The sequence below is a fragment of the Prionailurus viverrinus genome, chromosome F2 (assembly GCF_022837055.1).
Source record: "Prionailurus viverrinus isolate Anna chromosome F2, UM_Priviv_1.0, whole genome shotgun sequence".
Taxonomy (NCBI): Eukaryota; Metazoa; Chordata; class Mammalia; order Carnivora; family Felidae; genus Prionailurus; species Prionailurus viverrinus.
In genome coordinates, this window is record NC_062578.1 from 33592305 (window position 1) to 33664393 (window position 72089).

Genomic DNA, 72089 nt, shown 5'->3' on the forward strand with positions numbered 1-72089 from the left:
ACCCTTGCAGGGAAGAAAATGAGTATCCATTGTGAAATCATGCTCTCAAACTTCTGTACTGTTGGCCTATCACCTTTTTCTTTTTTCTCCAAAGTACTAACCACTTTTTAAAATGCTATACAATTCAACTAATTTTGTGTATTATCTATCTTCCCTTGCTAAAATGAAGGAGGCAGGTATATCTGTCTGTGTAAAGAATAACATATTAGTTATTATGCCTGACCCATCAAATGCAATTGTAATAAGCCATGTTTATGATTTTTACCTTGCAAAGACTTCAAGAATTTTTTAGAGTATGTGCTAAAATTTTAAGGGAATAAAAGGGAAGTGATCAGCTCCTATTTTTGAGCAAGGGGGTGATCTTCACAATGTAAAGGTTAGAAGAAATAAAAGGATTGTGAAAGAATACAATGAACAATAGTATGCCAACCAATTAAATAATCTAGATGAAATGGACAAATTCTTAGAAAGATATAAACAACTAAAAGTAACTGAAAAGAAAATAGAAAATCTGAATAATAACAAGTGAAGAGAGTATATCAGCAATTGGTAAACTTCCAACATAGAAAAGTTTGGGACCAGTCAGTTTCACTGGTGAATTGTACCATTTGAAGAATAATTAACACTAATCTTTTTCAAAGTTTTCAAAAAGTGAAATCCTTTTCAGACTCTTCCCCAAACTTCCAAGCTCATTCTATGAGACTGGTATTACCATGATACCAAAGCCAGAAAAACAAATCACAAGAAAACTTCAGGCCAATATCCCTCATGAATAAAGATGCAAATCAAAACCAAAATGAGATACTGCTTCACACTCACTAGGATGGCTATAATAATTTTAAGAGAGGCAGTGTGGTTGTTCCTCAAAAAGTTAAACAAAGGATTACTATATGACCCAGCATCCTACTCCTAGTTGTATACCCAAGAGAACTGAAAAGAGACTCAAACAGATAGTTGTATACCACTGTTGTTTATTTACTTATTTAAATTTTTATATCAATTTTTTAAAGCATTATTCATAATAGTAAAAAATGGAAACAACCCAAATGTCCACCAATTTATGGACACTAATGACTAAACAAAATGTCATATATTCATACAGTGAAATATTCCGTTATAAAAAGGAATGGGCTACTGACACATACTATAACATGAGTGAACCTGAAAACATCATGCTAAGTGAAAGAAGTTGGACACAAAAGCCCACATACAATTGTACAATTCCATTTATATGAAATGTTCAGAATAAGCAAATCCAGAGAAAGCAGATTAGTGATTACCCGTGTTGGTAGGGAGTGGGGACAGGAAGTGACTTCTAAATAGGTATGAGGTTTCTTTTTGGGATGATGAGAATGTTCTGGAATTAAATAGTAGCGATTGTTTCACATGCTGTCAGTGTACCAAAAGCCACTAGATTGTATACTTTAAAATGGTTACAATGTTAAATTTTATGTTAGGTGAACTTTACCTCAATAAAAAACCCCACAAGGCTGATAGGGAAATAGAGTTGAGATACAACACTCATAAACTTTTCAGTGACACATAAAAACAGGTAGGAATGTAATTTAAAACAGAGACAATAATCTAGTAAAATTGGTATCACAGCTTTACACATGTTAAATGATTAAGGAATGAATAAATACTACGGTACACATGGTAATTTACCTTGAAAAATACCTGAGGTTTGCATGTAGGAGTGGGTGCTTACATTCCCACTAGGCTTGCCTGCTTTGGCTCTACACCCACTACCATACATGTGCCAGAGGAAGAAAACAAAAGAATAAGAGACAAAAAAGAAAAATACAAAACAAGCTGAGAGGAAATGGGAATATTAGAGTTTAAGGCAGGAGCCATAAGTCCATCAGAAGGCTTAGAGCTGGAGAGTTTTGGGGTAGTGGTGACAGAAGAATCATTTGAAATCAAAAGGAAGCTTATAACACCAGATGTGGATGGGAGGATGTGGTAGGCCATGTGTGTGTGGATGCATTTTACATATTCCTACACAGCTCCATTCATTTGGGTGCAGTTTTCTGCATTCATCTAATGGTTCCAGTTGGAACAAATTTAGATTTTTAAAACATGCATTAAAGTAGAACTGACTACATTATAACAGTCTTTCATATAGTTATGAGTTTTTTATATTACCATAAAAATCAACAAATTCTTAAAGATTAGCTTTGGTGGAGAATCTTAAGCCATATTAATAAGGTTTTCACATTCTGTTACATTAAAATTCATGGCCTATCTTGTACTTTGAATAGATTGTTTACCCATGCATGATATTATAATATCATCTTTTGGCCACTTGGAAAGTATTGGTTCACTGAGTTACTAGCAAAATGAATCCAACTATATTTTTTTAAAAAGGATTGTATTTCATAAGTAGAATTTTCCTAGGTGGAAGTTTCCTTCAACATATAAAAATAAATCAACATAATACACCATATTAATAGAATAAAGGACAAAAAATGCATGATCATTTTAGTAGACAAAGAAAAGCATTTGACAAAATCCAACACCCTCTTATACTAAAATAACATTCAACAAATAAGAAATAGAAAGAAATTTTCCCAACTTGATAGAGGACATCTACAAAAACCCACAGGTAACATTATCCTTAATGGTAAAAAACTGAAAACTTCCCCCCCAAATCAGGAACAGAGTAAATATGTCTCTCTTACCATTTCAGCATTCAACATGCAATTCAACATTGTACTAGAGATTTAGCCATCATAATTAAGTAAGAAAGGGAAATAAAGGGTATCCAAATTGGAAAGAAGAAGTAAAACTATCTGTATTTGTAGAAGACATGATCTTACATATGGAAAATCCTAGGAAAATATGAAAGAAAAAAATTATCAGAGCTAATAAACAAGTTCAACAAGGTTTCAGCATACAATACAATTATGCAATTATGCAATTAGTTATATTTCTATATACTAGCAATAAACAATCTGAAATAAATTTTTAAAAATTCCATTTAGGATAGCATCAAAAAGAATGAAATTGTTACAAATAAACAAAAGGAGTTCAAGATTTGTACTCTGATAACTACAAAATGTCATTGAAAGAAATTAAAGACTTAATAAATGGAAAGGCATCCTATGTTCAAGGACTGAAAGACTTGACATTGTTAACATGGCAACATCCCCCAAATTTGGGGCAAAACTACATAGTCAATGCAGTTCCAGCTTTCTTTCCTTTCCTTTCCTTTCCTTTCCTTTCCTTTCCTTTCCTTTCTTTTCCTTTCCTTTCCTTTCCTTTTTTTTTCTTTCTTTCTTTCTTTCTTTCTTTCTTTCTTTCTTTCTTTGCAGAAACGGACAAGCTGATCCAAGAATTCAGGGAAAAATGGAAGAGACCCAGATAGCCTAAACAACCTTAAAAAAGAACAAAGATGAAGGATTCATCTTATCAATTTCAAAACTTACTACAAAGCTATAATATTCAAAACAGTATAGTAGGGCACTAGAAGAGAATTGAAAGTGCAGGAATAAATTTCACATTTATAGTCCATTGATTTTCTTTTTTTCTAAGTTCATTTATTTATTTTGAGAAAGAGAAAAAGGGCACAAGCAGGGGAGGAGCAGAGAGAGAAGGAGAGAGACATAATCCCTAGCAGGCTCCTCACAGTAAGTGCAGAACCTGATGCAGGGCTTGAACTTAAAAACTGAGAGATCATGACCTGAGTTGAAATCAAGAGTCTGACATTTAACCCCCCTATAATCAACTGATTTTCAACAATTTTCCAAGAATATTCAATGCAGAAAGAATAGCCTTTTTAACAAATGGTGCTGGTACCATTAGCTATCCATGGGCAAAAGAAAAAAGTTGGACCCCTACCTCACACAATACACAAAAATTAACTCCAAATGGATAAAAGATCTAAATTTAAGGGCAAAATATAAAACTCTTAGGAGAAAATATAGACATAAGCCTTTGTAACCTTGGGTTAGGCAATGATTTCTTACATATGACACACCAAAAGCACAAGAACAACATAAAGAAATAAATAAATAGAAATTCATCAGGCGTAAACATTTTTGTGCTTCAAAAAGCTATTAAAAAAGTTAAAAGGCAATCCATAGAATGGGAGAATATATTTGCAAATCATACATGTGATAAGGAACTAGCATCCAGAATATAAAAGACCTCTTGCAACTCAACAATAAAAACGTAAATATTGCAATTGAAAAACGGGCAAATACTTTGAATAGTCATTCTTCAAAGATGGTATACAAATGGTCAAATAAGCACATTAAGAGATGCTCAACAGCAGTAGTCATTATGGAAATACAAATCAAAACCACAATGAGATACCACTACGCACCATCACACTATAATAATAAGTGGCTATAATCAAAACGTTGAAAAATAACAAGTATTGGCTAAAATGCGGAGAAACTGGAGCCTTCTTCCATGCTGGTGAGAATGTAAAATGGTACAACTGCCTTCAAAAACAACTCCTCAAAAGATTAAACAGAGTAACCCTGTGATCGATCAATTCCACTCATATATGTGTACATCCAAGAGAAATAAAAACATATGTCCATACAAAAACTTGTATGCAAATGCTCATAGCAGCATTATTTATAGTAGCCCCAAAGTGGAAACAACTCAAATGTCTGTCAACTGATGAATGGATAATGTATGGTACATCTATATAATATTATTTGGCAGTAAAAACAAATGAAGTAATGATACATGCTACAACCTGGATAAGCATTGAAAAGATTATGCTAAGTAAAAAAATATATTCATAGAAAGCAAATTATTAAGTGAATCTATATATACAAAGTGTGCATTATAGGCAAATCTGTAGAAATAGAAAATAGATTAATGGTTGTCTAGGGTTGAAGGTTGAAGAGGAAATGGGGAGGGACTGTTAATGGGTACAGAATTTTTTATCTGGGTGATTAAAATGTTCTGAAATTAGGAGTGCCTGGGTGGCTCGGTCGGTCGGGCATCTGACTTCGGCTCAGGTCATGATCTCACGGTCTGTGAGTTCGAGCCCTGCGTCGGGCTCTGTGCTGACAGTTCAAAACCTGGAGCCCGTTTAGGATTCTGTGTCTCCCTCTCTCTCTGCCCCTCCCCTGTTCATGCTCTGTCTCTCTCTGTCTCAAAAATAAATAAACGTTAAAAAATAATTTAAAAAAATGTTCTGAAATTAGATTCTGGGGCTTACACAATTCTGTAAATATACTAAAAGCCATTAGATTGCACACTATAAAAGAGTTAATTTTATAATATGTAAATCATATCTCAATAAACAATAAAGACTATAGTGATCTTAGGAGTTAGCAATGGATCATTTATAAATACATAATACTTTACATATCTTATTATCAACTTTTCATAAGTGGACTACACAAAAAGATCGGAGAAATAACATAGACATAGACAACGCATCTTGATTTCAATAAGTAATTTGACTTAATCATTGCTCTTTTATTTATTCACTAATTCATTTTATGCTGCAATTTCCATGTGCCTGAAGTATGTTGGCTTTTTGAGACCCATTGATCAATATGACACAATTCATCATGAACTAGCCTATTAATTAAAAACTATTTTGTAAATTAGGAAAAGGAAGCTCAGAGGGGTTAAATAACTGGCCCAACATCACACAAATAGTAAGTAACAAAGCAAGGATTTGAACTGAGTTATAGTGTTCCATGACATCACACTACTAACAGCAGCATGCTTATAGGTAAGAATAGTTAACCCTGTAATTAGGGAGAGTCACAAAGGGTTGGATAACTGTATGCAAACAATATTAATTCATGGGCTGATTTCAACCTGGGATAATACCCCCAGAGTGGTCAAAGGGTTCTTTCCATGGCAAAATTCTATTTGATAGCCTTATCAACAACATAAATGAAGACACAAAAGGCAAGCTGACCACATTTGCTGTTGACACAAAGCTGGAAGTGATAGTTGATATGCTCAAAGAAAGAATTGGGATTCAAAAAGATTTCATCAGACTGGAACTACAGGCTGATATTAATACAGGATGCAGGGAGAACTGGCTTAACAGAAATTCACATGAAAAAGACTTGGATATTTAATTGAGAGCAAGCTCAATATGATCCAAAGGTGTGAGCCAAAAAAGCTAAGGCATTCTTATCCTGCATTAAAAGAAATGTAGTGTCCAGGAAAAGGAATACAATTGTACTTCTGGTCATTGCTCTTGCCAGACATATTCTGACAAATATACTCAACATTTTTTCCAGCTGTTATTAAGAAGAGTATTGACAAAGTGGGTTGTGTTCAGAGGAGAGTGAAACTGTGTCACGTGAAGAACTGGAGATGTTCAGCTTAACATGAAGACTTGGACAGTGTGCAGTGGAGGTGAGAGAAGAAAAGTGAAATAGCTATTTTCAAAGATTTGAAGGGATATCTTAGGGCTGATGGTTAAATCTAATTCTGTTTACTCCAACAGACAGAACTAGGACCAAATGAGACAATAAAATTGCATAAATTACTTGCAAACAATTGAAATTGAGGAACATAGAATAATCTACATTCATTCAAGAAGCGTCTGGATGACCACTCATAAATTGGAGATTCTTGGAACTTCACTGAAGTTTGGACTCAAGAACCTGTAAGATCCATTTGAACTAAAAAAGCCAGTAACAATAATAATAATAATAATGATTATTATTATATCACCTAATATGTATTAGGAAAGCTACTATAGTAAATATTCTATATGCACTATTATATTTAGCCCTAAGAAGATCTTAATGAAATATTTTATTATCCCCATTTTATCACCAAGGAAACTGGGGCCTTAGACAGGCAGAGTAACTTTCCCAAGGATAAACGCCTTGTAAGTGCCAGAGCTTGCATTCAAACTCAGGGTGCAATGATTTCAGAGCCTCACATCTTAAATGCTCTTCTAAAAACATTTAATCTCTATGTTATTTAGTGAGCTATAATTGATTGTGATCGTGACATAATTTGGTCCAAATTCTGTTTGTTCAGAATGAACATATATTGGAGGGTACTGTATTGTTAGACATCTGAATAATTCAAGGTCAACAGGAACTCTTACCTTTGTGGAGAGTAAATGCTTGTCCAGTGGAATTTCAGGATTGACACGCTCAATGTTTAAAAAAGCAAACAGCTTAGCTCATATTTTCATTCTTGGATTATTTTAAATGATGCAGTGCCAGAGTACACAAAAGCAGATAGCTTGGTTTCAGATTTTCATTCCTGAATTGGGATTTCAATATGCATGCCATGCTGGCAGATGCCTATGAAAGAATGGAAGGAGTAAGGGATGGAAATTACCGTATTTACTCTTGTGTTAGGCAGGTGACTTTCCTGCAACTTGCATGGTGATTTTAATTTCCTATAAATAGTGAAACAGTGACTAAAAGATGCTCTCTAACATGTTGTTTGGAAAAACGTGTGCTTAACTTCAACTTGTAGGTACCATCACAAAGTTTATGTCTTTGAAAGAGAGAAAGGTCAACAGTGTTTGGCTTCAACAAATTATTGTCTAGTTCAGATAACTGAGGTACAGTTAAATCAGAAAGAAATTCATGCATTCATCATTCACTTTAGGAAACAGATAAATGAAATTACTATAGGTTTTGATAAGTAGAGGAAATAATATACACCTGGTACTCTCATAAAAATTAAGAATCTACTTAGATGGGGTGGCCAAGAAAGGACACTCTGAACGGGTGACTTTTCAGCTGAAGCCTGAATGATGGGAAAGAGCCTAAGGGAAGAGCACTTTAGTTAGAAGACAGAAGCTGAAAGCCTCTGCAGCTAGAAGGAGGTTAGTATATTCTGGGTACACACAGTACATGTGCTGCTGAAGTGAGCACATATTCTGGGCACACACAGGAGAGAGCAATAGTTCAGATGAGAGATGTCTAGGGCTTAGACTGGGATGATAGCAGTGGAAATTGAGACAAGTGAGTAATCTAGAGGCATATTTTGGAAATTGAAATCAAACCCTAGAATGCACTCTATACATAAATGCAATATCTTCAGTGCATCACACACACACACACACACACACACACACACACACACACAAAGTTTTAGATTTCCATTTCTAGTTCTGTACAATCTCAAGAAATCTTTAACACGTTTCAGTCTTTTATCAGATACTTTTGACTATAAACAATTTCTTTTGCTTAATGGGAGTGAAAGAAATTCTCCTTCAAACAATTCACTTCCTATTAGTTAGAAATTCCCTCTCTCTCTTTCCTCTCTCCCTTCTACCCTCCCTGAATTTCTTCCTTCTTGCTTGCCTGCCTGCCTTTCTTCAACTGTATTTGTTTTATGGCTAGTGAGCTAGGTATTGGGCCTATGGTTATAAGCCCAATATATATGTAAAACAGTCCTGGTTTCTGCCTTCATGAAGTTTCATTTAATTGGGAGCTAATTCACTCAGGACAAAATTTTTATCTATTTTACATTTCTATGTTTTTTAAGCTAGTTAGTGAATGCTTATTAATACCAGGTAGTATTCCTAAGTACTCTGCATGTGTAATCTTAATGAATCTATAAGAGAAACACATTTCCATTCTCCTAGTTCTACTAACGAGGGAGCCCATGCACTGGGACGTTACTGGCCCCAAGTACGTGGCAGAGCTGGAGGCAGCACCCAGGTCTCTGGAAGTCTGAGTTCCAATTGTTAATTTCAACGCTTTGTGGTCTAATTCTATTTTACAACCAATGTACCAAATACATAAATAAAAGCACATGAGTGAACAAAAACTTGCTCTGGCTTAACTACAGAGACCCCCTCTTGCTACAGGTATGCTGGCTCCTGGTCTTCCTCTAGTTGGGAGGAGCCTGGAGAAGTTTATAGCTCCCTCTCTCAGGCTCCTCTGGGCTACTCACATTTCAGATATTGTTTTAAGAGAAGTCATAAAATGGAGGTCACGGGGGGGGGGGGGTAGTAGTCAATACCAATGACCTACTAGGTAACCCAAATCTCTAACTGATAACCACTCCTTACTCCCGAGCCTGGAGGAAAATAGTTACTTTTCTGCATTTTCATTGTCTTAGTTTAATGGTGATCATGTTGAAATGCAGAATTGAGTTTTGTTTCCTGTTTCTTTCTCATGTGGAGCCATGCAAATTTCACTAATGGTATTATGAACTCCATCTGAGATTTGTAGATTCATCTCATGAAGAAAATGTTTTACTAGAATCATAATAATGCAAATTTATATTTCTCCTTGCTTACCACCTCCAGCTCTACTTCACATCATAGTCAGTGATCTGCAAAGGCAAATCAGGTCATATCCCTCATCAGCATGACACTCTCCAATAACTTGCCATCGCACCAACGTCAAAGATCTACTCTTCACTGTGACCTACATGACCTGGCCGGTACCATCCTTTCTCACTCCACTTTGCAACACCCTCTCCTCAGATTACTACCCTCCAGCTACAGGGTTCTTGGAGTTTCTTCCACTTGAAGTGCTTTTTCTTGAATTCTTCCAATGGCTTTCCATGCTTTAGTTCTTTTTTTTTCCCCTCCTCAGGAAACTCTTCTACAATTATCACACCTACAGAAGATGCCTCTTTTCCAGTCTCTCCAGTGGATTATTCCTGATAAGCCACATGGTTATTGTCTACTTGCTTTTCATCAGTACCACCCACTCAGTGGGAGCAGTCAGTCTCTCTCTCTTCATCCTTAGTATATCTCCAGTGCCTAGAACAGAGCATGACATGTAGAAAGCATTAAAGATCTGTGTTGAACACATTCTTTAGATATATTTAAAAACCTATTGGATTTTGATAAATATTATTCCATTTGGAATTTATTTGATTTGGTAGGTCAAATATACTAATAAGAACTTCAGAAGTAGTAGTTACTATGATTAGTCACCGATGTCATAGGCTAAAGAACAGTGTTGGACCAGTCACTGAACAAAATAAATACACTTATGCGATGTAATGACTTAAAATTATGGAGTGGAATGTAGTGACTTCAGAAGTTTCTGTCTGGTGGTTGGCATAGAAACCATTTCTGAGAGATAGGATTCATGCTAAGATTTGTGGCATGTCATTTATCTACATGTGTAGTAAAACCTAAATTAAAGATATATGTTCAAATCAAGGTATATTAAATTTGTGAAATATATTATTATAATTTATATTTTCCATGCACTTCCATATTTATATTTATGCAATTCTTATTACTCTATCCTTGTTAAAAGAATAATAAAATTCTTTACAGGACAAGTAATAATGAACAACTCTTTCTAGGTTACCACTACCAAAGAGAGATCCTTTTTTATTTCACTAAATAATGTACCTTAACAAAATCAGCATAGATTTTAGTAACACAACAGTTCAACAATGTGAAAGTGTGAAGAAATGGTTGTTCCTGAATCAGAATTGACGAACTCAGTTTTTTTTAAGTTCACTTTGGAGCTCATGCCATTTTTTAATTATGGCAAGGGGAGAGTTTGTACAATATCAGACATGCTAAGCTGCCATGTGTTTCTCTCATCACCCTGTCCCCGACTAGGCAGTGCTGCTGGTTGCAATCTGAGTACCGAGCCCCAGGCAACAATGCCCATTACTCACCCTCTCAATCAAACATCAATGTGGGAAGTTTGTGACTTAGGCCAAAGATGAAAAAATCTGACCAGCTGTTCCTCTCAGGCTCAGTTCTGATCCCTGTGTGAAAAAAGAATACCTTAGAAAAGTAATTGTGAGTCTGAATACAATGGTTGCCAAACAAAGAATCTAGTTCTGTTTATTTTGGAAGAGCCATGTGCATCAATCTGGCTGTGAGCAAGGTATTCATATGTGTGCTTCTGTCCAAGAGGGACAGCGAGGTTCATCCATCTCATTTGAATGGAGCTTTCTCGGCATGAATTATTTGTCTTCTCTAACCCTTCCTTGGTATTTTCTGAAAAGAAGAATGTCTTTATGGTCAATAATAAGTGATTACTAACTGTGAAACTGAAAACCAAAAATCTGGTCAGAATGGCCACCCTTGAGGATTCAAACTCTGATAGTACAGAGGGATAAACTGTCCTAAGAGTTAATGTCAGTAGAACATGGGAGTTTAATGAGGGATTATCTGCAGAGGTGGCAAGACAGATCTTCTCCAAGCAGGAGCAGGACACTCCTGGTCCCCGATCATGTTATTCCCCAACCACCCCATTGTTTTCCCACTGGTTTTTGTCTGCGCTTATGTATCAAGCCTCGATTGAAACTTTCTTGGCCCTAAGTGTGGATATATGTTCCAATTTTTCCATGTTGTTGGCATTCATAAATATTAACCAGCAATAATTAGGTTCTCTTTTCTAAAGAGTGAGACATGAAAAGCCTTCATTGCCCTGAGAAAGCAGCTTTGGCTCTTCTATACATTGCAATTCATTTTTACATGGCATACAAGTACTTTTCATTCAGTTATATTCCATTTTCAATAGGATATTGTGAACAATTAAAATTATAAAAACTAGTTCTGGTTTCTATTAGTAATATTTTGTTTCAAGGTTAAAATATATTGGATCTTACAAGGGAGTTTATTTTAGCGATGTAAATAAAGAATATAAATTCCTTAAAGCCTTTTGAATTCACATGATTCTTCTGATGCATGAAGAAAAGTGCATTTTACTACAGCTAATTCTGATAGGAAACTATAATTCCAGAAGTTTCAATTCTAGTTACACACTGAATTGGTCTAGAGTAAATAAAAATATTTGTTCTAGTATGGAAAAAAATCACATTTGTTTTAGACATCAATATTTATATGGATCCTTTTCATCACTTTTTGGTTTATAGAATTTCACATGATTAGCTATTCATCTTGCATTCTGGTTTTCAAGGTCACAGAGAGACCACTTGGTGAGATGTTGAGCTAGCATTTCAGAGAGGATATGTTAAAGATTTTGTCATAAACATACCTCTACTAAAACAAGGTAGATAGCTTATGTACCAGAGCACACAAAAACAATAGCTCAGTGCAGCAGTTTGCTCTCCATTTGGAATTTCCTCCTTCCTAATTTCTGTTTTACACAAATGTATTATAATCACCTTGAGGAGTGTGTGGCTGACCATTATGTTCCACAGGTGTGCTCTTCTCTACAGCAATAATAGTTAACTAAGAATGTTTCTGTTTTGAGAAAATTTATGTCAAAATTTCATATTAGTTTTAAGTTATTTAAATACCAAAGGCCAAACTATATGCAGGGATTTCAGGTGATTGCAATTTATGAAATACATTAATATTATATCATAGCAAACAATCATTTCCCCCCCAAACATCACAAATCAAGAGGATGCATTAGAATGTAAAACCAAGTAAAAAACAACATTATAAAGCTGTATCTAAACAGAAATTACATCTCTTTTACAATGACAAGATAGTCCTTATCATTTAGAGGCAAAATCAGAAGCATCCAAAGAACTTTTTCTAGACAACAGATAACAATTAATCGCACCTTAGTCTTAGGGTATGAGGTGTGTCGAAACACTAGTGACAGGACTTTTTGAAAAGCTGTGTGTGATGGCTTACTTGACAGCACTTTTTTTCTTAGTGGAACATAAAATAACAGTTCATCCTAGGGTCAATAGTATCTACATTGGAGGAAATGAAGATATTAAGTAGCCCTTTCCTATAGAAGGAAGTTTACTTTTAAAATACAAAAAAAAAAATAATAATAAGTGGAAATATAGAGAGATCGGTAGAAGGATACAAACTTTAAGCTGTAAGATGACTAAAGTCCGAGGATCTAATGTGTAACATGGTACAACAGGAGATAAAACTATATTGTATAATTGAATTCGCTAGGAAAGTAGACTTAAATGTTCTCTCACACACACAAAAGATAAATAGGCGAGGTGATAGATGTGTTAATCAACTAGATGGGAGGAATCCTGTGTCACAATGTATACGTACATCAAGTCATTATGATGGACACTTTAAACAGCATACAATTTTATTTGCCAATTATCCAGCAATTAGAGCTGAAAACTACTGAAAATTGTGCACTTATGTCAACACAAAATATTTTAAGAGTAGGTTATTTAAATTTCATTATTTATTTGGAAGAAATAGAATAAAATAGCTGTGTGGTATATGTTATTAATGCAAAAATTCCTATTAGTCTTGATTATTTATTTTTGGAAAAATAAATAACTAATGATATTAAATATTCAAACAATTGATGCAGATATTTTTTGGCTCTGTTATTCAGAAATTTCATGAAAAGCAGTCCCTAATGTCTTTAAGATGCCATGATTTTAGTTTTATCAAGTTTGTGCCTTATATTTTTTAAAATAATACTTTGCATTTCTTCCTGCATGAAAACCCCACAGCTCTTAAGCATTCATTCCATTAAATTTGTGAAGTGAGAATAATGATAAATGCAAAATGTTAGTTTCAAGTGTGTGTATGTCTATTACTTTGTTTGTTGCTAATAACCAAGTAAAGTGTCCAAGGCAGTTATTATTTTGAAAAGTTATCTGACCAGCCTAGGAGAGCAATGCTTTAAAGCCAGAAGTGGCTAACTAAACAGTATTAAACAGTACCCCGAAATCCACCCCCCTAAAATAAATAAAAATAATACCAAAAAAATCAATACAAATCTAACAGCAGCATGGCCTTGAATTGCAGGGTGGATGAATTTGGAAGGAAAGGCTAGGCTAGAGCTAAAAAGTAGAGAGGGTAGACTTTTGAAGTCCCCTGAATATCATTTAAAGGAGTTTGAATTTTATTTTTAAAAACTTGTTTATCAAATAGTATACCAGAGAATTGTTAAGCCTTGTAGGAATTATATTTAGTTCTTATTACAGTATTTAGAATTTCAGTTAAATTTGTTATATTAGATTAATACTTTTTGCAAATAATTGGTCACAGGTGGTTAAAAAGGTTTACTTCGACTCCCACCCTGGGAAGGGTGGCCATTAGACTGAGAGGCTCAGAGTAGTTCAAGGAGAAGGTGAATGCTGTGGGTATCAACTGTATCTTCCACCAGTTCATCCTAGTGATGTCTGCGGGTTAGCACCTGTGCTCTGCAATATGCACTGAAAGCACTGTTCATGACCAACAAGGAACAAGGGTTATTTAGAGCAGGTGTCTGCTCAAAGAGAAATTGGATAAAAAGAACAAGGCCAGAGAAGGGTACTAATTTTTCTGAGTCCTAAATACGTTGGCCTACACTGTAATAAGTACTTTACTGTATCATCTCATTTAAGCCTCATCAGACTCCTGTAAGGCAGGCATTATTCTCTGTTTCACAGATAAGGTATCTGAGACCAAAAAAATTTGGGCAAACAGCCACCTAAGTGCTATGAAATGGCAAAGCAAAACACAATTCCACTTAAGTTTGCAAGCAAATACTAGATTAAGTTATTGAAAACTAAATTTGACCATCAAAACTTGATCCTAAGAAAGATATCATAAAGTGTAATGAATTTTCTTCTATTTAAGATACTATTACTGCATTTTATTATTTTTTTTACTTAAAAAAAATTTTTTTTATTGTTTATTTATTTTTGAGAGAGAGACAGAGAGACAGAACATGAGCAGGGCAGAGAGAGAGACACACACACAGAATCCGAAGCAGGCTCCAGGTTCTGAGCTATCAGCAATAGCCCCATGCCCGGCTTGAACTCACTAGCTGCGAGATCATGACCTGAGCCAAAGTCGGATGCTTAACCAACTCAGCTGCTCAGGAGCCCCGCTATTACTGCATTTTAAAAGAAAAAATTGTATTTAAAAGAAAATAAGTTTATAAACCCTGATCAAACCTCATTACATAGGTTTTGGGAGTCCTCGCCTTTGGATTCATGCTCCTCCCTTGCAGATAAAGTAACTATCTCAGATAGATACATTGTTAGTAAGGGACATCAGATGCGACAAGTCTTCCTACAAAGTTGCCATTAACAGCAACCAAAATTTAAGATCCAATCCAAGAGAGTTATTACTGGTGACAAACTCAGGAACTAAGTCTATCATGGTCCTATATAATGTGATGAGCCAAGTTTTCCAATTCTGTTTTTGGGGGAAAAACAAAACAAAAACAAAAACAAAACATTGTCAGGGAGGAAGGTAAAAGTTATATGTGAAAATTAAATACATTAATTTAAAATTTTGATTTTTATTAGTCATTTTGGCTTAGTTGAAACTTCCACAATTCAGACACTCCACCCACCAAAAACTTTTGTTTACCCAAATGATCTTTCTTGGCGGCTCTATTGTCTATCTGCCTGTCACTCTGTTTCTCTTTCACTTTCTATCTCTGACCTTGCTCTTCCTTTCCTTGTATAAGCACATTTTTTGGGGGGGAAAAATCCTACAAGTTGCCCAATACATCAATAATAATGCTGGGAGAAATGCTGTCACTATGCTAGGAAAGAATTTGTAGTTAATCATTGCTGGCTTTTTTTCTGGCATTATTTATCTCTGTGTATTCCTAACAGTTTTCTTTTTAAAGCCATCTCCAGAAATCTCAAAGTCTTTGACACAATTTAAAATGGTTGCACTTGGGGTGTCTGGGTGGCTCAGTTGGTTAGGTGTCCAACTTTGGCTCAGGTCATGATCTTGCGGTTGGTGAGTTCGGTTGGTGAGCTTCAGTCCCGCGTCCCGCCTCAGGCTGCGTGCTGACAGCTTGGAGCCTGGAGCCTGCTTGGGATTGTGTCTCCCTCCCTCTCTGCCCTCCCCTCACTTGTGATGATCTCTTTTCTCCGAAAAATAAACATTAAAAAAAGTTAACAGAAATTTTTAAAAAAATGATCTCTTGGCACTGTTGACAGGGAATTTTGAAATTTACAAGCAAACGTGCTGGAGCAAATCATTTAAGATGAGAATGATTAGTTTGTGGTTTCTAGAAAAATACATTATTTTGACATGATTTGGTGTTAATTGCTTTAAAATTCCAATTTTTATTAACTTTCTTATAGGAAAATACAATGAAAACGCCAACCATCATTTTTTGAGACAATGACACCTAAACTATTAAATACTTCATTTTGCAAATTCTGCCTAGTGTTTATTTGAATTTATATGGCATTGTGTACAGTCTTTAATTTGTTATTTATTCATTGTGGAGAGTCTTTTATTTTTTTTGATTAATGACAACCCATTTTTTTATTTTTAAAAATCTTTATTTTTCTTTCTTTTTTTATTTTAATTTTTTAATTTACACCCTAATTAGTTAGCATTAATGCAACGATGATTTCAGGAGTAGATTCCTTAGTGCCCCTTACCCATTTAGCCCATCCCCCCTCCCACAACCCCTCCAGTAACCCTCAGTTTGTTCTCCATATTTATGAGTCTCTTATGTTTTGTCCCCCTCCCCGTTTTTATATTATTTTTGCTTCCCTTCCCTTACGTTCATCTGTTCTGTGTCTTAAAGTCCTCATACGAGTGAAGTCATATGATATTTGACTGACAACCCATTTTTAAAATTCTGTCTATACATAAACAATAACAATATGATGAATTCCTGGATTATTGGCCTTGCTTGGTATAAAGATTTTATTAAACATTTTATCTGGACCTGAGTAGATATTTATCCAACGAAGATGTTCAAATGGCCAACACACGCATGAAAAGATGCTCAACATCACTATTCCTCAGGGAAATGTAAATCAAAAATGAGCTATTGCTTCACACCAGTCAGAATGGTTAGTATCAAAAAGACAAGAAATAACAAGTGTTGGCGAGGATGTGGAGGAAAGGGAGCTCTTGTGCACTGTTGGTGGAAATGTGAATAGTGCTGACAATATGGAAAACAGTATGAAGGTTCCTCCAAAAATTTATGATCCAGCAATTCCACTCCTGGGTATTTACCAGAAGAAAAAGAAAACACTAGTTTGAAAAGATATATACCTCTATGTTTACTGAAGCATTATTTACAATGGCCAAGACATGGAAACAATCTAAGAGTCCATTGACAGATGAATGGATAAAGAAAATGTGGGGTATATACACAATGGAATATTACACAGCCATGAAAGAGAATGAAATCTTGCCATTTGTGACAGCATGATAGACGTAGAGGGTATTATACTAAGTGAAATAAGTCAGACAAAGAAAGACAAATACATACGATTTTACTTATGGTGGAATTTAAAAAACAAAACAAATGAACAGACAAAACCAAACAGAAATAGAAAATAAAGCAAATGAACAGACAAAACCAAACAGAAACAGACTCATAAATAGAGAGAACACACCAGTAATTGCTGGTGTGGAGGAAGAGGGGAATGGATGGCTGAAATAGGCTAAGGGGATTAAGAGGTATGCACTTCCAGTTATAAAATAAATAAATCACAGAATGTAAAGTATAGCATAGGGAATATAGTCACTAATATTGTAATAACTTTATATGGGGACAGTTGGTAACTAGACTCAGCAGGGTGATCATTTCATAGTGTATATAAATATCCAATCACTATGTTGTACACCTGAAACTAATATTATATCGTATGTCAACTATACTTCCATAAAAAAATCCACTTTATCTGTATTACCACTGTATCAAATAACATGAAATGTAGTTACCAACCTTTAACTACACATACCAGAAAAAGAGAGATTATGATTTAATGAATTGAAGCAAGATCATAGTTTACTGATACAAATAGTTATGTACTCAATAAGAAATATAAAACACCTCCATTAACTACAAACTATAGCACCACACTGTCACAGTAAAGCAGAAGGTTGACCCCAGACAACCCAAATCTGCAGGTTTTCTAATCTAACACTGACATATTTGAGTTCAGAGTCTAAGGGCATTTGCTTTGCTGTTCGCTTAGATTTTCCGAACTATCTCAGTTCTTGATTCCACACTGCTATTGTGTGGATCAAATGATCCCTGGTCACAAAAATACGCCGGGGAGTGACTCCCCTGGCGTCCAGGTTATGAGTGTGGTCAGTCATTCCACATGCCTTGGGGATGAGCTATCTTTACCATGATGAGAGATTTCCTTTTCAAGGTTAGTAATCCCCAAATACAAAATGCTAGCATCAATAAAAGTCAAAGCAATTAAGGAAATGTATATTGCAACCTTGTTCGAGATAGCACTGAAATTAGTCTTACGTCTCTTTGCTGTCTTTTTTGTAAGTAGTATTATTACTGACCTAGAACAAAGAAGAAATTTGACCATATACTCTCAGACTTACAAATATGTAGTACATTGACTTCTTCAATGTAAACCATAACCAGACATTTAAAAATATATCTCTGTGCACATTGGACCTACCAGTTCCATCCTCCTTTCGCCTGGGTCATCATATTCTAAAACAACTTGGGAGGGACAGAGAAAAACACAAAGCAATTCTGGAAGCCTCTCCTCTTCCTTTTCTTCTAATCTTTCTTTCTTGGAGAAGGAGGCTCTACATTTTAAACAATATGACTCACTTTATGTTTGTGGCCTTCCAACACTCCAGAATATTCTCGACTTTTCGTGAGCAGAGGTACGGCTCACGGAGTAGGGGTAAATCAGTCCCAGGCTCCTGCTCTGCGTGAACCTAGGATGCAGACCTCTCCCGGATTCCCGGAGCTCTCCGAGATCCAGCCCTCACCGTCCTGCAGACCAAAGGGACTCGCTAGGTTGGGAAATGCTGCCTGGGGCGGTTCCAAAGACAGGGCATTGTAAATATCTTTAAGGATAGCGGAGTTATAGAACCTTCCCTCTGGCCTCTTTCTTCCCATCCTCTGCTCCTAACATTTTACAAGTTGTCTGCAAGGGAGTCAAACACGGGTCAGGCAAACAAACGTGTTCTTTCCAGCCACCGTAACCGGATCGCTGGAACGAAACAAACTCCCAGAAGCGTCCACAGACCGCAGCCAGACAACCAGCCTGGGCTAAAAGCAACTTCGAAGTGAGGCTGCAAGCGCTGCTGGGGTGCACATTTTATTTGGTGGCTAAGCACAGTTAGGATACCCCACCTCCCGAAACAACAACAAAAAGCCTGCAGGAGGGAGGCAGGGAGGAGGAAACAAAAGTTGCCCGCATTTTTGCACCGCGGCAACACTAGTTAGAAAGCCCTGCAGCTTTGGGAGACGGAGGGAGAGTTAGCAGAGCCAGGAGCCGCGGTTTCAGGGAGAGGGTAGGGAGGGGGTGGGGGCCTTCGCCCATCTCCCCTCGGAGCCCAACAGCTGTCTAGCTCTTGGAATTCATTGGCTTCCCCCCACCGCGCCTCCCAAATACCACCCCAATCCAGTTTAGCCCCCCGCCCCACCCTCACTGACCTAATAAGGCCATGCAGTGTGTGGGGGACCTATATAAAGGGCGCGGGCTCGCGGGGACTCTGCACGACGCCGGGGAGAGAAGTCAGCTGCGGTCCAGTGCCCACAAAGACGACCATGGCGAAGGAGTGGGGCTACGCCAGCCACAACGGTGAGTCCTAGCAGCCACCCACCCCCTCCCCCCTGTCCCGGGATAGTGCCAAAGGAGCCCCTGGCATTGCATAGAAAGTGGGCAAATCTAGGGAGTGCGTGGGAAACTATGGGAGGAGGGGTTGATGGAAACTAACATTTACTGAGCACTTACCAAGTGCCAAAAGCTGCTGACCCTTTTACCTTTATCTCATTTAGTTCTCCCTGGTATGGAGCCATTATTACTTCCGTTGGAGGAAACTGAAGTGCAGAGAGAGGCTCCGTAACTTGCTCAAGATCACACTGCCTCTGACTGAGAAGTCAGCCCACGAGAGGTCCAGTTCTGATTGTCCCTTACTCCATGATACTGGGCAAGCACTTTAACCTCTCTTAGCCTGGTGTTGGTTTAAGATCCTTGCTCTGCCTGCTGGCTTCTGCCTAACCCATGGTAAAAGAAATATGGGTGTGCTTTGAAAACCACATGTGGTCAGTGTTATTTTATTCCAGCTACATGATAGAAGATGGCATTGGTAAGACGTGATGAAGTGCATCTCAAAAATAAGCCTTTGAGGCTGTATTCTTGAGCAAGCAGAGGGACTCCTCTGAGTTAAATAGTTTCTAGGTTCACTATTAACAAAACTATGAAAAGGTCTTAAATGCTAAGCCTTGTCTTGCCCAAACTGAAATCCAAGGCCTTTTCATAATCATTGACTAGTGTCCGTGTATTTTGCTGGTTTAGTCTATTAGAAAGGGCTCAGAATGTGCCACCAAATAAATCCGTGCCCTCAACTTGACTTCCTAGGTCCTGACCACTGGCATGAACTTTATCCAATTGCCAAGGGAGACAACCAGTCGCCCATCGAACTGCATACTAAAGACATCAGGCACGACCCTTCTCTGCTGCCATGGTCAGCATCTTATGATCCTGGCTCTTGCAAGACCATCTTGAACAACGGCAAGACCTGCAGGGTTGTGTTTGATGATACTTACGATAGGTCAAGTAAGTATGGCACTTAGGTAGAGGCACATGGGCATTTTCAATGTCCATATTGGCACAATGAGATTTATGACACAGTAACAGAGTTAGTGGGAAAAGGAACCACTTCATCTCTGAAAATGGAGATGATACTCTGTTTTTCTCTAGTCATGAAGAATTATATTTATGCATTGACTAGGAATGTCACACTCTCTAACCTTGGTCAACTTTGCTGCTGCAAAATGGCCCTTTGCCCAAGCTAAAAGTTGGCAATGCATTCTTGAAATGCAGCTTGATAGGGAGGTGATGGCAATGAGTCCAAATGAGTGTCCTTCAGGCTCTGATGGCCTACACCTAAGGGTTCTTGTGGTTTTTGACCACAGCCTAGAGAGCAAGGCACTCCTCCCCAAGTGTTGCCGAGATACCATCCTACAAAGCAAGGAACATAGCATTTTCTGCCTCTGGGGTGTGTGTGGGGTGGGGGGGGGCAATCCAGGGGAGAGAATAAGGTCATTAGATGAGTCTGGAACATTGCCTTCAATGCTTCAGTGGGGTTCGTATAATTAATCCTTTTGGTGAGTGTTTTTGAAGTATCTGACAATTTCGTGAGTAGTGATTTGTGCTGTGTGCAAATGAAAAATCACATGTTTAAAAAACTCTTTATTTCACAACACTATTAAGCAAGTCGGAGAAATAAAAGAAGGCTAATTAGAAATGCTTTATTTCACTGTAAATAAGGTAAGAAAGAATCTAATATTTTGATGATTGATGCACATAATACATTTTCCTACAACCACATTTGTAAAAAAAGTTAAAATTATCCTCACTGATTTACATAAATGAGTATTCTCAAAGATGTTATAAAAAGAGCATAGTGTCATAATTCCTACCTACCAGAAGGCTCCAAATAAGAAATATCATGGAAATTTGTATTTTCTTAAACAATAATTTCATGTTGCTGTTATTTCTTTCTCCCTTCTCCATTTAAATCAAGTTCCATTCTGAAGGAGAAACGACAAAACTAAACAGTATCTATTATGTTGAACCACATGAAAATACCAGTTTTGTAAGCAAAAATGGTGAAATACAGTTCCATATGAGTTATCCTAATAATTGGATTCATGTGCCCAAAAAATAACTGTTGTAGTGCTTGGACAGGAAAAATGCTATGAATCAAACCACTTATTTCTACATGACCAAGCTCACACAAGTCTAGCTCTATTGTTTCAGATTTATATTATGTGGCTTTCAGTGTGCCATTTCATCACCAATAGTTGGTCAATCCTTTCTAGAATAGCTACTCTCTGAATTCTATTTTGATGTAGCTTATGTTGCTAAATCTTGATTTTAGGATTTTTGCATAGTTTCCAATGACCTGCAGAAAATATTTGAACCTGTAAATCACTCCCCAGGTGAATGAAGTGAGATCAAAGTTAAGTGAAGGGTTGAGGTATTTGGACAACAAACTCAAAAACTAATGTTACCCAGAACTGTCTAGTTTAGCCATCCACCATTGACTAATTCCCGAGAAATTTCTGAATTTTCCATTTTACCTCATTTGAGTAGACACAGTGTGAGTATGGATGAAAGCTCTTGCTTGTAGTCTTAAAGAAGAGTGGAGTTGGAGGCAAGACATGGAGAAGGAATTCACATTTGCTCAGTTATTGGTATACTTATGGGTACTGTGATGAGCACTTTAAAGTCCTTAATCTCATTTAATCCTCACGGCAGCTCTGAAAGGTTGATATTATTATCACCTTCATAGAGATTCGAAAACAGGTTCAGAGAAGTTTAGCCACTTGCCTGACATCACACAATTAGCTAGGATTTGAACCTACATCTGCCTGCCTCTCAACTGTCATGTTCTTCCCACTGCAATGCAGGACCAACTCATTTGTCTATAGTCTGCATCCTTATCTCCCATTGTTTGTTTTAATTTTACTGTCATAAATGTTAAATTGATGTTTTAAACATAATAAAACAAGCAAAAAAAATAAGACAGAAAAGAGAAATCATTTATTTTGATATATCCCAAGACTTTATTTTGCAAGAACAGACCAGGGTGCTTGAGAACAGTAGCAGACTGACTTTTGCCCAGTAAACTTTGTCTATAAGAACACTTGTTTAAAGTAAAACTCTGTAGGGGCGCCTGGGTGGCTCAGTCGTTTGGGCGTCCGACTTTGGCTCACTCAGGTCATGATCTCACGGTTTGTGAGTTCCAGCCCTGCGTCGGGCTCTGTGCTGACAGCTCAGAGCCTGGAGCCTGTTTCGGGTTCTGTCTCCCCCTCTCTGTGCCCCTCCCCTGCTCCTGCTCTGTCTCCGTCTCTCTCAAAAAATAAATAAACATTAAAAAAATTTAAAGTAAAACTCTGTAAAAGAAGCATGAGTTCGCTGTTGACATAGCTTCTCTGAATCACAGTGCTGAGGGGTGGTCCTCTCACTGGACCCTACCGGCTTCGTCAATTTCATCTTCACTGGGGCACCTCGGATGACCACGGCTCCGAGCACTCTGTGGATGGAGTCAAGTATGCTGCGGAGGTAGGAGGAACTGCTATGGTCCACTCTGGTCACAAAGTGAAACCTGCTAAGTGAAAATTAACAACAAAATAGTATCCGCTACTCTTCCTTCAAGCCCGTAGTTGTGAAAAAGAGCTGTAGTAGTTTTAGCATAAGCTGAAGTCGCTACATATTCTAGGCTAGATGGTTAAGAGAAGATGGGTTATGTCATGCATGAAAATTTTCAAGGTTATATTAAGAAATTGGATAGCAGTTTAAAAAAAAAGCCAAGGTACTGAATGGAACAGAAAAGATAAGGATAGCTAGCATTTATTAAGTGCTTACAAGTATTTACTTATGTGATCCCCTCAGCAACTCTATGGGATAGGTTACAGATGAGGAAACTGAGGCACAGAAAAGCTACATAACAAAGTTACATGGCTGGTGAGTGTTAAACCTGGCACTCTACCTTATGTAGATTGGCAACAGAGTTTATCATCTTGTCCAGAGCCCTAAGCTGCCTCTTCTGTAAGAATGTAGTGCTCTAAAAATAGCATTTAGTAATTCTGGCTAATGTTAATGTTCTAGTCTCTTAATGAAGGGTGTGCATATATGTGTGTGTATATATATATATATATATACATATATATGTATATATGTATATATATGTATATATATGTATATATGTATATGTATATATGTATATATGTATATATATGTATATATGTATATATGTATATATGTATATGTATATATGTATATATGTATATATATGTATATATGTATATATATGTATATACACATATAGATAGATGAATAGATAGAAACACATACACATACAATTTAATATGAGCAAATACTACTTCTTGGTTAATCCATTAAGGAAAAGCCTGATTTGTAGTTCAGATCAAGGCATCAAATTACAAAGAAGAAGACAAACCTCCTGCATTTTGTTTTTATAAAGCTAAGCCTGGAAGGGGTAGTGACACATGCACTGGAGGTGAGGAGCATTCGGTTTTTACTGCCGCACTCTTTTTTAGTGGTAGGTTCTGGTCAACACGGGAGCTGGGGCAGCAACCTTGGAGGCGCTTGTGGACACGGTCTTAGGCAGCATCATTAGTGCTTAATTGCTGGCTAAACTAAACTCTAGGAGACCCAAAGCACACTTCACTATGATCATTACACTGCTCTACGGTCCGTCTAGAAAGCCATGACAAGATAAATAATTAAGGCTGCCTTCTAGACACCTTCCCCCTGAAAATGGGAAAGTTTAGTAAATTTCTTACAACCTTGGGCAAGGCTTGCAGTTTGGCCTTTATACATGGGTTTATCTCAACGCTTTTGATCTTGAATATAGTATCTTTAACTGCTGTGAACTGCTGTATTCTCTTTCCATTCTGTGTAACTCAATATGGGGAATTTGACTAATTTAATTGTTGCCTATGTTCTAAATTAAGATAAGGTTACCACCAGGTTGTTGAGCACTGGATGCTAAAAGGAGGTAGATATAAAAATGCCCAAGAATTTTCCTACTGTTTGTCCCCTGCTACTTCCCTATTAATTCTAACTCTAGAATGTTAGCAGCTTCTTGCTTATAGTTGTATGTTTCACTGTTTCATTTGGTTAGAAAAAGGAGCAATTAAATGTTGTACAAAACTAAAATAAATATTTTGAATTAGTTTAACAAAAGTTCAACTTTCACTGATAGCTTATTACAAAGTTCTTGATCTACTTATAATAATTTTATACAGTTCTTCTTTAAACCATTAAAAATTTCACCAAAATGTTGCATGTCAATATTTAGAATTCTATCAACTTCTATAAGAGTGTTCAACAACTTTAGACTACAATTGGGTTTATTGTGAATAATTTTATACATATTTCTTTACTCTAGAAAATTTCCTCCTAACCTATATTGTATCATTGCAGCTTCATTTGGTTCACTGGAATCCAAAGTATAACACTTTTGGAGAAGCTCTCAAGCAGCCTGATGGGATAGCTGTGGTTGGCATTTTTCTGAAGGTAAGGTAAAAATTGGCCACCTTTTTCTTCCAAAATTTAGTTCCTTACCAGTGGTTAAGGTAGCATGAGATCCACGCCTTCCTTTTATTCAGAGAGAGAGGAATGAATGTCATTATTCATTCAACTAATCAAGATATTTCTGCTAAGATCAGCTCAAATTATTTAGCTCTCCTTTAAACATGTTTCTTTTGCCATTCTTTAGTAACCCTAACACTTCTAAATTCTTTCAAGAATGAATGTGTGTGTGTGTGTGTGTGTGTGTGTAAGGGTAATGGAGACAGAGCCTTGGAAGGAGCTTATTATGGTGGTGGGGAGAGAAAAACAGTATTGTTCATTATCCTTTCCCGTTACTCTATTTCAATCACACTGGAAACCAGAAAAGCCAATGTTGGGAACCACTGTGATGCCAAGTCCCTGGCTGGACATCCCCTCGGCCTAGGGAAGCCACCACTCACATGATCCCAGGCTAAGATAGCACACGGAATGTGTGTGTTGTTGGGCCAACTTTGGTTTAAAGTGGACTTAGTGTCATTAACACTATGAATTTAGTAGTAACATAATCTAGATTTTAAGCCAGAGGTGAAAATCTAGCTTCTTTCTTTTTGAATGACCTAATTTGTTTTATGTCCTGAACTCATTGGGTCATTTTCAGTGATTGAATGCAACACAACAGGAAGTGGAGTAAGTCTGAATCAAAAGACAGTAAGTTTAGTTTTACATAGGTCAAGTCCATCCCAGCTCTAATTCTATATATATAAAAAAGAGAAGAATGACTTCAGAGAAGGTCAAGGACATCATGTGATTTTGTGGTTTTGTACTTCAGAGGCCTGGTGTCTAAGTTTAGTTCAAAAAATATATACCCTAACATCTTGGGGGAGAAATAAACTTATGTTTTTGCTTAGTACAAGATATTCTGGCAGATCTATAAACACTAGTTGCAGATGGATGGATCACAGTCAGTGTTCAAGACAATCATAGATTATGGAGAAGGGAAAAATATAATTATTGGTTTCCTATTTTCTTACAGATAGGACGTGAGAAAGGCGAATTCCAGCTGTTCCTTGACGCACTGGACAAAGTTAAGACAAAGGTGAAAATAAATCATATTCCCTCCTAGAACATAAAGCAGGGAATGTCAATTTTTATTTTTACATTTTCTTTATTTTTAAAAAATTAAAAAAAAGTTTTTTAACGTTTATTTATTTTTGAGACAGAGAGAGACAGAGCATGAACGGGGGTGGGTCAGAGAGAGAGGGGGAGACACAGAATCTGAAACCGTCTCCAGGCTCTGAACTGTCAGCACAGACCCGATGCGGGGCTCAAACTCACAGACCGCGAGATCATGACCTGAGCCGAAGTTGGCTGCTTAACCGACTGAGCCACCCAGGCGCCCCTTAAAAATTTTTTTAATGTTTATTTATTTTTGAGAGAGAGATACACAGAGTGTGAGCAGGGGAGGGTCAGAGAGAGAGAGACACACAAAATCTAAAGTAGGCTCCAGTCTCTGAGTTGTCAGCACAGAGCCCGACGTAGGGCTTGAACTCACAAACAGTGAGATCAGACCTGAGCTGAAGTCAGACGCTTAACTGCTTAACTGACTGAGCCACCCAGGCGCCCCTATTTTTACATTTTCAAGTGTATTTGTTTCACTTAAAATCTGTTACTAAGTTTGATGAATATGCTAAGTATATGTATACAAACAAATGCTATTGTATTCGTATGGTTTATAATTTTTAGAGCAATTTCACATATATCAGACTATTTAATTTTCATAGTCTGTCAGATGACATTTTTTAATGAAGTAAATGTAAGAGAAGTTGAATGGTCAACCCCTGCCCTCAACACACACACACACACACACACACACACACACACACACATAAATGCACACACTTAGAGAAGTACTAAATATTTGGGTTTTGGTTTTGCCCTTTCTCTCTTGGGCGACACCTATACATTTTAAATCTTAACAGTGGACTCTTCTAATTAACAGATTCATTTTAATTGCCTTTGGAATTGTTCTAAAAAAATGCTTTTAAGTTTTATCACCGCAGAAAGTATTCTGAGTGTATTCAAGGGAGCCTGGTTTTTATTTAGCATTGTGAACCTAAACATTAACTTATATGAAATATTTTTACTGCGGTTACATGTGAGTTTTCTTCCTTTTCTTGAGAAATGATAGAATTATGGTTCTACTGACAGTTAATAGGGAATAAAATGTTACAATGACTATGTCAAAGTCATAACATAAACCAGCTTCCCCCTCTTACCTTTATTTCTGAAAGTCATGAACTTTGCTTAACAGTACCATTTTTTCCATTGCATTTGAAATCCATTCTCACAAAATGGTGAAACCCTTGGGGTGGGCGGTGTGGGTGCATCTGCTCACTGAGCCTTCGCCCTCCTCTCTCCCAGGGCAAGGAGGCTCCCTTCACAAATTTCGACCCGTCCTGCCTGTTCCCCGCCTGCCGGGACTACTGGACCTACCATGGCTCCTTCACCACACCGCCCTGTGAGGAGTGCATTGTGTGGCTGCTGCTGAAGGAGCCTATGACCGTGAGCTCTGACCAGGTAAGCTGCCGCCACGAGTGGAGCCTTGAGGACACACGGACTTACAGAGCCACTTACATTAGCTGTATAAGATATAGATGCTAAATGGAAAATGTACAGCTGCTAAACGGATGCTTACAAACAGCTATACGACTAGAGACTTCATAGTTTGCCCTGGTTAATTACAGTCAGCTTCTTCAGCTTTCTAAAACTTGGCTTCCAAAAGTACCAGGATAAATGCCGATGATGTAAAGGTGGCTGTGATAATGAGCAATGACTGGATTCATGCTCTAGAAACTCTTTAGGGTTTAGATTATCAATATGAGTTAGCCTTTGTTAATTTGGAGGCCCCTCAAATACTAAGCACTGGTTAGGAGATTGTAAATACAGGCTTGGGGAAAAGGATACTAATGGAAGGGATTTAACATCCTTGTGACGTGTATATGGTTTTTCCAGTTCTACAGACAAGTAAGTTGTGGCTCAGAAAGGTTAAATTGTTAGCCCAGGATCACACAGCCAAGTGCAAGAGCTGAGAGTCAGCTCTGGTCTGTCTGCTTCCAATACCCCTTGACCCCTTTCCACGGCCTTTCTTCTTAGTGTCCGTCTAATCAATGTCCTTGCCACATTTATCAGAGAGACTTTCAAGGAAAGATTGTTTAGGAAGAAATATGTAACCAGGGTTATGGAGAACAGATTAAAGCAAATGGGCAACACAGAAACTCACACCCTAGATCATGAATGTCTAATAGTAAAGTATTTACCAGTATGTCTCCCTTACTTAAGACAGTTTTTATAATTCTGCCAGTTACAGACTCAAGTATATATGATAATTTTTTAATGAAAAGATTAGATTTAATGGTCAGGTTCACTCATGTACATATTTTGAAAGAGGAATGAAATTTTCTTAAGGAGAAAGCTAAAAACATTTTTGGGTAGAAATGTAGCATACAGAAGATAATTTCCTAAATTTGTCTTCCTCTTATAAGAAAAAAATTAGTTTTAATTATAGTGTGACTAATTTTTTTCTGTTTTTAAAAAATATACTCCATAAACTTCTACCATGAAGGCCCATTAACTTCTTATTTGCACTGATATTGTCGTCCCCTCCTACATAAAGCATATGCTTCATACTGACCCCTTATATTTAAATAATTGTTTCTGAATTCGAAGGAAAACACTTTGACCAGAGGGCATGGTGATCTATACAAAATGAAGAAAAGTATTATTACAAATAGAGAAAGACCTTATATTACTCAGGAACTGGTAACCAAATAACTCTGGACCAACAGGTTTCGTGGTTTCCTTGTCTTGTTTGAAAAGCCAGACTTTGCCGACTGTCACATGTGGAATGTGTGCACTTGGCCAGAATGTCGTGCTGACAGTCTCCCCTTGCCCCTTGCAGATGGCAAAGCTGAGGAGCCTCTTCTCCAGCGCTGAGAATGAGCCCCCAGTGCCCCTGGTGGGGAATTGGCGCCCTCCACAGCCTATCAAGGGCAGGGTGGTGAGAGCCTCCTTCAAATGAGGCTGCTGGAGCTTGCCCTCTTCAGGAAAGGAAACCTGCCATTGGAGAGCTTGGTTCCTTGTCTCCTTTTGGTGCTCCTTACTCCAAGTATATTTCAGTTTTCCACACTCATAGAGCAATGAATACAAGAGTGTAATACCAAGAAACCAGCTCCTTTGACAAGATGTAACATGAACGCATTTGGCCTTTGTAATAGTCATCTTTCCTATGAAAGTAGCATTTCTAATAAGGTTTCAAAGAAGAAGAAACAGGTGGAGGAGTAAAGATCTGGAAAAATGGGTATTTGACACTATTTTTCTGTCATCTTAAATTTCACAGAACTTCAGTTTTACTATTGTCATATTGTGAGTTGTTCATCTTAAAGAAGTAAGGAGTAATTCTATATGTAGGAGTAGATGTATATGAGGATCATATAGAAACTAAGCATAAGCCAGAAATTAAACTACTATGGACGCAAACAATTGAAATGATGCCTTTTAAACCTTAAATAAAACAAACAAGAGGTCCATCATTTATTACAGTTTTAGCTGCTGTAAAGATTATCTGGTTTTGAATATCAATGAAAGGAAAACACATTCAACTGGGCGTTTTAAAAAGTTTGATCTAGTATTTGAATTTCTTCTTCACAAAGGTGGCTGACTTTATCCTAACATTTTTCTTTACCTGAAGGAGGGCCATTTATTTTTAATTTTACTACTTTCTCTTTGCATGCTTATTAAAATAAAAATTGCCTCTGGTATCTTTCTAATTTGAGGGTGGAACAAGAATTCCTAGAACACAAAGGAGTGAATGACCGCACTTGAGGTAAAAGCAGTTGTACTGATCATCAAAACTAATAAAGATGTGAATGAAAAAGAAAGTGTGCTGTGTTTTTTAATGAAGAACGGGGTCATAAATGACAGAAACGGACTAAAACTAAGAATGGCAAACTTTGTAACTCTGTTTTTTATAATGGAAGGGTGATGACAGCAGAGTTAGGTTCTGATTTGAGTCGGATGTTACATCCCTCACAGAGTGGCTAAGAATCAGTGAGGGCCTTTGGAGAAAACTGCAGACCAGAAGAGGAATGTGTGACCATATATTTGAGAATGTGGAATAGTTTCCAGAAGCCTCAAAGTTGGTTTAGGATTCTGGGGTCCAGGCCAGTACCATGGTTGCTGCTAAGAGGAATGGAATCAAATCAGACAGTAGCTTTTATGTCCTTTTTTTTTTTTTAATGCTTATTTATTTTTGAGAGAGAGTGAGATAGAGTGCAAGGAGGGGAGGGGTAGAGAGGGAGGAGACACAGAATCCGAAGCAGTCTCCAGGCTCCAAGCTGTCAGCGCAGAGCCCAACGCGGGGCTTGAACCCACGAACTGTGAGATCATGACTTGAGCCAAAGTTGGATGCTTAACCGACTGAGCCACTCAAGTGCCCCTATGTCCTTATTTTTTTTAATGGACACTGGGATGGCACTAATCTAATGCTACAAAAGTCCATACATTGAGATATTCAAAGCATTTAATATATTTAGGCATAAAGTCTAGTCTTGCAGTTAGTGGCTTTGATATATCTTTCATCACATCACTGGCTAATATGTTGACTTACACTAGAAAATTATAGCAATAATTTAATAACCATAAGGAATGAAAATAGTATTGGATCAGGAGAGTCCTGTGATGTTGGAAGTCAAAGTCCCAGGAGACTAAAGTTATTTAATAGATTACCACTTGGGTGAAGCAAAACCAGGTTGGTCAGTGCAAACTGGATGTGTTAATTAAATCCCTTGAAATTAGGAGGTGTGGAGTTTTTATCAATTAGTGGTAATATGCAAGCTGATTCTCTCAGGATACTTAGTAATGTTTAAAGCACTGTAAAAATGTACCCAGAATACACTCTATGTAGGGGAGGAATATATAACTTCATACCAGCTACGGGGGTCCTTATTTAAGAACACAGGCTAAATAAGGCTGGAACTGTTCTAAGGGAAAATGTCCAATCAAGAGAGGCTATCTCCCTAGATGGTGAGTTCCATGGGGGCGCAGATGTGAGTCTTACAAACTGATGTTCCCCTTATTGCCTGGCAGTGTGCCTGGCACTTCACAAGCATTCAATAAATATTTGGTGAATAAATGATGTCATGAACCTAGATGACCCCAGGACAAACACTCATCTTCTTGAACAACCCATTACTGTACATGATTAAGACTAATGCAGGCTTTTGCTCATCTTTGTTGAGAGCTCCTTGGAAAATGATCTCTTTAGCTTCAGGTGACAACTTCCCAGTTGGAACATATTCCGCTCCCCTGTCCCCAATCTGAGTCGTTGCCAATGCTCACAATTATCATCCAACTTAAAACTTCAGCTTTCTCTCTGCACTCAAAATGCTAAGTTATACATGTTCATTAGAATATTGAAACCACACTTACGTCCTTATACAGTGTATGGATCATTTTCATGGTCACGCATAGGCTTCCAAACAATTGCATTTTAGGCACACACAACCTACAGAGGGGATGTGGCAGGAGCTGTAGTGAATATATCTCAGCATCTGCCAACTTTTGTTCTTCAGTGTGTAATCATAGATATTTTTAAACTTCAACAGAAACTAATTTGAATTAAGTGTGTCATAATATTCAGATAGTTATATCCTTAGAAGTCTGTGAATGGTGCATAATCAACAAGAAGTTAGTAAGTATAGGGACTGTTGAGAGTGAAAATATATTATATAATATATAATATAACATATGTTATATAAATTATAATCCTACCCCTTTAATTGGGAGACAATATACTTATGAAGAGGTAAATAACTACTCATGACCATTGATCCAAATCTATTTATGTGCAATCAGTGAATATTTATGTAGATGAATGGGAAGTATTCTACATAGAACATGTAAAACTTCAGGTTTCAGTGTCTAACTATCCTCATTTATGCAATTAAATAAATATGAGTGAAATTGATCAACTATAAACCGACTTGGTCACATGTGAAAAATTAGTGCCATTCATAAGAATTGGCATAAATAAAATTATTCCTTTAATGTTTACTTATTTATTTTTGAGAGAGAGAAGAGAGGAGACGGTAGAAAGAGAGAGAATCCCAACGAGGCACCACACTGTCAGCGCAGAACCCCATATGGGGCTCAAACCCAGGAACCATGAGATTGTGACCTGAGCTGAAATCAAGAGTCAGATGTTTAACCAACTGAGCTACCCAGGAAGCCCACAAATAAAATTATTCTAGAAGAATACATATAGTCCCAAATCAAATCATAGACAGCACATAAACAAAATTAGATTTTAGTTTCTCTTCTCACTTCCTCTTATTTGATATTAAAGAGGAACTCTGGACATGAGCCAAAATATTATTTCAGTAGAGGAAGAAGAAGTGAGAAGAGGTAAGGAAGAAAATGAAAACTGTAATATTTTTGCCATTTAATACATAATAATTTAATGATTTTTATTTTTTTTAAGTTTATTTATTTTTGAGAGAGAGAGAGAGAGAAGGTGCTGACAGAGAGGGGGAGAGAATCCAAAGCAGGAGGCTTGGTGATGTCAGGGCAGAGACCATCAAGGGGTTCGATTTCACAAACTGTGAGATCATGACCTGAACCAAAATCAAGAGTCGGAGGCTTAACCGACTGAGCCACCCAGGCGTCCTTGAAAATTTAATGATTTTTTTTTTTTTTTTAACATTTATTTATTTTTGAGACAGAGAGAGACAGAGCATGAACGGGGGAGGGGCAGAGAGAGAGGGAGACACAGAATCAGAAACAGGCTCCAGGCTCTGAGCCATCAGCCCAGAGCCCGACGCGGGGCTCGAACTCACGGACCGCGAGATCGTGACCTGGCTGAAGTCGGACGCTCAACCGACTGCGCCACCCAGGCGCCCCGAAAATTTAATGATTTTTAAAAAAACTACCCCTAAGGTAGCACTTACAGATTTAAAATGCAAATGAGAAGGCAAAATCGTGTTTGTATTTAATTCTCATTTGGGTCACTAGATGGCAGCAAAACAATGAACAAACACGACTATGAAATGAGAAGCCTTGCTGTTGGTTGCTGAGCAATGAGGGGTTTTGTTTGTTTGCTTGTTTTTGCTTTGTTTTGTTTTGTTTTAAATCCTGAACACTCCTTTTCCTTTTCTCAAATGTTTAATATGAACCATTCGTATCTATCTACAAAAGATGGTGAGGGATTCTTATTTTTGAGAATTTTAATAGTCACAAGTGAGGCCTAAGAGATTAAAGGCTGTAGCTGTTGAATCAAAACTTAAACACAAACATTTTACAGCCCTGTTCAGTCTTCTGGAGGCCTCGGTGCACGTCATATAACACTTGCTGGATATGTGTTCTCAGGCAAGTTCATTTCTCTGGCCTCAGTCTCCTCATCTATGAGTAGGAATGATAATGGTACTTATTCAGAGAGTTTTTTAAGGAATTAAGTGAGTTAGTACCTATAACTTGTTAGAATAATAATTGTAGCATGTAATAAAACCCTCAGTAGGGGCTAATTATTCTCTTCTATAAATTAATTTTGTTTCAACCAGGAAAAAGAAATATGGCTTATTCAATACCTAAAATAATGTTTTTCTTTATGTATCTATTAATAACATCATGAATCCACATCTTAATTCAGATAGTGGTAAAGGAGTTATTATAAAGGGATCCCCTAATGGATTCCCCTGTGCTTGGCATTGACAATGATAATGACTCTTGCACGATACCAAGTAGCAGAAGAATAAGATGTGGCCACGTTAAAAACCAGTACGATGCTATAAGGGGTGATTTGGAGGAGGACCGGAGAATTTTTCCTGAGGAAGGTTCTGTTCCAGAAACTCTGTATCTTACCTGAGGAAGGGTATGATTGGCAAGACATCAGGAAAATAAGCCAAAGAGGAGAGGTGGGAAAACTATAGCATTTGTTTTGTTTTACTGACTTTCAAAAGGATAGAGTCCCTTGGAGCGCTGCATGAAGTGGAAAATCTATCCTAATTACAAATACAGAAAGTCTCCTGCCATGAAATTAATTTGGGTCTTGTTGGGGCATGTCATAAACTCAAAGTCCTGAACGAGATGCATTAAGTCATCCTGGGAGAAGAGTTTATCCATTTGGGGGTGACTCGACTCCAATTACACAAAAGGAAATGCAACAGCGTAGGCATAAAATCTAGGATCAAGAGAATGAATGACTAGAGAGCTAATGAACTACTTTAGATTTGAAGGTGTTTAATAGCAGCCACCTGATAACTTGACCAGGTAGATAATATCACAGGTAATCAGCAGGAGTAAGCGCGAGTCTAACTGTACAGTCACAGGGGACCAACTGCACTGCAGAGGCGTAAAACCCAGTGATTTAAAAGCTAATTTTAGCCAGGTGAGAATCAACTCTGTGCAGTAAACAGAAAATCAAATTCTCCCTTGTATTTAAATCTTTTCCAGGTAGAGAAGCCTGGAAACTCAGGGAAAACATTGTGGCCATTAAATGCACATATTCTTTGTTTCAACATGTCCATACATTTCTATCATACTCATTCAACTCATTTGAAATTTGAATGGTTCCAACTACATTTGTTCAAGGGAAATCATCCCCCAAGGGCACTTGACTCCCATGAAAGTATATTACAAATGGAAGTATTTGAAAATACTATGCAACTTTGGCTTTTAGAATTCACACTTTTGCTCCTGTGTATGATTGGTTTAATGGAGGACCTAAGGCAGTCACTGGAGACCCCAAAGAGAGGGCCTGGCAAGGGTAGGAAGATTATACAAGCCAAGCAGAGCAGGCGCAAGGCAGGGTACAGTCCCGGGAAGAATTGAGAACTAAGCGGGAAAGGGGCAGGCAGAAAGTTAGCAATAAGGAAGCTCCTACTCAGTGATGATTTAGGGGTCAGGTTCTTACATCAGGAACCAATCGTAGGAATAACAATACTTTTATATTCTGTCTGTAATGTATTTTGATGTATAGCATCACATGTGCATGTGGGGGACAGGGAGAGATAGAGAAAAAGTAAGAGAGAGAGAGAGAGAGAGGAACAGAGATAAGCAATTGGGGTTGGGAGATTTTAAGAGGATAAGGACTTTATCTGTCTTGTTATACTACCAAAGCCACAGTGTTAACATTGTACCTGGAACCCAGTCAGTACTCAAAAAGTATTTGTGGACGAAGGGAGAAACAGACAGATGGATGGAAAGAAGGATGAAAGGATGGATGGATGGGACAATAAGAATCTTAAAATACTGAATGTCAGTTTAAGACCTTGAGTTGATGGGACCTACATTCTCATCCCGGGAATGTCAGAGACTGGCATCTTAAAGAGTTCTTGGAGGAATGCAGGAGTTTCTTTAGTGTAACCCAGACTTCTCGATAAAGAGAATATTCATGGGAGAGGAGAAGCAGTTGCATATCACATATATTCAAAACTTACCATTTGAAAATTTAAATTTTAAAAACGAGCTTAACTTCTTGTAGAAGAGACGTGTTTTAAGAGATATAAAAGGAGAACCTCCACCCGGATATTTATCTTGTTTAGCACTCGTGCTTCTAATGTGCCAATTGAAGAGGTGAAGGTTGGCAATGAGCCTGTGGCATTGGTCTCTGGTGATACTGATTGGCATATTCATACTTTTATGAGTTCATGCTTGAACTTTTATGTGTTTGCCTTAATTTTCTCATCAGTGACTTTAGCCCTCCATTTCATTCAGCTTTGTGTGAAGATGCTCATAGTAATGGTACATACATAAAGATAACTCTTCCTAACTCAAATCCTTGTGGCATGGCCAGAGATAAGCAACGTGTGATACTTTTGAAAATTCAATAAACATTTTTAATCAACACATTCTGCCCCACCCCAACCAATAATAGATGGTCAATGCAACTAAATTTCCTGCCCTATTCAAACAACACAGACATCCACACCACATACGTACTCATGTACTTGTAATTACTTCCTAGAACTTACGTTATAACATAGATGAGAGTTCTTTGAGGAAATCTTTTATGCAGATGGCTTATTTACCAGAAATCAGACTCAGGGTCTATTTTGTTTGTTGGTGGTGGTTGGGGGGGACAGGGAGGGGTATTTTGTGGCTCAATTCATAACTTGATATGTTAATCCCTGAGACTGCCTATTATAAATTTTTTTTTTATTTCAAGGATTTTTAAAATAATATTTCACCAGAGAAGGTCTCATTTCTTCCTTTTCATTTGGTTTTTCTTCAAAGGGGCCCGTTGTCAAGATTGTGAGGTATACTAAGCCTCTTGTTCTTAGCAGCTTCATTGGTATGAAAGATTGATTAGGCCCTCAGAGGAGCAGGGAATTTCAGAGGAATTATGAAATTACCACAAGGAGTGAAGAACAAAGTCTGCAACTTGTTAAGAGGATGGTGCTTTTAGCTGGGCAAAAACACTCAGTATCTGATATATAATTTTAAAAGTATATACAAGTGTCTAAAGAAACCCTCCTTTTGAAAGGATTTCATGCTTTTCAAAGGTGTGTCCAGTAAGAAAGAAAGAAAAGTAAGTCAAAGAACTACCTAGAAGCATCAAGGAGAAGAAAAAAATAGAATAGAAAAGGGCAATGTCTAGGAGTGCCTGGGTGGCTCAGTCAGTTAAGCACCAGACTTTAGCTCAGTCACGATCTCACAGTTCATGAGTTCGAGCCCCGCGTCAGGCTCTGTGCTGACAGCTCAGAGGCTGGAGCCTGCTTCAGATTCTGTGACCTTCTCTCTCTGACCCTCCCCAACTCTCTCTCTCTCTCTCAAAAAAAAAATAAAACAAAATAAAATAAAATAAAATAAACATTAAAAATTTTTTAAAAAAGAAAAAGGCAATGTCTAAACATTATTGAAAATAAATTGTACTAAACATGGCTGTGACCACGGAAGGGAAGGGCTTATCAGGCATGACCACGGTACCCAGTACCCTGGGCACGAAATACATGTTCAATAATGATATCCGTGCCATTCGAAAGAAGGAACAGATAACAGAGCCAAGAGTACAGTCCACCCACAAAACGAGGCTATGGGTCACCTGGGCCTTTAGGCCAACAATGGACTTCACACTCCTTTTGAGTGATTCAGGTCACTAGGGTACAGTTTTAGAGCATGAACCACCAACATAGGATTTTTTTTTAAGTGAATTATATACACATATTGTGCTATTATACATATTATAAAATATAACAAAGTAGACATTTTTAGAAGGTGAAAAAATAACTGCAGATATTAGTGCCCACATTGTCTTCCTGCCATGGAGTCGCCTATCATGTGCACCCCAGGGTGTATGCATTGCAGTATATAGATAGCTGGTTTGAAACCTTCTGCTAACAAGATCGGGCTATACTGTCTCTGCACAGCTGGTCAACTTTGTTCTGTTCTATGGTTCCACACTGACCTGGGTCTGTGTTTCATCCACTGTTTCACCAAGTGGGGATTAGCTGAAGGTGGAGGTAGGATAATTTGGGGAGGGGAAGTATGCTTTGCCTCCAATTATGACACTGGGGAATCCCGACTCTTGCCCTTGATCAGGAGGAAAAACTTGCTTGTGATGCCTACAATTCCCCTTGCATGGAAAATGTTCAGTTGTTCTTGTTTCTAAAAGGAAGTAAAATTTTTCCCATACAAGATGGTGATTTATAAGCAAAAGAGAAGTTCAACCATGTGACAAAGCTACTATGAACAAAATCAAGCTATCATGATTTTGGTAGGAAAGCCATCATTGGAAATATGCTGAAGCTAAGAGAATAAACAATACTCTTAAGGTGCAATAGTCTAACCGACACAAAATCAGTGAGGGCACATTATGGGCAAAGCACTGCTAGGGCTCACGTGTTGCTAAACACACGTATAACCCTTTTTCAGACCTTCCACAAAAGCATAACCGTAAAGGTACTCTTAAGGCAGAGTTTCATGATCTTGGTACTATTAACATTTTACATTGAATAATTCTTTGTTATAAGGGGCTGTATTGTGCATTGTGAGATGTTTAGCAGGATTCCTGGATGTCAGGAGCACATACCCCCTTGTTATGACAATCAAATGTTTCCAGACATTGTCTGTATCCTCTGTGGGGCAAAATTGCCCTCAGCTGAGAACTAATGCTTTGCGATGAGATAGACTTTTATTCTTATTAAATTGAATATTTCTTGGTGCTGCATGTGGTAGTTATCACAGAACATAAAATATTTAAAATGTTTAATTTGTGTTTTTTAGTGTAATTGTCCCACTTAATATTTCCCTTCTATTTCTGGTTGAAATGGAAGCTTGGTAGCAATGTTTGAAATCCCCAACTACTCTTAAAAATTTTAATTACTTAGAGAAAAGTTCAAATGCTACTATTTATCAAAGACACATTAAGGAGCTAACGTTTTAAATCTGAGAAGCAATTTACTTAGGGAAGTGAACGTATCTGTTTATTAGATGTAGAGTTAGTGCCATTTCCTGTGACTTTATTGGTGAGAGGGGGTTTGGTAGAAAACCCTAGAAATGACCAGTATGTTGATGTAACTTTGCTTTACAGAGCAGTATTGCAGACATTATCTTAATGCGTTTTTACTACAACACCTCGAGGAAGGAGCCTTTTATACACTCGGAAAAGGAGCTTAGCAGGTCCTCAGTGAGGCCTCGTAGCAGATGTCTAAGAGCTCAGACTCTGCAGTAAGACTTCTTGGTTTCACACCTGGATCCATCACTTCCTGGTGGATACCTGGGGCAAAATGACTTACATCTATGCCTCAGTGTCCTTGCTGTAAAGTAGGACTATGTGAGACATTTAGAACCATGCTTGAAGTGTAATCAGTTTTCGGTGTTATTTTTATGAGTAGGAACTCCAAAAATGTTCACTAAATGAATGTGATTTTTTTCTTCATGTAAGCTAGAGAAACAGAAAAGCCAATCTATTACTTTACAAAGGGAAGTACTATCATGATAATTATATTACTTATTCAATTTTTTAAAAGTGCCAGAGCCATAAGTAGTACCTTCCAGACATCAGTTCTCGTCATAAAGCTCCAGAGCTAGAATTCCCCCACAAATTTACAAAAAAGTAAGTGAAACTCAGAGGAATTACTTAGCTTGCTAACAGTGATACAAGAAGTGAGTGTTGCAGCCCGAATCTGAACTCAGGTCTGTCTTCTTACAAAGCCGATTCCCATAGCACAATTCTATGTCTCTGCTGCAAGAACAAGAATCCTAATGCAGCAGCTAATGGCTAACCAGGCATCATGCTAATTTGCATGACTAAATCGCACGAGTTAGTCCATTTACCATTTCAACAGCCCAGGGTACTCTTTTTACATTTCAGATGTGGAAACTGAGGCTTGGGGAGGTGACATAAATCATCCAAGATTACAGAGAGGGTAAGTCCTGGAAGCCAAATCCCAACTCACAAAACTGGGCCCTGGGCTACTGTGTGACACTTCCTCCCATCCCACCGCAGAAGAATGTCAAGAAACTCAGAGGCCAAGAGGAAAGCCAGAGCCTGGATTAAAGTGAAGTGGCTTACTTTAGTAAGTGTGGATCTTTTTGTGAAAGGTCATTGTCAGAGGGTCGAAGGCAAGGAAGGTGGGGGGACAGCAAGCAGCATTCTGGGAACTAATGCCGATTTCCTTATCTATAAAGAATTGGACCACATAAGCTCTGAACTCCTTTTCCTTCTGAAATATGATATTGCTGCAGTTTTTATCATTCCCTTTCTTACAACTTCCTAGTGACTTCCCCATGCAATGAGTATAAAGTCCTTCCCTGGAACATGGTCTTCAAGGTTTTGCAGGCTGCAGCCCCTGCCCGCCTCTAACTTCACCTACTTGTCTGTTCCTCATTCACAGTGCTCTAAGCACAAGTTTTCTGTTCTAGAAATGTCCTCAGCAGGGTCTTTACACTTACTGTTGGCTCTTCCTGAAATACATTTCCCTAGGTCTTTCCTTAATGGTTCCTGAAATGGCACTTCTTTCAACAGGTTTTCCATGAGCACTGACTGCATCTACAGTAACAACCCTTCCCTCATAATTTTCTACCTCATTCCTGTTTTATTTTCTTCATAGTCATTACCACTGTTGGAAATTCACTTTTTTAAAAATTTGTTTATTGTATACTATCCCTATCCATCCCCATGTAAGCTCCAGGAGGTCAGGGATCCTGTTGATCTGGGGCTGTACCCCTCTACTGATTCTTGGCACATAATAGTACTGGATAAATTTGATGAATGAATGAATGGATAGATGACCAAAGCTTTTACAGCCTAAATAGTACCTAAAAACATTAAGCATGTAATAGGAGCTCAAAAACATGTGATAGTAATAATGATAACTAACATTTATTAAGCTCTAATTTTTGGCACTATGCTAAATCCTTTATATGAACGATCTCCCCACAACTCTGTGAGGTAGGCATTATTAATATCCTAGCTTTACAGATGAAAAAATGGAACTTTTGCAAGAGGAAGCAATTTGTCTAAGGGTAGAGGGCTGGTGAATTAGCCCAGACTCAAAAGCAAGTCTAACTTCAGCACAACGTTACGTGTTAGGTGATTGATTTCTATAAAGAGAAACTGAGGTTACCTCCATTTGAATTAGTGACCACATAATTTCAGAGAGAATTCTTGGGTAGTTGGTAGTGTCCTAGGGCTCAGGTTACAAAAACGTGGTAGCTACGTAGGATACAGAGGTGAATAATGTGATACAGTTCTCAACCTCAGGGGACTCATTCTCTTTTGCCCAAGAATTCTCCGTGACAGCAACCAAAAGACCCCTCCCTCCCCAAAACCAGAGGTACACACTTTTCTAGTTTCTTAGGACAAGAACAAATAAACATAAACATGAATCATATTGGGTTGTGTGGAATTAAGTGAAATATATAGTAAATAAGACTTTTTAAAAGTTCATTTATTTATCTTGAGAGAAAGAGACTCAGAGAGAGAGGGAGAGGGAGAATCCCAAGCAGGCTCCTTGCTATCAGTGCACAGCCCAAGGCAGGGCTCAATCTTAGCAACTGTGAGATCATGACATGAGCTGAAATCAAGATTCTGATGCTTAACGGACTGAGCCACCCAGGCACCCCTATAGTAAACAAAGATTTTGAGATCAACACTACAAAAATTTATACTGATATTATAATTTATTCCTTTATCTGTAAAAGTAATATGATGCCAGGGCTGATAAAATTGTGTAAAACTCTTCCTGCTTCTTCAGTTTTTAACATTTATTTATTTTTGAGAAACAGAGACAGAGTATGAGCAGGGGAGGGGCAGAGAGAGAGGGAGACACAGAATTCCAAGCAGGCTCCGGGCTCTGAGCTGTCAGCACAGACCCGACGTGGGGCCTGAACCCACACACTGCGAGATCGTGACCTGAGCTGAAGTCGGACACTTAACTGACCGAGCCACCCAGGCGCCCCATCTTCAGTTTTAACTTTAATATGATCTTCCAAAGATCACAGAGACCCACAAGACAGAAAATCCTCCTCCCGTCTCTGTGGCCAAGTCTCCTGAAGGAAATTAATTTTGTCCCCGCCTAAAAACAGTTCCTTATCTTTAAGTACAGTAAGGACAAGTGCTTCAAGCGCACAACACTTTTAGATGTCCACAAAAATGTTTTCTTTTCAAGTAGGAGAAATAAAAAGGAACACTTAGGTGGAAGAAAATGTTGAAATACATAATGTTAAGATATTACTCTTCATATCAATACAGCCATAACTATGTATGTGTGTATGTATGTTTATGAAGAAGGGGGCCCACCAAGTCATAATGCTGCCTTGCCTCAAAAATGTCCTCTCAGTTTTTTTTTAAATTATTTCTTAGGTATCCCAGATGCCAAGTTTCCTTTTTCAACCAGGGAAATTGCCTCTTTGCAAGGAATACTTTGTTTTACCTAATTTCTCTTAGAAAAGTGATTTGTTTTAGAAGTTTTTGGGGAAAATGTTTTAAACTAATGTGTACTCAGCTAGGAAGTCTCTCCTCCAAAGTTAATTTTTTAAAGAGGAGGAGGAAGGTAGGAGATGAGCACTTCATACGATACCCTGACCGGTTGCAGGGAAATGCAATCTCCTGGGCTCTCCTCAGTGTGGACTAAGGGCACAAGAGACTCTCGCTCATCTTTCTTACTTTATTCCACAGTCGTCCAGTAGGGGGCGCGTGGCTCTCAGCACCCGAAGCTGCTGGCTCCCAGCGCCTCAAGGATCGTATCCCTATTTGCCCCAAGGTCATAGCTCCTAACCTGGCCTGCTAGTCTAGAGCCGGGAACACCGGGCAGTAAGCCCTCGGGGCTGAAGTCCCCGGCGCGGGTGCAGCCGATGGGGCGGGGCGGGAGCACTCGGAGGCCAGGGCTACGATCACAATGGGGACTGGGGATGAAAGGCACCAGGGGCCCGTGTCCGGAGCAGTCCGCGGGGTCGCCAGACTTCGCGCCCAGGAGGGGGGGTGGGGTGCGCGTAGTCCCACCCGGGAGCCTGGGAGCCGCCGCCGCCGCCGCCGCCACGCGCGCGGAGAGCTCGGAGCCTTGTTGCCAGCCCAGGGACCCGGGGCCCGGGCCGCGGGCCGAGGGGAGCCGGGAGGCAAGAGAGGAGGTCCTGAGCCAGCAGAGCCCGCCGAGAGGGCGTTCTCCCCGCCCCTGGTGCCTCGCCCGCCTGGTCCGCCCCGAGCACGGGGAGATCACCTCCACCCGTCACCTCCTCCTCCCCTCGTCCAGGTCCACCCGGGGCTCCCTCCCCCGGGCCGCCCCCGAACACGAAGTTGGCGGGAGCCTATAAAAGCCGGTGACGGCGCGACCCGCGGACACACCGTGCAGGCGCCCGAGCAGCCACTGCTAGACCCGCGCCAACTCCTGCCCTGCCCAGACCAGCGGCGCGACCATGGCCCATCACTGGGGATACGGCAAGCACAACGGTGAGTGCCGGCGGAGGGCGGCGCGGCGGCGGCGCCTGGGGCCCCGATCTTGGCCCGGAGCTTGGCCCCAGCCCCGCAGCGCCCGCACCTGCTGTTTACCGCGGCCAGTGGGAACACCCGAGGCACGATGTGCCCCCCGTGCCCGCCCCGCCCTCTGCTTCCCGGCGCTGGGATGCCCGGTTGCCCCAGCCCCGAGGCCACTGTCGAGGAATCCCCGCGTACGGCGGTGGCGCGCAGGGCCCGAGGGAGGGGGAGCACAGCCTCAGCCTCGGGACTCGAGTTCAGTTGCCCCCGGGTCCCGAACCGGAGGCTATCCTAACCGGCCCTAGGAGGTAGCGAGGAAGGTTTTTTAAGGGGGAGGGAAATGTTAATTGTTGATTGCAGAAAAATTAGGGGACCCCCTTCCCTGCACACACTTCACTCTTAGCACCTGTGGCTAAGGCGCTCAACACGAACTGTCCCGGGGCATTTTCGTGGGCTGGTTTGAATCCATTGCGGTGATTTCTGGGTTCTCTCATCATGTCTCCTCTCCTAAGGTTAGAGGGTCACCAGGAACTCGGTTTTATCATGGCCACTGACCTGGGCTCTCCAGAGCCAGCAGATGCAAGAGAAAGATGTGTCTGGCGCACCTTTCGCATCTAGAGGTGGGATAGGACTTCCCAGGTAGGGGGAATCCTGACCATTAAAAGAGAGGTGCCAGGCCTGAGCAATGACCCTGCCTTTACGTTCAGTAGGAGGACACTAGGGAGGAATCCCGACCTGCCCGAATGTCTTAAATGAGCTTGAATATCCTAAATGCTAACCATGAGCCCCGATGATAGTGTTTGCCCAATTTCAGTTGCCGAATTCAATAAAATGAGCATAAAAATAGCTAATATTTATATGGCCCTCACTCTTTGTTCTATGACCTTTCCATGTATTGATTCCAATTCTCACAAACTCTAGGACGTAGATGTCATTACCCGATAATACAGATGAGGAGACTGAGGCACAAAATAAGTTATTCAGCCGAATGGTGCCACCAAAATTGGAACGGAGCAGATTGGTTCCAGAATCTTTGCCCTTTTCTAGGGATCTGATTGTGCCCTTCCCCACACTGGGGGATTCACACATCTCTCCTCAATGCTAGGACCGGAGCACTGGCATAAGGACTTCCCCATTGCCAACGGAGAGCGCCAGTCTCCTATTGACATCGACACCAAAGCAGCCATTCACGATCCTGGCCTGAAGTCTTTGTTTCCTTCCTACGAGCAAGCGGTTTCTCGGAGGATCATCAACAACGGTCACTCTTTCAACGTGGAATTTGATGACTCCCAGGACAAAGCAGGTCAGTGTTTAAAAAATAACTTGTGTCTCTTACCCAGTAGCTATTTTCCCAGCTTAATGGGAGGAATCAGGAGCAGTGGCTTAATACTCCTGTTTGTCTCCATACTGTAAGATGCCACTCTGCTAATCTTCATTAGGTCCCAGGCTCTGAGAAGTAGGCTAATTACTTTGAAGTGGCCTGGGGCTGTGGCTCCCCTATAAAATTCCTGGTTTCTATGTAGGGCATTGTATAACTGTTATCTGCTTGTGAAAAGTCACAAAAGGCAAGGCCCCCTGGCAGTAAAGATCAGCAACAATGCGATTTGCAAAAACTGAACTTTGGAGATTTTTTCTAAAATATTTTTTTCCAGAATTGATGCCTATTCAATAAAAAAGTACATCTTAGTGCTGTCTTGAAGGTAGCAGTGAGAAGAGTGGAGAAAGCCTCGCTATTTAAAATACTGAAATGAAAAAAAATTAAAAAAATAAAATACTGAAATTTGGAAGCATTGTATTTATGAATGCAAATGTGATAAAGGTGGCAGTGTATCTTGGTATCCACCCAGAAATTCATTCCACAAATGAAGAGGTTTTAGACTTGGTGGGCGGACCTGGCCCATTGCTGACAAAACCAATGACCATAATTTATCTGTAGTAGAGCTGTTTACAGGATGCACTTTGAATGCTTCTTTTTTCTTATTTAGAAATGGGAGAACAATCCCATTCAGACATTGTAGCAGCTTTCTTTGCCCATTGGTTGATTTAATTGCCAGTGCCCTATTTTCGTGAGTGCTTTCCTCTGAAGGTCGTTGAATGAATGGTGCTGCAGACACATGATGTGCGATGGTGGTGTGGGAGCAGGGAGAGCGCAGGGGCAAAAAGAGAAAACAGGAAAACCAAGAAGACATCCCGTAACGCTGTCAAATTTTTGCAGTAATGACCGAGAGTACTAATATAGTGTGTGTAATTATAGCCATTATAGTCCAGTTGACCATTTTTTTTTCAGTAGCTAGCAAATTATTCAGTCCAGTTTGGAAAAAAAAAATTCGCTCCTACCTTCTTTAAATTATTTTTTGATGCTTGGATTTCTGAAATAGTGACTCTGGAAGACAATTTGATGGAGGATAATGTGGAGATCATCTGAGAAATGTTTTCAACTTACCTGTTCCTTTTGTGCACCTCCCCCCAGTACACACACACACACACACACACACACACACACATACACACACACATGCAAACACATATTCTGGCATAATATAATGGCTAATTAGACTTTGATTATTAGATTTAGTAGAGGATGTTCATTGAAGACACTTCAATGATTCTACCTTCCCAAGTAAGCCTTCCACTTCAAAGAAATAATGCTCAAGTGATTAAGCTAAAAATAAGGGAAATTTCTTTCCTTCCTGTAAAGGATACTGCATATTTTGATTATAATATGACTAGGCCATAGTCTTGGTGTTATTGTACATATACAAAGGATGCTACAAAACTCCATGTTTATTTATTTAAAAAAAAAAACTTGAGCTATTTTACTTTAAAAAATTTATTTTAATCTTTATTTATTTTTGAGAGAGAGACAGAGTGTGAGCAGGGGAGGGGCAGAGAGAGAGTGGGAGACGCAGAATCCGAAGCAGGCTCCAGGCTCTGAGCTGTCAGCGCAGAGCCCGACGCCGGGCTCAAACTCATGAACTGTGAGGTCATTGACCTGAGCTGAAGTCAGAAGCTCAACCCACAGAGCCACCTACAGGCGCCCCCGAGCTAGTTCAGTCTTTAGCTATCAACTGTTAAAAAAAGAGACACAGGGACTATATGTTTCAATGTTGCCAGTGAAGTCAGTTTTCAGTGACCCTACTGGCCACCAGTCATATACCTCATTGGATGCCACATAGAAATTGGGTGCTTATTTGGAGTGACGGGGAAACAAATGTCTAGCAAATAGAACCGGATGAGATAATTCCTTACAAATTTGATCATGAAATAATTATTTCAGTAATATATTATTACTGGAAAGTGGATTTCGACATTGAGTCTAGCAACTGTGAACATACAAATGGGTCAGGTAGCCGTGGATTCAAGTTCCAGCTCTTCCACTAACTAGCTCAGTGGCGCTGGGAACAATAGCAACTTAGTGTCTCTAATTTTTAGTTTTCTTAACTGCAAAATTGGAGAAGCAGTAGTATCTACCACAAAGGAAAGATTAAATGGGACGGTAGATAGAAAGCACCTTAGCCCAGCACTTGGCACGTTACGATTCTCCAACAAGTGACCATTGCTGTTTTCATGTCGACACACCGGTCGACTGCTTTTATTAGGCAATTGCTGTAGCGATCACCTGTGGTAAGATTACTGAAGAAAGTTTTTAATGAACTGGAAGATTACCTGCCACCACCTGATGGGATTTAAAATTTTTATTTTTATATTTTCCTCAACATTCCATTTATCATATTAAAGTATGTACTGATTTTATATGTGATATTATTATATAGTTACATGTTTTAGCACGGAAATGACAAGTTCTGATGGATTTCTAAATAAGCAGTAACTGATTAGAGAGCTGTTTAAAACTGCTTCTCCTGGTGAGTAACACATATATTATTAAAGCCATGTTTAGATTGTGAGAACAGTGGTTTTGATAGGGTCTTAAACCCATGCCTTTAGAGACACATGCATTATTCACTTAGTTCTTATGAAAACAAAACAAAACAAACAAAACAAAACAACAACAAAAACCCATTCCTAACACCAGTTAAATGCATGAAGGCAGGTAGAGGTCTAGTCTCCTTCCTGTATCCCTAGATTTCACGCTGGGGATACCTGAAGTATAAAGACACAGAAACAGCAGTGACAGCTGACAGCGATTTTGGTAAGTGCAACAAGGACATATAATCCAAGGAACTATGGAAATGTGAAAGAGACTTAGGAGTCGTTCTGTGTAAGTCAGGAAATACTTTCCAGGGTAAATAAAACTTATGCTGAGGCTTGAACTTGGAGGAGACTCCAGGCAAAGAGAAGTAGGAAAGACCAGGGGATTTGAGAGAGAACAGTATGTGCTCTGACGGGCAAGGAGGTGCCATAAAAACAAGGAAGAGTTAATGTTAGAAAGGCTTGCTCTCCTTTATGTATGAATGATCCCTTTGTAACTTTGCCCATACCTCTTCAACACTGTCAGTTGTTTGGGTTAAACCAGGAAGCAAATTTTTTTCCAGGATGTAGAATATATTAAAATGTTGGCATTAAGGAAAAACAGAATAAATCAAACAATCATACCATGCAGAGAAGCACCCTTTAGATTTTTTAAAAAAAGAATCCTAGACTCTCAAGTTAGAACGAATGATGGAGATACTCTAGTCAAATTCACTTAAAATAATTATGAGAAAACAGAATGCTAAGGAGTTTAACTTGCTAGTCCCTTCTAATTTGTTGGGATGAGTCTAAATGACCATCACTTAAAAATAAAAGTTGAGTAAGAATCTTTGAATGATAACCACAATTAATATTTAGTGTATATGTACCATGTTTTAAAAAATTGATATGCTTTTCTATACACTGAAGTCTAAAAAAAATTCATTCATTTTGGTCACTCAATATTTTATTTTATTTTTTGGTCATTCAATATTTTGAATCAACAACTTAACATCTCTTTTTGTTAAGAGTTATTTTCATGGTATTAACATTTTTAGATATCTTTTACCTCTTGTTTTCTACATCTATATGCTTCAGTTCCTTTTACTGATTTGTTTATTTATTTTTTTCTACCTCAGTGAGATTTCAGCCTTCTAGAACTTCTCATAGATTTAAGTTTTCAAATATCCTGAATATTATCTTATCTGATACTAGAGTATCACTAACTGAGCTGGTTGAGTTTATTATGTTTATGTTTAGTATGTTTAGTATGTTTAAGCTTGAAAGAATTCTTTTTAATGTTTATTTATTTTTGAGAGAGACAGAGACAGAATGCGAGTGGGTTAGGGGCAGAGAGAGGGAGACACCGAATCCGAAGCAGGCTCTGAGCCGTCAGCACAGAGCCCGACATGGGGCTCGAACTCACGAGCTGTGAGATCATGACCTGAGCCGAAGTCAGTTGCTCAACCGACTGAGCCACCCAGCTGCCCTGAGAGAATTCTTTTTAGGTGTGGAGTTAATAAAATAAAAATGTGGAGTTAATAGCTTTAACTAAAAGTTCTCATCAATCTTCTAAATTCCTTTAACAATAAACCACCTTAAATTAATGAAAAATTGCTAATCCTGTTGGTCTTTTAAAAAACTTATTAAAAAATAACTCTCCCTGCTTGCATTCTTTTATTACTAGCTTTATCTGGGAGAAAAGAATACTAGTCAAATTATTAACTTCTGCTAACTCATTAACTTTTATTAATGAGTTTAAAACTCTCCTGCTTTCTTGCAATGTTAGATGCAAATATTGAAAAACCAATGCCTGAAATTATTGAGCCAATCCATATACAACTGTCATATAATTTCTCTTCTTTAGAAATTGATATATTTTTATCTGTCTATATTATTTCAAGAAAAAAGGAAGGAAATGAACAATTTATCTGTGCTCATTTCAGGCAGACCACTGTCTCTATGACAATAGAACTCCATACATGAGTCTTGCTTGATTTTCAAGGACTTGCTTTTGAAGCTTTAATATTGTCCTTCCGTGAATAATTTTAAATTAAAAGGAATCAGAGCAGCAACAAGTGAAAGGGTTCGTTGTGCATACTGTTAATGGTGTAAGAGAAACCTAAGTATTTATAAAACTGACCAAAACATTCTAAATACTGTATTTTTTTTTTTAACGTTTATTTATTTTTGAGACAGAGAGAGTCAGAGCATGAACGGGGGAGGGTCAGAGAGAGAGGGAGATACAGAATCTGAAACAGGCTCCAGGCTCTGAGCGGTCAGCACAGAGCCCGACACGGGGCTGGAACTCACGGACCGCGAGATCGTGACCTGAGCCGAAGTCGGACGCTTAACCGACTGAGCCACCCAGGCACCCCTAAATACTATATTTAATTATATTCATGTCAAAAGAGTTTCCTTTGTTTTGTTTTTTTTTTTTACTCTCCTATAATTTCCATATACACAAAACTAAAAAATCCTGTCCTTTTGATTTTTTTTTTCCAGTTGTTTGGTTCATCTTTTTATTGCCAACAGGTATTTCTTAGTGGATTATATTTAGTGGGGTCTTCAAAAAGCATTTATTAAATGAACACACACACATACCTAACATCAAATTTTCAAAAAATACCCTATTGCTATATATATTTTTTAAGTTGATTTATTTTGAGAGAGAGAGAGAGAATGAACAGGGGAGGGGCAGAGAGAGAAAGAGAGAGAAACCGAAGCAGGCTCCACGCTGTCAGTGCAGCGCTCTACTCAGGACTTGAACCTGAGCCGAAATCAAGAGTCAGATGCTTAACTGACTGAGCCACCCAGGTACAACCCCCCCCCCCCCCCGCCATTGCTGTATTATATGTTCTAGTACAACTTCCATTTTCCATAGTTCATACAGTAGAAGGGAAAACTGAAGTGGTGCTTTACCCTTTTAAAATCCAGAGCCTTTTCCCTGTTGCCTGACAAAAACTGTGGAGCATCTATTCTTAGACTTTGATCTGTACCAGAATCATCTCACTGTTCCTTCTGAAAATATCGGTCATTAAAGTCAGCATCTGGCTTGGGCATCTGCATTTTAACAGATGATCCCGATTCACATAGAAATCTGAGGACCAGAGATATGGAAGGTGCCTTGAATATTTTCTATTTGTTTTACAGCATTTAAGAGGTCTTAAAGAGAAATAAAATGCTGTTCCATGTTTACTGGCTCATGTTTTCTATTCTTTGGGGCTATCATCTTGTCTACTTTCTTTGTCTTTGAAATCAATACATTCTTAACTTGATGCTCCTAAAAATCCACCCCCCTCCCCTTAATACCTCCCTCCATCCATTTTAGTTAAACCACAGATCCTAGGTATTGTTTTTACTCTCATATAATTTCCATGTACCAGAAACTAAAAACTTCTGTTCCCTTGATTTTTAGTTGTTGTTTACTTTAGTGTAAGTGACAGCTAAACATCTCACTATTTTAAAAGAAATAAAGTGTGGGGACTTTTTCTTCATTCATTTTCTTCATTTTAGTTGTAAACTCCAGGATTATTGACTACTGCTTCAAAAGCAAAATAGTAATGCGTAATTTAATGAAGATTGTTTATCTCCTGGAAATGCTGCATTTTTAGTAGACTTAGTCATGTACTTCATTAGTAAGAGATCCCTTAAATTTGCATTTTAAAGATTATTAGAAATGGTTTATTTGTATTTTTGATTTAAGAGAGATTATTGATATTCGTTAAGATGTTTACTTTGTTATTTGGATACATTTTATGTTAAGTAATAATAAAGGGAGTAGGAAGAAAAAAATTAAAAATGTTAAATTTTCAGTTTTTAATTTGTATAGTCTTGTATATTATTGGACTGGATGTCTTAATTTTCACAAATAACATAGTTTACGTAATTTCTCTAAGTAATATGTATAAGGAAGACAGATTAGAATGTATTTAGTACTTATTTTGTGTTTTATATATGTAGTATGTATAACTGATGGCTGATCATGAAAATTAAAATTGGCTAGAGCCCTTGGTGTTGAGATTTGGATTTAAATTAAGTTTTGGGAATTTTGAAAAGATATTGTGGTAGAAAATTTATGTCTCTCTGTCCCTTGTGGAATACATTTCCGTGATACAATAAATCATGGACTCTTCAGAGCCCTCACTAACATAGCTGGATTTTAAAGAGGAAAAATATACGCAGTCAGCAGTTTCTGCTACTTTTAAAAATTATTTTTGCATCAGACAGACAGACTTCGTTTTAAACTTGGATCGTTCAGAAAATGGTATGTAGCAATCAAAATAAGTATATAAATAAGTAGATCTGGAAAAAGTGCAAGCTCCCTATTTTTCAACCAAATGTCTTTTTTATGTTGCACATAAGATATATGCTGCCTTTATTAGAGTTTGTGGCAATTTATTACTGTAACCATGTTTTGGGGACGACTTCATTAACTAAATTCTGCGCTAAGGATTTGTTGAAATAACCAACTCCCGAAGTAGACCAGAAATGTTTCTTTTTGTAGCAACTAAATTTTAAGAATTTAATAACCTCTCCTAGGTACAAGGGCTTCTAATCTACATGGCAACATAGTTTTATTTTAACAGGAGCTAAAACAGGTGTCTGGTAATAACAGGTTAGCACTGAGTATGTTTAATCATTGAACCAAGAATCTTTTTCTCTTTCTTTCTTTCTTTCTTTCTTTCTTTCCTTCTTTTGTTCTTTTCTTTCTTTCTTCCTTCCTTTCTTTCTTTCTTTCTTCATTTCTTTCTTCATTTCTTTCTTTCTGTAGTATTAGCAAAGCTTGTTTAATAAAAGCTCATATACATTCTTGACTAATTCTAAATCTTCTCTGAAATAAGTAAATTAAGATGGAATGTTAAGATCTGCAAGGGAGTGAATAAGAATATGAAACAGCAATAAGTTTTATTATTTTTAAAATTGAAGATTCTGATATTGTTCACAAGGGGAAAGAGATACATTTAGGAAGATAAGTTATCTTGATGCTTAATATGGTTTTATTTAATTTATTTTGCTACTCGGTAGAACTAGTGATGTTACAGAGGGCATTTGCTTTTTATGATCAGCCAGTTGGTAGCTTTAAAAAGTTATTATGAAGGAATTATTTCAGTACCAGCTTATTTCATGAACAAATATTTTGTTTTAAGAATATATTATTATGAAAAATGGAATTTTTTATTTTGAAAAAGTCTTGTGGGGGGTGCGGATAAGGCTAATTATTTCTTTACAGAATTATCAGATAAAAAAAAACTTTAACAATAATTCATTAAATTTCAAGAGATGTGATTTTATCAGAGTGTACCCAAATTGATGTTTCTTAGCAGATCTGTGATGTAACATCGTTTACATAATTGGTTCTTCCCCTCTCCCCCGCCCCTTGGCCTATTGTAAGGCAGTGCTGGGGACCAGAGGTTGTATCAGGAGCTAAGAAGGGCCTAAATATCTTCCAGCCAGCTCTGTTTTTTACTTTGGATAGATGGATGGCTGTTGCCAGCATTTATGCATACTTAGGTGAAATTAAGCAAACTTGACTCTACAGACTTTGTTGCTTTGTTTTGCAAAGCCAGAGTAAGTTTGGGCTCATTGTTGTATAGAATTATAATCCAAAGCTAATAAAATGCACTTATAGCAACAGATGTTTTAATCCTAGTTCTAGAGAAATAAAATTTGAAGTTGGAGAACGAATCTAATTTTAAAAGCTTTTAAATATATTGGTAAGTTTCATGAATATATACAAGTTAACAAGGTTTTATGGAGAGGCTGGGGGAAACTGATTTCCTACTATTTTAATTCTCTCTAATACACAACTCCGTATCTACAGATAGACTGTACTGGAGATGACATCCAGTCATATTCTTCTGTCTCGTGCTTTACTCTAACAAAGTTATATTAATACCAGAATAATAGAATCATAAGACAGTTATTAAAGTTAGAATTTTAAGTTTTTGGAGGCAACAGAGTACTATGTGCTCTGTTAGGTGATCAATAAATTTTTAGTGAAGTGATAAACAATTGAATGGATCCACTTTACAGATGAGGAAATTAAGATCAGAAAGGTTCGATGAAACATTTTAATGGGATAAAGCTAGTTAGTAGCAGTGAAAGTCCAAATTCTGAAGAATTTGGGAAGCCAGGGTAAGGAAAATTGGGTTTTATACTAAGATCAATGGAATGCTGATTGTTTCACAAATTCTGGCATCTGGGGTTAGCAAAGCAGATGGTAGGGCAGTCATGGGGCTGTGGAGAAGAGAGCTTCCCATGTTTTCTGGAGTGTGCCACAGACCTGCATCGACAAGCAGATACAAGGGCACCTCCCCAGTCATTCACAGAGGACTTAATAATTCCACTTAAGACTTCCTCTCTCTGAACCAGAACCTGTGAGTCCAAACAAACCCAGAAGAGAAGTTATCACTGTGCTCAGAAAACAGATGGGAAAAGTACCCACCTTCAAGCCAACACAAGTGAGGAGAAAAGCCAGTTGAGATGATTTTGTTCAGCCCTGTAGACTAAACTTGAGTCTGGATTTAATTTTCACAAGTGAAAATGTTGCTACAGGCATAAATTTAGAATTATGCAACAGGATTGAATTACATTATAATATTTAGTAGTGTGTGTTTCATGTGCATATGTACATATACGTGTGTATATACATGTGATTTTGTGTATGTTGTGTGTATGTATATACATTCATACACTGATACTCATATACACATAGGCACATGTATAATATACATATATCATACATATACATATTTTTTACATTTTAGTGCTGAAAGGAGGACCCCTCACTGGCACATACAGATTGATTCAGTTTCACTTTCACTGGGGTTCGTCTGATGGACAAGGATCTGAGCATACTGTGGATAAAAAGAAATATGCTGCAGAGGTAAGATATGCTTTTTTGCCTTCCAGGGAAAAATGTAAATTGATTTTCAGCATTAATTTCAAAAACATAGTTTTGTAAATTCGACTCAAACTAAGCGAACCACTTTTTTTCTTTTTACAAAGGACCTTCACATCTGCTTCTTATAACTTTTATTTGTGATATTACAACTAATGCTGCAAAACATTCTCTGCTACACTCAAGGACATCGTTTGCAAAAACTTAAATGAATTCAAATTGGAGGATCCTGTTTTAACATAAATCTAAAAATAGCATTTGTGTCTTTCCTCAAAAATATGTAACTCTTTGTCTGAGAGTTGACGAAGTCACTTGCTGTTATGTCAAATAGTGGATAATTAGGATGAAAATGAAAGAAAAGCTTATATTTTAAATTACCCACATTTTCCCTTTCTTCAGTAACCTTTAGTTGTAAAGAAAGGATCACTGGGTACAATCGGCAGATTTTATGATGTATATCATTTCTTGTGGTTTTGTCTCCAGATAACATTTGGAGGATTAATGATGTATATCATTCATTATGGTTTTGTCTCCGACTGCTTTAGCTTCACTTGGTTCATTGGAACACCAAATATGGGGATTTTGGAAAAGCTGTGCAGCAACCTGATGGACTGGCTGTTTTGGGTATTTTTTTAAAGGTTAGTTGATGGCCCAATTCTTTTTTTCCCTGTTTTTGTGAAAGGTTAACCAGACAGAACATTCATAATAAACAGGACATTCTGCAAAGAGCCCAAGGAATGCCTTTGGCGCCAAAATATTTTCAGGCTTATGTCCCCCTTCATATCTGCTAGTAGCTCTAGAGATGGAGGGCAAAAATCAAAACAAAAACAAAACAAACAATCCAAGAGGTATTAGTTAGGTGCTATTTAGATGTAAATGTGAAGGATGTATACATGCGAAATGTAAAATGAGAAAGAGGTATACTTCAGATGACTGCTGGCTTTTATTTATTTTTATTTATTTATTTTTTAAATTGTCTTTTAACGTTTATTTATTTTTGAGACAGAGAGAGACAGAGCATGAATGGGGGAGGGTCAGAGAGAGGGAGACACAGAATCTGAAACGGGCTCCAGGCTCTGAGCCGTCAGCACAGAGCCCGCCCGACGCGGGGCTGGAACTCACGGACCGCGAGATCATGACCTGAGCCGAAGTGGGCCGCTTAACCGACTGAGCCACCCAGGCGCCCCTGGTTTTTATTTTAAAATTCACCCTTAACTAGACAGTAGTGTTTCATGACAGGTAAAGCTAAATTTAGATCAAGTTTTGGAGGGCTCAAGGGCAGTGACTCAATATTGGAGAATTTCAGGCAACAGTGGGGCATACAGTTTGAGCTGACCTCTAGACAGCCGTAAAGCAAGTTGAGAAAAGTCTGGGTTGGAGATTCATGGGGCCTGACATCATATGTCAAGGTAGAAGCTACAAGTGAATATGAAATCATCCAAGGAAAGCACCAAGAGGGAGATGATAAAGCTGCTAATCATGCAGTCCTGAGAAACTGCAGAATGTAAGACGTTTAAGGCAGTGGGAAAAATGGTATTAAAAGACTAAAAAGGAATACAGAAGTCAAGGGAGATTGCTGAGGCTGGAGGGCAGAGGGAAAGCCAAAGGAGGAGAGAATTTCAAAAAGGAGAGAAGTCAATAGTATAAAATCCTGCAAGATTAAGGTTGAACAGTGTTCCTTGCTTTGGCAGTTAGAGGTCAGTTGGAGGTCACTAGTGACATTTGAGAGAGTACATTCAGGGGACTGGGCGGTGGCGGGGGGGGAAGCAGAAAGAAGTCAGTGACAGTAGGGAAGTTCATGGTGCCAATGTGATCAAAGTAAGATGGATGGGTGGCATGTACCAGTGGTAGACTTTGGTTCATCGTTTGGAAACCTTTTATGGTAGAGCTGCCCAAATCAAAACTGATGTAATACCAACCAGATTATGGTGCCTTGTACATTATGTTTTCCTATAGATTGGTGATGCCAACCCGGGCCTACAAAAAGTCCTTGATGCACTGGACTCCATTAAAACAAAGGTACAGTTGCATTTTCTGCCACCTCGATAGAGTACCTATGTTTTATATCCCACTGGTTTTAGGAAATTCTTTTGATCAAATTGAATAGTCTCAGTTTGACATGTGGTGTTTGGATGAACGGTTAATGAAGGTAAAATGTTGCTTATATATTCATGTAACTTTTCTTTATCCAAAAGTTGATTCTAATTCTAGTATAATTTTAATCTTGCCTTTATTTAATCTTGTTTCCCCATCATTTGAACATTCATATATAAGAGTCAGAGAATCTCATGACTGAAAGGAAACTGAAAGATCATCTGGTCAAATTATTGACTCATTCACACAGCAGGTATTTGTTAAGTACTTGCTCCATTTCAGTCACTTGGTTGATATAGGAGATACAATGCTGAGCATGAAGACTAATCCATCCCAAGTTTAAATTCTACAGCACAGCCATGTTTAGGTCATTGAACATCTGCTAAATACAATCCCCAGTGGCAGGCCTGGCTTCAGAAAGCTCATCTTCACTGAAGTCATGTTTATCTTCTGAAATGCTCACTTGTTACTCCTATCTGACCCCTTTGAATGATGGAGAATAAACCTGATTCAAAAACACTAATTGGAAAAGATATGTACCTTCACATTAACTGCAGCATTATTTATAATAGCCAAGATACAGAAATAGCCCAGTGTCCAACAATGGATGAATGGATAAAGAAATGTAGATTATATGTACACAGTGGAATATTTCCAGTCCTAAAAAAGAAGGAAATCTTGCTGTTTACGACAGTATGGATGGACCTTGAGGGCATTAAGTTAAGTGAAATGAGTCAGATAGTGAAAGACAAATATCATATGATCTCACTTATATGCGGAATCTGAAAAATAAACAAATAAACAAACTAAAAACCAATGAGTGCATAGACACAAAACAGATTGGGCGTTATCAGAGGTTGGGGGAAGTGGTTGAAGGGGGTCAAAAGGTACAAACTTCCAGTTATAAAATAAATAAGTTTTGGAGATAAAATGTACAGCATAGCAACTGTTGTTACTACTACTGCATTGCATATTTGAAAGTTGCTAAGAGAGTAGATCTTCAAAGTTCTCATCATAAGAGAAAAAAATTAGTAACCAGGCATAGTAATGGATGTTAACTAGACTTATTGTGTTGATCATTTTGCAATATATGCAAATATCAAATCATTATGCTGTGCACCTGAAGCTAATATATTATGTATTAATTATACCTCACAAAATGAAAAACCTGATCCTCTTTTTTTTTTTTTTTTTTTTTTGAGAAAGAATCTTAAGCAGGCTCCACACTCAGCTCAGAGCCCAACACTGAGCTCCATCCCACAATCCTGGGATCATGACCTGAGCTGAAATCAAGAGCGGGTTGCTCAACTGAGCTGCCCAGGAGCCCGGATCTTTCTTTCTTTTGAACCTATTTTCTCTAATAGGGTTTTGCCTACTGAGGCTAGTTATCTTTTGTTCGCTTTATTCTCTTAGGACAGTTTTCTCTCTTTGTAACAACTTTGTCCCTCTGCTTGTAACTCATTGCTGTTTGCATCTGTTGCTTTAAAAGTGTAGTGTCCAGAAAAGAAAGCAGTTATTCAGTTCTGATCCAGCCATCAGGTATGATAGCAAGGCAATTACCTCCTCGTTAAGGATACTCTATTTTGGTGACAGCAGCCTCAAATTTGCATTATTTTAGTGGCAGCAATTTCACTTTAAATACTGGATGTGATCAGTTAATAACTTGAAGGAAATTATAAGGGATAATTATGGAGGACAAGATGAGAATGGACATGTGAAAATAGTATCGTCAGGTTCCCTTGCTCATATCTGCTCGTCTGTATTTCCAAGTCAAATGTCATCTGTTAATTTCTTTTTATTTCGTTTTCTGGTGAATATGGGACCTCTCTTAAAAGAGGGGGGCGGAGGGGCGCCTGGGTGGCTCAGCTGGTTAAGCGTCCAACTTGAACTCAGGTCTTGATCTCATGGTTTATGAGTTCGAGCCCCGCATCAGGCTGTGTGCTGACAGCTCAGAGCCTGGAGCCTGCTTCAGATTCTGTGTCTCCCTCTCTGCCCCTCCCTTACTCATTCTCTCTCTCTCTCTGTCTGTCTCTCTCTCTCAAAAAACACATTAAAAAAAGTTTTCTGGCAACCAGAAGGGAGTATTTGTTTCCTGCCTTCCTCCCACTCTGATCACGACACATAACCTGTGTGTTTGCCTAATTCCAGGGTAAGAGTGCTGACTTCGCTAACTTTGACCCTCGTGTCCTCCTTCCGGAAAGCTTGGACTACTGGACCTACCCAGGCTCCTTGACCACTCCTCCTCTTCTGGAATGTGTGACCTGGATCCTGCTCAAGGAGCCCATCAGCGTTAGCAGTGAGCAGGTCGGTTTCCTAAAGTGAGGGAGAGCATTTCATCCAGACAGAGGAGCTTGGCTTTTGGATTTGGACAGACCCAGGGTTTACGGGCTTAATCCTGCTCTTGATGCTTCTAGCTGTGGAACTAGTGTCTATAGCAGTGTGTAGCTGATAAACAGCTTTTGAGAAATATTTGCTGTTATTAGCCATAACTTTAGGCAGTGTTTACTCTGTGAAGTTGGGTGATCCTGGGGATTAAATGAGAAGGGTATCTGTCACTTAATAAATGCTTTTATGGAAACTGCGAGGAAACTGAGGCCCAGGACAATGAGATTTCATACTCAAGGTTACACAGATATCAGTGGTAACTCCCCGCCGATTACTCACGTAAGAGCTTGCTGCAGTTCTTTTTGTATCAGAATACCTTTCTGAATTCTGACAAAAGTAAAAGCCATGCTTTGCAGAAAAAAGTATCAAAAACTCACTCCAGGTTGCTTTAACAACCTTTAACACAGACTCTTACTTCTCCCATACAATATAGTTTATGCAATTCAAGTTATTAATGCAGCTTCGAAGTCGCCAATAGTACCCACTGTCTGTCTCTATTCCCACACAGCTGAAATGTAGAAAATGGACATTCCTCAGTAGGATCCACAAGGACTTGGATCCTGAGTAATTTGATGTTACAGTAGCTGAGGGATAATTACTGGACCAAAGAGATCAGGTTACAGGCTGTTGATTTGTGGGCTGTTTTATTACTGCCCAAACAATCCTTCTTCATTTAGATCAAGACTTGCTTAGGAAAAGGGAAGTACCCCTTTGCACAGGTAACCTCAAAGAAGTAGGAGGCTGGTTGAGGCCTGCCTGTTTCACATCGTTGGGCCAGGGAGCTAAAGGTTAAAAGGGAATAAAGATCAGTCAATGTCAAGGATTTCCCAGATTGGGAAAATTCATTTATGTGTTTCTATACATTTAAGCAAAGATACCAGCCCTCACTTATCCCCTGGGGCTTGCAGATCCTGGGTCACTTTAGGTCACCTTCCCTGGGGCAGAAAACAGAACTCTAATTGGGATCTAAAATTTCTGTTAGTATTTTACATCTCAGAAGTGTTTTATAGGCTTTTGATGTTTGATTTTAAAATTTAAAGAGGGAAAAAACAAGCTCACTGAAAATTTCCTTCCAAATGACACCAACAATCTTGTGTGCATTTTCTAGAAATTGATTTGTTATCTAAAAGCATAGGGATATAGGAGCACCTGAATGGGTCAGTCACTTGAGCATCCAACTTGGGCTCAGGTGGTGATCTCATGGTTCGTGAGTTCAAGCCCACATCAGGCTTGCTGCTCTCTGCACAGAGCTCGCTTCAGATCCTCTGCCCCCCTTTCTGTGCCCCTCCCCCACTTGCACTCTCTCAAAAATAAATACAACATTTAAAGTAAAATAAAAGTATACACGTATGTTTATGTGATTATACATTTATTGAGAATCAAAGTGAAGTTTAATATTGGAAAATGCATTTCAGGGTATAACGCAAGCACATAAATGAATATTGTGAAACTTGGACTTTTAGTTTTTTAATATTTTATTTTGCCTTTTAGATGCTGAAATTCCGTAAGCTTAATTTCAATAAGGAGGGCGAACCAGAAGAACTGATGGTTGACAACTGGCGCCCAGCTCAGCCGCTGAACAACAGAAAAATTGCTTCCTTCAAATAAGATGATCCCGGAGCCCAGGACCAAAGAATGGACCTCTGGGTTTCCCTTTAGCTAAGCACAAATCTACCTTGTTGAATTGGACCTTGGCTGCTTTGCATCTGGTTTTCTAGACCTTTCATTTCTCACCTGATGTGCTTATTAGTAAAATGTGAAGAACCTGACCAGGTGTCATCCTTGACAGAATTGCTGTGACGGGTGCTTTGCTTATGGTAGTAGCCTTTCTGTAGTGGAGAATATAGTTCAAGGAATAGGGGAAAAAATACCTTGACTTTGTTCATAGAACAGAGGGTGATGAGCATTGACAATTGTTCACAAAAATGCTAGTTTTAAAGCATAGGAAAATAGAATGAGTGCAAATCCCTATCATGAGATAAATTGAGCTATGTAATGTAAATCAGGTAAAATAGTCATGATTCTGTGTAATGTGAATCAGATAAAATAAATGTTCATGATTCCAAGATGTTATATTAATGAGCAAATTTTAAATTCTTATATATTTGTAGCAATGTTAAATATGAATTATGTTGTAATTTAGTGACTTTTGAATTACAGAGATATAAATGAAGTATTATCTGTAAAATTGGTATAATTATAGTTGTGATACAGAGTATATTTCCATTCAAATAATATATCATAACTTAATAAATATTGTATTTTAGATATATTCTCTAATAAAATCTGGACTTTAATTTGGAGCTATTTTATTTCCTGCTGGGCAATATGTAATAATGGAAAAGCAAATGTGTACTTTTAGGTTTATTTATTTTTTGAGAGAGAGAGAGACAGCGCGCATGAGCAAGGGGAGGGGCAAAAGAATCTATGCTGTTAACCCAGAGCCCAACGTAGGGCTCGAACCCACAAACCGTGAGATCATGACCTAAGCCGAAACCAAGAGCTGGACACTTAACTGAGCTACCCAGGTGTGCAGAGCAAATGTGTACTTTTATAACTTATATTAATTCATTAATAATAAGCTACTCATAACTGTAGGAGTTTTCATAAAAGAAAAAACTTGGAAGGTCTTTTACTATTTGCCAAGTGCTGTTTTAAGTGCTTTCTGAACACTCATGTAATCTTCATGAGTGATGAAGAATGAATGAATCTCATTCTCATATGAGAATGAATCCTGCAAGGGAGAGAAGAACTGGTTACACTAAAAGCAGCAAGGCGGAGAAAGGTGTATATGCTGAATCAATATATACTCCTTGGGAATAAAAAAAAAGTCCATTTTATCTTTTAAAAAACGGAATTCAAGTGGTACCCACAAGTAAAAGAGTAATTTCAATCTTAGAAAGGTAAATTATACCCTTACAGATAAGAAGAAAAGTAAATATATGAAATCAAAATCTTCCACTCCTATGGCAGTTCTGGATTTAGCTTGTGTGCCTGGCCTATGCAATGGATTTTTGGCTGATGAGTTATTCTGGAAAGCCAAATTTAACACGAACCTCAAGTTCTACACTGCATGGAATAAAACTCCTATGTTGAGTTAGAAAAGTCTCTAAACTCATTTACACCCCTCACCTGCTTCACTAAAGAAACACGCTGAGTTTTATGTAGCAGAAAGATCACAAGCTTTGGAGTCTGATTTGTTTCAAGGCCCCCCACTTCTCATCTCTCTGATCCTGGCTATCAAAAGAGGGTAATACTCAGGATTGTGATTATTATATGAGGTAATGTCTGGTGTATAGGTGGTGCTCAAAAATACTTTTTAAATTTTGTGTGTGTTACTCTGTTAACTGTGCCATCAATTTTTCTTAGTTTTCTGGAATGAGGCTTCTCCTCTAACTCACTGTTTATTGATTTGGGTATAGAACCCCTAGAGCTAATCTTAACTAGAATTGTGTTTGTAAATTAAAAGTAAACCTACCCCAGGTCAATTGCTGAGTGGACCTCTTCTACATATAAAATGAAGAGTTTAATTTGTGCATATTTTTACATATTGGTTTTCAGTTATATACTGAATCAGAAACTTATCAACAACTGAATTCTATATATAGGTGAATTATTATGTGCTTGGTACATAACAGATGATCTCTCCAAATACTGCAATGAAAACATTTATTTCACTCTCAGCTAAAATTAAATTTAACCAGGAGATACTGTTCTCTTGATTTTTTTGAGAAACTTTTTGTCATATTTGTAATGTGCCACAAGTTATCCTAATTTATACAAGTGCTTTTCAAATGTTCCATCAAAATAGTCCTTAAAGCAGAGAAGTATATCTGCAGTACTCAGGCACACTTTGAAACATACTATTGCTTCTTTAAAGTCTCATTTTTTATTAAATGTTTTCAAATTCTACATTCTCCTCTGCATTATACTCACATTTCGTCTTTAATTATAAAATATTTTAACTGGCTTATAATTAGTAAATTAGCACTCTCAGAATGTTTATCTTGCAACTTATCACCTCTGGTCATCAGGTGTACCTCCTGGAATCCTGGTAGCCCCAGTTTGAGAAGTATAATTTCATATCAAATATTGAGAATTCTGATTGTATTTATTCTTTGAGGATGATCATTAGTTTTAAATAAAGTCTGTATCACCTTAATGGATATCATAACCGGTATTAGCATGTTTACATTTTAAAAAATATATTCAAATTCCTCTTTTGCATTTTACTAAAAAAGTCCTATGTCAGTTATCATACTCCATTAGAAGAAGGGAGGAAACATACATGATATTATAGCAGGCAGAATGATAGCCCTCCAAAGATGCCTGCCTCCTTGTCCCCAGAACTTGTGAATACATTACCTTACATGGTAAAATAAACGTTACATATGTGATGGTATTAAAGATCTTGAGGTGAAGAGATTATCCTGTGGGTCCAATGTAATCACAAGGGTCCTTATAAGAGGGAGGCATGAAGGTCAAAAGCAGAAGGAGATGGGACCACAGAAGCAGAGTTTAGAGTACTGTGGAGGGATGCTGACAGCTTCTAGAAGCTGGAAGAGACAAAAATCAGAATCTCCCCTTGAGCATCTAGATAGAACCAGCCCCACTGACACCTTAATTTTAGTCTAAGACTCATTTTGGACTTCTGACCTCTGGAAAGTTAAAACAACAAACCTGTGTTATTCGAAGCCCCTAAATTTGTGACAATTTGTTACAGCAGCAATGGGAAAATAATACAGATACTGTACTTAACATGGGAAACCCAGATGAGAATAAACTGTGGACAGCCAAAAGTTTACTGGCCCAGCCTCTGGGCCCTGGTGATTATTCCCCTTGCCCAGAATGTCCTTTCTTTCCATCCCTAATTGTGAAATCTGAACCGTTCTTGGATGCCGGGCTCTAACATCAGCTCTTATCACTGACTCCAATCTCTCATCCAGGAGAGTTTTGCTTTGGTGGTTTCTGACATCAATGACCTCCTTCACTTGGTGCCATAACTGTGATGGTGTCTGTTTCCTTAACAGTACTGGAAGCTTCTGGAGGGCAGCCTGTGTTCGACCACAGGGCACTGTGTATGTAGCTGGTGTTTGGTACAAGTGTGTTGGGTGGAAGGTGAGTAAACTTTGTCTTAGATCTGAAATAAGTGGAGTAGGTGGAGGGTGATAAGAAGCCTTGTTTCCTACATGCCTCCATACCTGGTGGGCAAAGACAACATAGTTCTATTTGCTACGGCCCATCTCATCTTCCTTGGGACCATGCTCATCACCAATCCTATGTGGAATGGTGGCAGGGTGGTTGAAAACTCAAACCTGTCACTAAATGGCATTGCAATATACTCTGGTTTAAGCAGGTTTTTAAGATTTTTTATCTCTTCCTCCACATCAGCCCACACAGAGAGTGCCCAGGTATGGGGAAGTAGGCCAGGATGGGTAAGATGTCCCCTAGATTACCTTGTTGGTCTCTGCTGTGGAGTGGCTGGCCCTGCACCAATCTGTGTCTGCTGACATGTTTCACCTGGTTTTTGGAGATGCCTATAGCTGAACTGCTCCCACCATTGCCTCTGGTTGCAAAGTCTTATACTCTCCTGTTACACAGGAGGAATCACCCAGGGACAGCCTACCTCCTCTGATCCTAGGTCCCGGAGTCCTTGCTTTCCCTCATCACCCAGATTTCACCCTGAAAGACTGTGTGTGTGTGTGGAGAGGGCAGGAAACGGGGACATCGGTACCTGCATCTTTGCTCCCTTTCCCCTCACCACTTTATGTTGGTCAGAAACGAGCTTCCCTTATACTGTGTTCCTTCTGGAAGCAACATTCATCTGGACCCTTTGCCAGGGTCACAACAGCAGACAAAATGCACAGAAAGAATATTGGTTTCACAATTGGGGAAGGTCCGTCGGAAAATATTTTAAAATTTCTGTACACTTTACACCTAACAATGTGCTGCCTTTGAAGGCTTCAGGAGGTTTCTTTAGCTCACTTGGTAAAATCTAATATAAAAGAAGTATTTTATGTATTTATTTAAACTTTACTTATTTATTTTGAGGGACCCAGAGGGAGAGAGAGTGGGAGAGAAAGAATCCCAAGCAGGCTCCACACTGACAGCGCAGAGCCCAACACGGGGCTTGATCATGACCTAAAAAGAAATCAAGAATCCAACGCTCAATAGACTGAACCACCCAGGCTCCCCAAAAGAGGAAATTTAATTTGTGTTTCTTCCCTTTTCTCTTTTTCCTCTCTCTGTCTCTGATCCCTACCTTTATTACAAGGGAATATAGAGCTTAAATATGTTAATGAAGGTAGTATCATTACCTCTCATCTAGTATTTTTAACTATTGGTTTGGTGGAATGAAACAAAAGAGAACCCTGAAAACTCTGATGCTGAAAGCTTCATGGTCCTCCAATAATCATTCAATTTCCTTTATGTGTGTGCAACTCTAGGGTCAGGATGGTCCTTGTATGGGATTTGGGGAGAGAACCACACCATATTGGCTTGAAGTCACATCCAGCCTATCTGATGGAATTTTCTATTCTGCAGATCAGCCTGATGGCCCCACTATCAAGGACTTGTTTTGTAAATAGAGATGCCTGGAAAGGGTTTGGGAACAAACTTTCAGCTCTCAGCTGACAGGAGTCTATGGTTACCTACGGAGAGAGTGGGTCCAGTGTAGCATTCACCTCCTGCATACTCACCTTTATGGTGGCTGGAACCTCTAGCCTCTGGTGTCCAAACTGGTGGCCCCAGGCGTCTGAAGATTTTCTCCACACGCCTTTGTCTTTGGGAGCAGAAATGTCCCCAGTGTTTTTAGAGAAGGTGTAGTTCTTGGTCCTCCTCTTAGAAGGATGATTCTGGCTTATTTGGCAGAGGTCAACATGCCCACCCAGGACAGGTCTCTCCTACGCTCAGTCACCAGTCCTTTCTATCCCTCCTTTCACTGCACCTGGGTTTCTACATTCTAAAAGGTTTCAAGTCTGCATGCTTTGTCTGGAGTCTATTCTCAGAAAGTTCTGGCAGGAAGAATGATGCCTTTCAACACTGAGATCTGTACATGGAACACATATATGTAGAGCTCCAAAACAATTTTTTGTTACACACACACACACACACACGCATGCACACTGGCTGGCAATACGTGTGTTTATGATGTATAAGATACTTTATTTATAGCCATTTTGGTGAGCTACCTGGTTCTTTCAGGAGCCAATAATGAAGTAGAATTTACTGCTACATCTTTTCAACGTCACTCCCCTTGCATATAATCTCAAAAATAAAGAGAAAATACAAGTATTTAAAGCTATAAAAGAGAGAACAGAAGTGAATTTTTTTTATCCTATAGTGCATAGCAAGAAAAAAGGGACTCACCAACTCTATCCTTTTTCTCCTCAAGGGCTCTGAATCTCCCTGGACTGCGGTCCCCTATCCCTGAAGCCTCCCTGGGGCCTCATTTTCTCCTCTCTTTCTAACCAGTAATTTAGTTCTATCTTCCCCTTCTCCTCCCTCCTAATTCACACATGTACACACTCGTATGTATATGCACGCACACATACACATGTGAACACGAACACACACTTGCACACAAGTGCACACAAAACCATCTCTTGATAGTATACTACACTTAAGCATGCAAAAAGCCAGCAAAGGAAAGTGCCTCCAGTTTCAAGATCTCCTTTTTCATAAAGGTGGCGGGAGAATTATAAATGTTTATTTTCCTTGTCACACTAGTTATTTTTAAAGCTTCTCCCATACATGTGTTATCTCCCTTGTTCTCAATGCAATAAAGTAAAAATCATTTCCATGTTACAAATGAAGCCTTGGGGACTCAGAGGAACTAGGAAACATATCTAAGTGCCCACAAATGTGGCAAAAAGGGGATGCAAATACAAGTTTTGTGTTCATGCTCTCCACTCTATAATGTGAAGAATGATACTTGATGGTGCATGGCCATCTCTGACTGTATCAACTCCCTATCCCCAGCTCTGTTCTTTCTCTGAACTGCTGGGTTTGGGGTCCAAGCAGCAAGGAAAAGGACTCACCAGGCTTGGCTGGCCAGCCTTGTGGGAGAATGTGAGAATATGAAGTGGGCCGGGCTTTGTCTAATACAGTGTCTGGCTCAGAGCAGAGGTTCAGCTAGACTTTGAATAGCTATTACTGAATGAATGAATGAATGAATGTATTTTAAAGTCATATGTAATGAAGAGTTCTAGAGATGGATGCTGATGACAGTCACGACAATGTGAATGTCTGAACTGTAAATTTGAAAGTGATTAAAATGGTAAATTTTATCACATTAAACAAATTCAAATGTAAATTATTTTTACATTATCTACTATTTTATTATTCATTTCTTCCTTGTCAGTTGAATAGAGGCATATTTTGCACAAATAAATATTTGCAAATCTCACTTAAAAGTTGGATAGGGCCTTAAACAAGATTTTGGCACCAGCATGAGCCAGAAAGAAGTATGGCAAATGTGGTTGATCGTAACAGGGTGTGGAGTTAGATTGTCTACATCCATTGCCTGGCTTTTGGTCTCTTAGCTGTATGAATTGGGGCAAGTTATTTAATCTCTTTAAATCTCTATTTCCTCATCTATAAAATGAGGATTATAATGCTAGCCTTCACATAAGATTCTTGTGAGCTAATCTATGTAAGATAAATACTACTATGCTTAGTAAGCACTCAAAAAATATCAGCTACGATTAGAAGAACTATGGACCCAAAAAGAGACCAAAAATGAAAAGTCTTTAGTATGAGTCCAAATCAGAGCAGGCTACTGTTCTCAAACAGCTATGACTGACTTCATCTGTCGCCTTTCCTCTCTTTCTGATACCCGATGCCGAGGATACCATCTATATCGCATTCTTGGATAATGCCCCCAAGAATTTATGCTGTGATCATTCTGTGAAGTCATTTTTAAGTACAGAAACCAATAAAGACTAGATGGATGAAGAGCAAGCCTTTGACCCATTTGCTTCAAAGTCTAGAAAAACCCTTATGTAACCATAAAATAAAATCCAATTGCTTCCTTACTGCATTACCTTCTGCAAAATGCACTGAAAGGTATATTTTAAAAGTGATTATTGGTCAAATAAGTCACACTCATGGTCTTCCCATTGGAACCAGCAGAATGATTCCACAGCTCCTAGGCAAGGTGATATTGGAGACAAGCTCCAAACACTCAGGATTTCTTCCCCTTTTCTCTCGTTTTTCCCTTCATTTTTTTTCAAAAAGGGAGATGATATATCTGTTTCAGAATGACAGTTTTTACTTGTTTTACTTATTGACCATTCTGTGGGAAATTACTACTGAGCACACTTTCTTAGCTTATCTTAGTCTTGATATGACATGAAAACATAAATATCAGCTTTGAGGAAAAAGGCATTTCATAGGCATCATTATTACCAGCAGGGATTAATAGAAAAAGTACCAAACAAATAAAAATAAAATTCTTTGAATAAAAGAAGAAAGTTTAGAGCAGGTAGTATATAGCCTTTAGAGTTGGCCTGAGAGACTTCTATTCCAACTGTGTGACTTTGAAAAAAGTGCTTAGTGATTCAGTCCCGTTCCTTTGTGTATAAAATGTGTAATACTACATGGTAGAGGGTTGAGGTCAGAAGTAAACGGGATATGTACAAAGAGCATTCGTGTAGTCTGGCTCATAGTAAGCAATCAATAGATGGTTGCTCTTATAAAAATACTCAAAATAAGATCTATTTTCCCATCAAACAAAACTGAAGCCGCGACCTTACTTGAGGATCAGCTTCCATCTGGCTGACTCAGCGTAAGATGGAGCTAAGAGTGTAAGGTTGGCCCGGTTGCCAGTGTGACCACCAGCTCTGCTATCACTCCCTGTGAGATGATAGTTAAGATACTTGGCTGCCATGGGCTTTAGTTTCCTCATGCATTTGATGGAGATAACAAGGGTACCTATTTGTTAAAGTTATTTTTAGGATTAAAACAAATAATCTAGGAGACACCTGGGTGGCTCAGTTGGTTAAGCATCTGACTTCTGTTCAGGTCATGATCATGGTTCGTGAGTTAAAGCCCCACATCAGGCTCTGCACCGATAGTGCGGAGCCTGCCTGGGATTGTCTCTCTCTCTCTCCCTCTCTCTCTGTCTCTGTCTCTCTTTCAAAATAAATTTTAAAAATCTAAAAAAAAAAGATAATCTAGGCAAAATTCTTAACACTATTCCTTGCTCATGGCAAGTGCTCAATAAATGTTACTTAAGGCTATTAAAAATTCAGTGATTGAACCATGCAGCAATCCATTTCATGATGTAACAATTGGATTTTTTCCAGGCTTATGGAAATGTGGAACCACATAGGTAAATATATGGCTACTTCCAACAACCACGTTGAGGCTTTTCACTTCAGAACAAACATTGGTCATGCTGCAAGCCCAGTGGAATATCTGATTCTTCCAGGTATAGCTCAAGGAACACCCACAGTGACATCTCCAAGATGGACACTATCCAGCAGATAAATGGTCCTTTAACTGTGGAATGACAGTCCTGGAATGAGTTTGTGAAGACACGAGTCTCTGACGCTTCCTTCTAATAGAGAAAGCTGTCAGAGCTTGGCAGACTCCACCATTTTTTTTTCTAGCTGATCTAATAGAGCTCAAGCAACACTTTGTGGGGAGCATTCTCAAGCGTTTCCATAGCCTTTCCATTATGCCAGTGAGGAAGCCTTTAGTGTATTTGCTTCGTTTCATTTTCATTTGCCTGCCTTTCGGCCTAATTTACTGAGTAAATAAAATAGTTGCTATAGCCATTAGGTTGTAACATGTTTTTTTTTTTTGATGTTACTTTCCTTCAAATAATTAATTTTATATCTGTATAAAAGATAATAAATTGACTTTAAACATATAGTAGTAAGATTGCTATATCCAAATTTGTATATAAATCAGGAAACATATATATTAAAGTTTAAATTTTTTGATGCTCCAATCTTAACTGACAGACATGCAGAAAGTTTGGTCTGAGATAGATTCTTTCTCTCCAAGTATTTCTGCAGATATGAGGAGTACCTAAATGTATTTGAAAAAAAAATTCCTTAGGCATAATTTACTATTACTGTTTGTTAGTGGAACGGGAAACCAGAAATCCCTTCTGGGAACCTCCATAGGTTGTGAATGGAGCCCTGGGGTCTCTGACTGTGTCCTTCTATCACCCTGCTACCAGTGAGGAAATGGGACAGCTGCCACTGCACCTGGGGCTGGGAACCACTCACATAACTGGAGAATTGTCAACCTTGCCGGGACTTTCAGTTTAAGCTCTGATAGTTGCATGGCCTTAATGTGGGCCTCCTTCAACCCATACAGGTTGTGATGCTGTCAGGAAAAAAGGTGCTCACTTTCTCTTACACACTATTGCAATGTCCCACCCACTAAAGAGCTGTCTGTGCTCCAAAACGATGAGAGGCACAGGTTTTCACCACACACACACACACACACACACACGTTTCTAGAATGCTTCCACAGCACCAGGGCCATTTGGCCTTCAAGCAATGGGCAGCTCAGGATCCAGACTCTGTTTTACCTTGTGGTGCCTTCCCTTTCATGATTCAGTCTGTTTTTAGTCATGTGCCACTCAGTTTACATGTTTTTATAGACTTGAATCCCAGTGAAGTCAGTGTTCCTGTGTCTTTTTCAACAGCAGATTTTCAGCTTTTATATAAATGAGTTCATTCTAACAGACGTGTTGGGTATTGTCCAACTCTGCTCCTTCACAGCATGCAAGCTTAACATTCTTGTGGATTCTTTGAATGTAACGCAGTACCACAAACTGAAGGGCTTAAACAACACTTCATCGCCTCACAGCCCCAGAGCCTGGAAGTCTAAGGTCAAGGTGTTGTCTGGGTCTCTGAAGGAGCTAATGAAGAATCTGTTCTAGGCCCCTCTCTTAGCTTCCGGTAGTTCCTTGACTTGAGGTGGTATAACTCCAATCTCCATGGGGGGTTCTCCCTGTGTGTCTGTGTCCAAATTTCTCCCTTTTATAAGGACATCAGTCATATTGGATTAGGGGCCCACACTACTCCAGTATGACTTCATCCTAACTAATTATATCTGCACCTACCTTATTTTCCAATAAGATCACATTCTGAGTAATGGAGGTTTAAGACTCCAACATCTCTTTTGTTGAGGGGGAGGAGACACAATTTAATCCATAACACCATTCCAATATCCTTTTACATAAGATGTGTGTTATATGGGAAAGTGAAATTATATTCTTCAGGATTTCCTGAATATTTCCTATTTATGGGTCTATACTTTATTTATTATTACTTCCTGCTGAAGGATTTTATGGAATATATATAGCAAGTTTTCATCACTTTAAAAGAAGGGAGAGGAGTGTCTGAGTGGCTCAGTCATTTAAGTGTCTGACTTTCGATTTTGGCTCAGGTCATGATCTCACAGTTTGTGAGATTGAGCCTCAGTGATGACAGCATGGAGCCTGCTTGGGATTCTCTCTCTCCCTTTCTCTCTCTGCCACTCCCCTGCTCACATGCACACACGTGCTCACTCTCTCTCTCTCAAAATAAATAAACATTTTAAGGTGGGGGGAATGCGCAATCTAGATTCTCTATGTGCTTAGATTGTATGTAAATTTGCCTTTGAAAAGAAGTCAAAATTTTTACAGCATATATGTAGGTGCCAAAGTGAAAAACCAATATAAACACTTATCAAGCTATACTCATATCCCTGATGTCTTAAAATGTATCTTATTAACAGCTTCATTTTTGGGGGGAAACAATGAATTTCTTGCCCATATTCTGTCTTTCACTGGCATGTTTGTTATTCTGGAGTCTAATCACAAGGCACATTCTTTTACCACAAGGGCAAAGCTATTTCTATATGTCTCAGAATGTAACCTACTACTACCAGTGTACCAAATTTCTATAATCTTTAAAGTTTATAAGTCCTAACTTATAAAATAACTAACTTTAAAAATAAAGTCCTAACCACTTTGTTAGCTGTCAAAAATATTTTTCATACAAAGTAAGTGGTGCATGAATTTGGTTTGTGTCAACTCTAATCTTTGAGGAGAAACAACTCACTTTCAAACTACTTTCTTTTTTTTTTTTAATTTAAGTATAGTTGACATACAACATTATATTAACTTCAGGTGTACCAGGTAGTGATTCAACAATTCTATATATTATGAAATGCTCACCACAGTAAGTGCAAAGTTATTATAATACCATTGTGCAAAGTTATTATAATATTATTGACTATATTCCCTGTGCTATACTTTTCATCCCTGTGATTGACTTATTTTATGGCTAGAAGTTTGTACAAAATTCCCTTCACCTATTTCATCCATCCCCTCACCGCTACCTCACCACTCTGGCAACCACCAGTAGGTTCTCTGTATTCATGAGTCTATTTCCATTCTCTTTGTTTTGTTATTTATTTATTTATTTATTTATTTATATTTTCAAATTTTTATTTAAATTCTAGTTAGTTAAGGGGTGCCCAGTTTGTTGAGCATCCAACTCTTGATTTTGGCTCAGGTCATGATCTCACAGTTCATGGGTTTGAGCCCCATGTTGGGCTCTGCGCTGACAGTGCAGAGCCTGCTTGGAATTCTCTCTTCCTCTCTCTCTCTCTCTCTCTCTCTGCTCCTCCTCCACTCAGGCTCTCAATCTCTGCCTCTCACTCTCTCAAAAATAAAGAAATAAACATTTAAATAAACATTGCCTCATAAATAAATAAACATTTAAAAGAATTTTAGTTAGTTAACATACAATGCAATATTAGTTTCAGGAGTAGAATTCAGTGATTCATCACTTTCATACAATACTCAGTGCTCATCACAAGTTGTTTTGTTTTTTAGATTCCACATATAAGTGAAATCATATGGTAATTGTCTTTTCTGTTTGACTTATTTCACTTAACATGCTCTCTGGGTCCATACATGTTGCAAGTGGCAAGAGATTTCATTCTTTTTTATGGTTGAGTAATATTGCATTGTATATATATGCTGCATCTTCTTTGTCCATTTATTTA

At 38.5% G+C, this 72089-nt stretch overlaps 2 protein-coding genes and 1 long non-coding RNA gene across 6 annotated transcripts; 2 read left to right on the top strand and 1 right to left on the bottom strand.

Annotated features, from left to right (window-relative positions):
- Positions 1 to 967: 967 nt before the first annotated feature.
- LOC125156500 (uncharacterized) lies at positions 968 to 18701 on the bottom strand. Of its 4 annotated transcripts, XR_007148631.1 has the most exons (5): positions 18208 to 18355; positions 10567 to 10659; positions 9215 to 9685; positions 7055 to 7256; positions 968 to 2831 (listed from the first exon to the last, which is right to left on the bottom strand). It is a non-coding gene; the product is annotated as an uncharacterized LOC125156500 (long non-coding RNA). The 4 variants fall into 4 exon arrangements; XR_007148632.1 differs by lacking the exon at positions 18208 to 18355 and adding an exon at positions 18366 to 18701 and having other exon boundaries at positions 7055 to 9685; XR_007148629.1 differs by having other exon boundaries at positions 7055 to 9685.
- A 165-nt stretch (positions 18702 to 18866) lies between these two features.
- On the top strand, positions 18867 to 29750 carry CA3 (carbonic anhydrase 3). Its single transcript, XM_047842607.1, has 7 exons — positions 18867 to 19347; positions 20128 to 20325; positions 22721 to 22839; positions 24727 to 24819; positions 25847 to 25909; positions 27235 to 27390; positions 28772 to 29750. Exons 1-7 carry the CDS (start codon positions 19314 to 19316, stop codon positions 28889 to 28891), a joined length of 783 nt encoding a protein of 260 aa, XP_047698563.1. The 5' UTR covers positions 18867 to 19313; the 3' UTR covers positions 28892 to 29750.
- Positions 29751 to 42563: 12813 nt separating this feature from the next.
- On the top strand, positions 42564 to 60313 carry CA2 (carbonic anhydrase 2). The gene is made up of 7 exons (XM_047842930.1): positions 42564 to 42754; positions 43884 to 44081; positions 53458 to 53576; positions 54137 to 54229; positions 55548 to 55610; positions 57834 to 57989; positions 59562 to 60313. Exons 1-7 carry the CDS (start codon positions 42721 to 42723, stop codon positions 59676 to 59678), a joined length of 780 nt encoding a protein of 259 aa, XP_047698886.1. The 5' UTR covers positions 42564 to 42720; the 3' UTR covers positions 59679 to 60313.
- Positions 60314 to 72089: the final 11776 nt, after the last annotated feature.

Bases quoted from the DNA above. Each gene is read 5' to 3' on its own strand.
- CA3 (XM_047842607.1), top strand. From the start codon at position 19,314: ATGGCGAAGGAGTGGGGCTACGCCAGCCACAACG. The intron at 24,820-25,846 runs GTAAGGTAAAAA...ATTTTCTTACAG, and splicing joins TGGTTGGCATTTTTCTGAAG to ATAGGACGTGAGAAAGGCGA. The intron at 27,391-28,771 runs GTAAGCTGCCGC...TGCCCCTTGCAG, and splicing joins TGACCGTGAGCTCTGACCAG to ATGGCAAAGCTGAGGAGCCT.
- CA2 (XM_047842930.1), top strand. From the start codon at position 42,721: ATGGCCCATCACTGGGGATACGGCAAGCACAACG. The intron at 53,577-54,136 runs GTAAGATATGCT...CGACTGCTTTAG, and splicing joins AAAAGAAATATGCTGCAGAG to CTTCACTTGGTTCATTGGAA. The intron at 55,611-57,833 runs GTACAGTTGCAT...GCCTAATTCCAG, and splicing joins TGGACTCCATTAAAACAAAG to GGTAAGAGTGCTGACTTCGC.